The following is a 72,089-nucleotide window of genomic DNA, read 5'->3' as shown; positions in this document are numbered from 1 at the left end:
AGCCAGCTCCTATTCCCCAACCCCCTTCTCCCTCCTCATCCTGTCTAGCTCCTCCTGTGCGTTTTTCAATTGCACCTGGAGGGCACAGATCTTACGCTTCTGCTCCTCTATCAAATTACTCTTGCTACACAACCTGCAGTTCCAGGAGAGGATCTCACCAGAATGCCCACTGGTTTCCCCACTGCATTCCCCCCAAGTGAAAATACTACGAACAAGTCTCACACCGGAATCCACTACTCACGATCCTACGGCAAAGCCCACACTTCTCACTCATGGTAAAATTATACAGTTATTGAAACGAGAAAACAACTTTATCTAAGTTCCGCTACTACAATAAGAAGATGTTAAAAACTGCCTACAATAATCACAAACTTGCTCTACAAGGGAAGTAACTAGTATTATTGACAGTATTAATCAACAACAAATGAGAATATAACAAAATACTAACACAGAAAGAAAATCAAACGTCTAATGACACAGTAACGAAACTGAAAGCAGTTCCCAAAAATTTCTTCTGAAATTATTTCACCAGAAAACACCAAGAACACCGGTTAAAAACTACTAAAGTTCCTAAATAAACTACTATACACAAACAATTAATTAGTACTTAGCTTTCGATGCGCCACTACAGCTGCAACTGGTCAGCGTGGAATGTAAACACGGGTAAGAGGTTAAGTTGCTCGATACGAAACATTCACAAATATCAGGTCACAACACAAGTAAGGCAGGGGTGAATGAAGAAACCACTAATAAGTCACTTATATAGTAAATATTATCACAAAAACCGTTAAAATATACACTCCTGGAAATGGAAAAAAGAACACATTGACACCGGTGTGTCAGACCCACCATACTTGCTCCGGACACTGCGAGAGGGCTGTACAAACAATGATCACACGCACGGCACAGCGGACACACCAGGAAACGCGGTGTTGGCCGTCGAATGGCGCTAGCTGCGCAGCATTTGTGCACCGCCGCCGTCAGTGTCAGCCAGTTTGCCGTGGCATACGGAGCTCCATCGCAGTGTTTAATACTGGTAGCATGCCGCGACAGCGTGGACGTGAACCGTATGTGCAGTTGACGGACTTTGAGCGAGGGCGTATAGTGGGCATGCGGGAGGCCGGGTGGACGTACCGCCGAATTGCTCAACACGTGGGGCGTGAGGTCTCCACAGTACATCGATGTTGTCGCCAGTGGTCGGCGGAAGGTGCACGTGCCCGTCGACCTGGGACCGGACCGCAGCGACGCACGGATGCACGCCAAGACCGTAGGATCCTACGCAGTGCCGTAGGGGACCGCACCGCCACTTCCCAGCAAATTAGGGGCACTGTTGCTCCTGGGGTATCGGCGAGGACCATTCGCAACCGTCTCCATGAAGCTGGGCTACGGTCCCGCACACCGTTAGGCCGTCTTCCGCTCACGCCCCAACATCGTGCAGCCCGCCTCCAATGGTGTCGCGACAGGCGTGAATGGAGGGACGAATGGAGACGTGTCGTCTTCAGCGATGAGAGTCGCTTCTGCCTTGGTGCCAATGATGGTCTTATGCGTGTTTGGCGCCGTGCAGGTGAGCGCCACAATCAGGACTGCATACGACCGAGGCACACAGGGCCAACACCCGGCATCATGGTGTGGGGAGCGATCTCCTACACTGGCCGTACACCACTGGTGATCGTCGAGGGGACACTGAATAGTGCACGGTACATCCAAACCGTCATCGAACCCATCGTTCTACCATTCCTAGACCGGCAAGGGAACTTGCTGTTCCAACAGGACAATGCACGTCCGCATGTATCCCGTGCCACCCAACGTGCTCTAGAAGGTGTAAGTCAACTACCCTGGCCAGCAAGATCTCCGGATCTGTCCCCCATTGAGCATGTTTGGGACTGGATGAAGCGTCGTCTCACGCGGTCTGCACGTCCAGCACGAACGCTGGCCCAACTGAGGCGCCAGGTGGAAATGGCATGGCAAGCCGTTCCACAGGACTACATCCAGCATCTCTACGATCGTCTCCATGGGAGAATAGCAGCCTGCATTGCTGCAAAAGGTGGATATACACTGTACTAGTGCCGACATTGTGCATGCTCTGTTGCCTGTGTCTATGTGCCTGTGGTTCTGTCAGTGTGATCATGTGATGTATCTGACCCCAGGAATGTGTCAATAAAGTTTCCCCTTCCTGGGACAATGAATTCACGGTGTTCTTATTTCAATTTCCAGGAGTGTATATCTGAAACCTAAAAAGATATGAAAACTTAGAGAGCGATCTCACACGCAGTCAATCGCTTATGACGTCACACCAAAGACTATCTGGTCTGTAGATGACTCTGTGCGCACCATTAGATTGAATTCATTTCAAATGGTTTGTCAGTTGGGAGCAGTCCGGGTTGCGTGAGACCCCACCAGAGCGTTAACGCTAGTGTTTTTTCTATTAAGGTGAACATTTTCTAGGAAACTTCCTTACATGTTTTGTTTTAATCTTTTGTAATATTTGCAGGAGTTACGATTTCATGGCTTGGAGGAAGCGTTTGACAAAAGAAGAAATGCAGTGTCTACTGGATGACCCAATTCACAGTGATATCGGTGAGAATGAGTTATCATCTTCCTCGGAAATCTCAGATGGTGTAGTGGAGGCTGGTGACATATCACCTTCAGATGAAACTGATGTCAGCGAGGAAGAAGATTGTGTGCCCACTTGTGATTCTAACTTTTTCTATTGGAAGAATAAATGTTTCAAGTGGAGCAAGAATCCCCCTGCACTTGGATGTACACGTGTGCATAACATTGTTATCAGATTGCCAGGTGTTCGTGGAGCTGCGAAGGATGTCCGTGACAATGACGTTTTAGGTACTTGGCAATTACACTTCACTGACACCATGCTACAAATTATAGTGAATCATTCAAATGACAAAATCCGTCAAATGAGAAGCAGGTATAAACAACCTCTGCCATCATTTGTGGGTGATGTTGATATGAGAAATCAAAGCAGTGGTAGGACTGTTATATCTGGCAGGTGTATTGAAATTGGGGAAAGAAGATGTTCCTAGGCTTTTTGCTTCAGATGGTACAGGTAGAGAGATCTTCCGGGGCACTATGAGTGTCAAGAGATTCTTGTTCATTCTTGCAGCCTTGTGGCTTGTCTGTGCCCAGACACGAGCAGAGCGAAGGGAAACAGATAATCTAGCTCCCATTCGTGAAATTTGGGATGCATTCATCCATAATTTTATTCAGTATTTTGTTGTTGGAGGCTTTGTGACTGTTGACGATATGCCGGTACCATTTCGGAGACGATGCCATTTTAAAATGTAAATGCCTAAAAAACCTAATAAATATGGAATAAAAATTCTATGCCTTGCAGATTCCAGGGACTTCTATATGAATAATGCTTTCATTTATATTGGTTCAGAAACTGAAGTTCGCAGAAACATGTCAGAGCCAATGCAAACAGTGCTGCGATTGATTGAACCCATCAAAGGGACAAATCGAAATGTGACTGTCAACAGTTGGTTCACCTCCACTGAACTTGCTGAGAAATTGACAACATAGAAGGTCACCATCCTGGGAACAGTGAGAGCCAACAAACTTGAAATTCCACAAGAATTCAAAGCTAGCCGGCCTAGACAAATTGGATCTACTGCAGACCTCACGCTTTTTTCATATGTTCCGAAGAAGAACAAAGCAGTTATTTTATTGTCTAGCATGCATCACCAGAAGATAACAGACTCTGGAAAACATGAAATGATAACTTACTACAATAAGACAAAAGGTGGGGTGGATACCCTTGACCAGCTGTGTGGTACATACACTACTTCGAGACGCACGAGGAGATGGCCTATGGCTATTTTCTTCGCAATGTTGGACGTTGCTGGTGTAAACAGAGCTATTGTGTCATACTGCAAGCCTAATTCAACAGCACAGAAGATGCCAAGAAGGAAATTTTTGACTTAATTAGGCATGCCACTTATCAAAGAGCATACGGATAGACATGAAAACAGATATTTTCCAAGGGAGCTACAGCAGGTTGTTGCAAAAAATAGAGGTGGAGACGAAGGAGTGGGGAGTCCACAGCCACGTATCAGAAAGGGGCATTGTCAGTTGTGCCCGTGAGAAAAAGACAGAAAGACAAAATTTTCTTGTGTGAAGTGTCATAAGTTGCTTTATTTGGAACACAGTGTATGTACTTGCCCAGACTGTGCAAAATAACATGGCTTATATTACATGCACAATTTAATTAAGTGATCACCCATAATTTGTGTATATACACATAGTTCATGTATTACACATTCAGATGTAATAATATGTATGTTATTTGACAAGTAAATGCAATTATTTGTGATAGCACCTTCTTTTCAATCATTGGGGTTTCTCAGACCCCACCAGAGTTTTAATGCAATTTTTTTCACAGGACCAGTTAAGGGTTAATTCCAGTAGAGCGACCATAATCGCGTCGGAAACCTTTCACACGAAGCACCATACAAACGATAGCTCCGTCAGTGTACTGCCCGTTTATACATTGCATAAGCGGTACTACTGCCATCTTTATATGTGCATATCCCATCCCTTTTGTCGCCTCAGTGTAAAACGATGCATCACAAACAGACTGAAATTGTAACAACACGAAGACAGCATGCAGCAAACTTTGAATCGTCGTGAAGTGTGGATATGGATTTCAGTGTAGCTGCACAAATTATGTAGGAGTCAAGTCGTCCACATTCTGCGCGTAAGGAAAGATAAAGCAGCGGGTTTACCACTCACAAATGGCATGTGAATGTTTCTTGTATGTGAGAAGGTCTTGTGATGCCTTGGGTAACAAGAAGAAACACCTACCAACGCGAGATGGAGTGAGAAGGCTACCGACAGTGTGTGTGGTTTCTTGTGGTGCTTCCTGAAGCTGCACGCACCCGTCTTGATCGTTTGCGATCATCCTCAGCACCATTCCATTCTATGAGGTAATCTATCTTCTCATCCTCGCGATCTCAGATCACATTCGAGGTACTTACGTCCTCAACTTGTTTCTGTTGTCTTATCGTTACGTTAATGATACTGACGAAATAATGGTAATAGAAAATAATTGAGGCATACTAAAATATACTTTCAGTAAGATAACAGTGCCCGATAGGTTCAAACACTGAGCATCACATTTACTGTAGTTCGTTCACAAAGACGAAAGATTTTCTTTTTGTGCTGTGGTGATGACAAGATTTGTGTACGTATAAAACAAATCACTAAGGAAAGAGACGGGAACGATATGACATCTTAGTATTCCGTTGCTAGGTCATTAGAGATGTGGCGCAAGCAAACTGGAGGTGTCTTGACAATATGGCATGGTGAATGTACTGACGTGTATAGTAAAATAAGTTGTGAAATAACTATCAACCAACTACATACATATTTAGATCATTCTTTTTTTCTGCTATTATTGGTTTCAGACGAAACGTTCGCTATCAGATGGCTACAGTACATTTATTACACGTCTTACTAATCACCTCCGACGTTCTGATGTTATTGAGTGCCATGGTGCTCCACTGTACCTTTTTAAACGATGTGAACTGGAAACGAAGGTTTTTTTCTCAAAATACTTGTCACGTTGTACGAAACATGATATTGGATCGGTCTTCATTGTGGCGCTTTTTCTAACAGAACAACCGGAATGTTTAAATCTGGATGAATCCAGGAGGATATTTGCAGTGGAATTATTGGATGAGATGTCCCAGAGTTCCCCATAAGTGATTTAAGTCAGCGTAAGCAACCTAAGGTAGTGTGATTGAAGGATCAGCTAAACTGGCCAATTGCAGCAATGATTAAATAGGTAGAATCTGCATGTTGAATCGCTAATCATCATAAATTCTAAAATCTTATACCAGGTACAGACTATATTATCCTAACCTGAATATATAATATTTAATGTACAAGGATGTAATGTGGATGTGTATTCTAGACGAGTCGCTTCTGAGAGTCTCGGAAGTGGACAATATTATTTCGTGGACTCTTGAACATTACGCTGAGTTTCACGACAAGCTTTCCAGGAAAGAGTTAAGTGAATGATAAATTCCAGGAAATTCTGTGGAAAGTCCAAGTGCGCACGGAGTACTTGAAACGCAGAAAAATTTTCGTAGATAGCTGTGATGAGTGGATGACTGATATACACTTGAATTAGTAGCTCTTCACCCTCCCATTTGCTGCCGTTGAATCATATTTACTGTCTCACAAAATCAGCAGCCCAATATTATTTTGAGTGTTAAAATTTCAGTAACTTTTTAGTACAATTTCTTATGTTCTGAATTTCTGAAAAATATATTTTACTAATTTGACACCGGGAAGTGAACTTAGAGTTGGCTACGGTATTTGGTATCCGCGACAAACCAAGAGGACTTAACGTGTTTTTCTTTCGAGCAGCTAGAGATGCAGTAGCTTCCACGAGAATTTTAGCCAAATTAGTTTCCAAGACTGGTAACACTTGCTTTGACTGCGCGGTGAATAATTGAAGAGAGTGACTGGTGCGTATCGTGAGCCTAATGGCTACAGTACGGATGGTGCCACCAACCCCCCCCCCCCCTTCCACCCCATCCTCGCAGCAAGAGCTGGAATGTTAGCTCTAAGTTACGTTAATGACCGTGCAAAGTTCCAACCGCGGCAACGGCATATCTCATAGGAGGGGAGCGTGGCTACTGAGCTTGTTGGTGGTAATGAGAGTAGAGAAGGAGGGGGTAGAACGCCACTACACACCACTTCCGAAAACTGTCAGAAAGCGGCACGCAAGGAAAAGGTCCAAGGGCGCCACTAAGTGGTCGCAGGAAGCGGCTCGAACGCTCTCCACCCAGCAACTGCCAAAGCTAAGTTTTGGGAGGCGTGTAAAGAAAAAGGAAAATCAGCTGAAAGAGGATCCAAGCAAACACATTCCAGGGACGTTAAAAGTGCACCTAGTCGTCAAAGAGTTACTACATTTTATGATTTAGCTTAGTATTTCGATAAGCATACGGGAGGGTCGTTCAGTCTGGGTAACTGCGATAGTCGTAATACTGATTTACTATTCTCTTACCTCAAGACATGTTCTAAGAATAGCACAGTGTAATGATTTTCATTTTTTATTTATAGCTCTTAAATACATCGAAAATAAAAGAGCTGCAGTTACAAGCTTTGTGCAAAGTGTCTTCAGTATTAGCCGGCCGGAGTGGCCGCGCGGTTAAAGGCGCTACAGTCTGGAACCGCACGACCGCTACGGTCGCAGGTTCGAATCCTGCCTCGGGCATGGATGTGTGTGATGTCCTTAGGTTAGTTAGGTTTAAGTAGTTCTAAGTTCTAGGGGACTTATGACCACAGCAGTTGAGTCCCATAGTGCTCAGAGCCATTTGAACCATTTTTTGTCTTCAGTATCGTCCATTGTCTTTTCTGTGATAATATCGCTTGTTAAATATACACCGTAATGACACCTATTGAATAATAATGTAACGCGTAAGAATGGAAACTTATTGTTTTGTTTCAGCTCACTTCACCACTGTTTAGCTCATTGTCGTACAGACGTTACAAATCAAATAAAAAGTACTCTCCCGATTCATACATCCAACATGTGCTCAGCCTCTATATTTGGCACACAGTATCCAGTCTTCTTCAAATGAATCCAGACACCCAGCGCTCTTTTCAGTCTCTTTATTGACCCGTTTTATCCAGTAAAAATGCAGTTTTGTTCACCGCTTTGTAATTGCCTTTCCGGGGCCACTCTTTGTGTGTTTACTTTATATGGAAACACACGATTTAAGTTGAGCTTTCTTCAGCTCACTTTCAGACTTTACTTTTTTTGTTTTTAATCTATCTCTCCGGTGACGGTCTCTTTGTTTTCTAACTGCTAAAACGATTCAGCTGCTTCCCTCCCGGCCATTTTGTTAGGCATAACCTTGCCCACAGCCATTTTAATACGCTCTTCATTCCACTTTCACTTACTTTTTTCTCATTTCCCGCCATTTCAGTCTGAAAAAAGTAATAAGTGGGAAATATAATTTAAAAATTGAAATTACTTTTGGCCAGTACTAAAAGGCAATCGAGTGACCGGCACTGCACGACAAACAGCAGTAGGATCTAGTCATATCGAACGCTCTTTTACAGAAATTATCAGGAAATGTTTGTTAAATGCCATTCCTTACTAACGCAGATAACCGAGGTTCAACACCAAAATGAATGATGTACCCCAAAAACGAACACCACGGGCCTCAAACTATCATCCGTTCGCTAGCAGCCACAGCAACACCATCAAGTACTCAGAGCAGACAAAGCACTGAAGAGAGGAAGAAGTTATCCGACTCCAGTGCGCATGGATACACAAGCTTTCTACTGCTTACTGTATTCTTCTGCCGTCTGGAGGCGGGAAGGGAAATCACAGTAGTGGCCGCCAGCATAAGCCGTCCGATAATGCACGACTCTCCACTGTGTTTCAGATGGTAATAACAAATCCACTCGAATAAAGTGTTACTTGTAGCTTTTTTTTAAATTCTTATTTTGTATTTCTCCCTCCTTATAAATACATGTTGTTTATACCAAGTTTAAAACAAATTTTTTTTTATATTGTTGTTAAGGCTCAAAAGAACGCAACATTCCATGGCGATATATTTTCGCAGAGATAGCGATTGCTACATGCTTCTACCATCGTGAAGTACTGCATTCGACCACGTAATATTGCTCTGTTTTAACAATATTCGCTCAATTAAAATATCTTCAACATCATGTTTTGTCAACTGTCGACAAACATTAAAAGTTTCGTAGTATGTTCGACTCTGGTTAACGGTCGATCATTTTGGTGTCACGCTACCGGACAAGTATACGTGCTTACATGGTGTAGTAGTATGTGTGGTGTCGTGATGGTCGGTGGGACAACGGTGTAACGGCCAGACGCTGCATGCCTTTGCAGCTCATCACTTCTTCCATGCAACTCCCAGTGTCGTCGGAAAGCATCTGTTTGTTTCCCGCTACGAACAGAATTACACTCATAAATTAAGGATAATGCTGATACATGGTGAAACAACGCTCTGGTGGGCGGTTTGCGGGTTTAAATCACGTGGGGTTATGACCTTGCGGTCCCGGTGGAGGTTCGAATCCTCCCTCGGGCATGGGTGTGTGTGTTCGTCCTTAGGATAATTTAGGTTAAGCAGTGTGTAAGCTTAGGGACTGATGACCTTAGCAGTTAAGTCCCATAAGATTTCACACACATTTGCATACTTTTTTTTATGACCTTGGGGTGCATTTGTCCTGCAGTCGTCGCACGGTGGCGCTGGTAGCAGTGCACTTACCCAGAGGTGTGTTGGTGCATGTCAGAGTACGGTGCATGGAGTAAGTGTGCAGACGTTTTCAGACCTGCTGATCTTCACTGTATGTTGAAAATGACTCAAAGAACACATATTATTGACGTTATGAGGGGTAGAATACTAGGGCGACTGGAGGCTGGTCAAACACAGCAGGTAGTAACACGAGCCCTCCGTGTGCCTCAAAATGTGATCTCAAGATTATGGCAACGATTCCAGCAGACAGGAAACGTGTCCAGGCGCTACAGTACGGGACGTCCACAGTGTACAACACCACAGGAAGACCGATATCTTGCCATCAGTGCGCGCAGACGGCCACGGAGTACTGCAGGTAGCCTTGCTCGTAACTTACTGCAGCCACTGGAACAGTTGTCTCCAGACACACAGTCTACAGACGACTGAACAGACATTCTTCTGGATACCTGCAAGGTGCGTTCCACTGACCCCTGGTCACAGGAGACCCCGTAAAGCCTGGTGTCAAGAACACAGTACATGGTCATTGGAGCAGTGGTCCCAGGTTATGTTCACGGACGAGTACAGGTATGGTCTGAACAGTGATTCTCGCCGGGTTTTCATCTAGCGTGAACCAGGAACCATATACCAACTCCTTAATGTCCTTGAAAGGGACCTGTATCGAGGTCGAGGTTTGATGGTATGGAATGGGATTATGATTCGTGTATGTACACCCGTGAATGTCTTTGACAGAGAAACTGTAACAGGCCACGTGTATCGGAACATCATTTTGCACCAGTATGTCCCCCTTTTGAGGGGTGCAGTGGGTCCCACCTTCCTCCTGATGGATGAAAACGCACGGCCCCACCGAACTGCCATCGTGGAGGAGTACCTTTAAACAGAAGATATCAGGCGAGTGGAGTGGCCTGCCTGTTTTCCAGACCTAAACCCCATATCGAGCACGTCTGCTATGCTCTTGGTCGACGTATCGCTGCACGTCTTCAAACCCCTAGGACACTTCAGGAGCTCCGACAGGCACTCGTGCAAGAATGGGAGGCTGTACCCCAGCGGCTGCTCGACAACCTGATCCAGAGTGCGCCAACCGTTGTGCGGCCTGTGTACGTGTGCATGGTGATAATATCCCATATTGATGTCGGGTACATGCGCAGGAAACAGTAGCGTATTGTAGCACATGTGTTTCGGGACGGTTTTCTGAACTTATCACCAATGCTGTGGACTACAGATCTGTGTCGTGTGTGTTCCCTATGTGCCTATGCTATTAGCGCCAGTTCCGAGTAGTGCCACGTTGTGTGGAATCACATTTTGCAATTATCCTTAATTTATGAGCATGAGTGTATTTTTAAAGCAGAATTTTGCGTGACTATTCGATAGCGCGGGCCCAGTTTAGTCAAGTCCGATATTTGTTTTATCGATATGTATCAACAGGGACAGTACAACACGAAGAATAACCATAGAGTATAAATGTCTATGGAGTGAGCTTAGCTGCTGCGCACGTCCTCAGTATCAGACAGGGCTATTGGAGTGGTATTGGGACGACGCTGCTTGGTTGGCTATTGTGATGGTAGCGAAACCTGAATACTACAAGTATTTACCTTGTTTTACGTGCCATTCTCTACATTATAGTATTAGTAGTAGCTATGGTGCAGTATTGTTGCTACATATTCAAAGAAAAAACACTTGAGAGGATGACCTGTTACTTTTCGTATGTAGTACAAAAAACATCTACTTGTGTATGTCGTATTGATATGAGGCACTTATATGTGGAAAAATATCCAGACGAAATTTTTTATTTTAATATCCAGAAAGATAAACAGAGAGTCAAATTATGGCTCCAGAAAATAAAAAGGAATTTTTTCATCCCTACAAAATATTCTAAAATGTGCTCTAAACACTTTGCAGAAGAACGTATTGCTGGGGAGAGGTTCGGAAAAGCGTGCTTAATCGAAGATTGTGTGCCTACATTTTCTGATGTCCCACAGGATCTGTTACCGAAAGTAACATCAAGAAAACAGCCAACAAAAAGAAGTTTATCAAGTACCGGTATATGTTGATTTTACCATACTTCTGGTTTTATTTTGGATTTTCTTCCAAAGCAAATTTGTTTTTAACTTCATCTTACTTGTTATCATGACATCAAAAAATACCAGCCGGAGTAGCCGAGCGGTTCCAGGCGCTACAGTATGGAACCGCGCGCCCGCTACGGTCGCAGGTTCGAATCCTGCCTCGGGCATGGATGTGTATGATGTCCTTAGGTTAGTTAGGTTTAAGTAGTTCTAAGTTCTAGGGGACTGATGACCAGAGCAGTTAAGTCCCATAGTGCTCAGAGCCATTTGAACCATTTGAACATCAATAAATGTTATCACATTGTGTTGGAATTCCCATAACGTGAATGATGTCCAGGAGAATACCAAACAAAATGATATGTCCTTTTCAGTACTTTCAACGTCAGGAGACAAGTAGAGGCCTCACAATATGGTGATGTAACCATAATTTCCAAAATTTTCATAGATCAGTAAGTTCTAAATTTATCTTCATAGTCATTTGCGTCTTTGTAGATGCCTGGCAGATTTCACAGTAGAGGACATGAACTCTCCAAGAAAAGAAAAAAAAAAAAAAAACTCTTCCTATTGCTAGGAACTGAGTGGCGTCACAAAAGCGCAAGACTGATCAGCTGAGAACTTCGTACACAAGGTGCAAGAAAAAAGTGTCTTCATACTTGCTCAGCTAAAAGTGAAGACAAATCTTTTAGACGAAGTGTGTCAAGCTTTAGGGGTAAGAGTTAAAGAATATTGTTAGCCACTGTATTCTTTCATTTTGTTATAAAAAGGCGTACGAAAAGTTCATTTTTACGAAAAATAAAGGTGTGGTATCACATATCGATACCACCTCATGGCGTATCAAGGTTGGCGATGAAATCGCAAGTTTCTGTCCATTGCCAAAAGCCGTCCCAGTGGTGCACGCCTGCAAAGCGGCTCTGGACTAGAGTAAGAGCGCCCTCTGCCACCACGATGTACGAGGTGCATTCAAGCTCTAAGGCCTCCGATTTTTTTTCTAATTAACTACTCACCCGAAATCGATGAAACTGGCGTTACTTCTCGACGTAATCGCCCTGCAGACGTACACATTTTTCACAACGCTGACGCCATGATTCCATGGCAGCGACGAAGGCTTCTTTAGAAGTCTGTTTTGACCACTGGAAAATCTCTGAAGCAATAGCAGCACAGCTGGTGAATATGCGGCCACGCAGAGTGTCTTTCATTGTTGGAGAAAGCCAAAAGTCACTACGAGCCAGGTCAGGTGAGTATGGAGCATGAGGAATCACTTCAAAGTTGTTATCACGAAGAAACTGTTGCGTAACGTTAGCTCGATGTGCAGGTGCGTTGTCTTGGTGAAACAGCACACGCGCAGTCCTTCCCGGATGTTTTTGTTGCAGTGCAGGAAGGAATTTGTTCTTCAAAACATTTTCGTAGGATGCACCTGTTACCGTAGTGCACTTTGGAACGCAATGGGTAAGGATTACGCCCTCGCTGTACCAGAACATGGACACCATCATTTTTTCAGCACTGGCGGTTACCCGAAATTTTTTTGGTGGCGGTGAATCTGTGTGCTTCCATTGAGCTGACTGGCGCTTTGTTTCTGGATTGGAAAATGGCATCCACGTCTCATCCATTGTCACAACCGACGAAAAGAAAGTCCCATTCATGCTGTCGTTGAGCGTCAACATTGCTTGGCAACATGCCACACGGGCAGCCATGTGGTCGTCCGTCAGCATTCGTGGCACCCACCTGGATGACACTTTTCGCATTTTCAGGTCGTCATGCAGGATTGTGTGCACAGAACCCATTGAAATGCCAACTCTGGAGGCGATCTGTTCAACAGTCATTCGGCGATCCCCCAAAACAATTCTCTCCACTTTCTTGATCATGTCGTCAGATCGGCTTGTGCGAGCCCGAGGTTGTTTCGGTTTGTTGTCACACGATGCTCTGCCTTCATTAAACTGTCGCACACACGAACGCACTTTCGACACATCCATAACTCCATCGCCACATGTCTCCTTCAACTATCGATGAATTTCAATTGGTTTCACACCACACAAATTCAGAAAACGAACGATTGCACGCTGTTCAAGTAAGGAAAACGTCGCCATTTTAAGTATTTAAAACAGTTCTCATTCTCGCCGCTGGCGGTAAAATTCCATCTGCCGTACGGTGCTGCCATCTCTGGGACGTATTGACAATGAACGCCGCCTCATTTTAAAACAATGCGCATGTTTCTATCTCTTTCCAGTCCGGAGAAAAAAATGGGAGGCCTTAGAACTTGAATGCACCTCGTAGGATGGCCGGCGGCAGTGACTCAGCCCATTTGCGCTTGGAGCCACATCGCCACGTGACGATACGCAGGCGCCGTCTAGTCGCGGTTCATTCGTGCTTGGAACTGAGGCCAATTCGAGAAACGCAATAAAAGATCGCATATTACAACTTTGGCAAAATGAATGGGACACTTCAGGCAGAGGCAGGAGAACGTAAGAATTACTCCCTAACATGAGGGAGAGATTATAAATGATTTCTTAAAACATCCAGTGGATTGAAACACTACCTCACTGGGCATGGTCCGTATACTATGTATCTATACAAAATCAGAAGACAGATGAGTGATAGCTGCATCTGCTGCAGTGTGGGCATTCCAGAACACACATTGTGGGACTGCACGCTCCATCAAGATACAGCGGGTAATGGACGTCAGGTATACCAAAGCAGCACTAAGAAGTGAGTCGACCTCGAGCATCTTGGACGATACTGCAGCCACAGTATCCAGGACCACCAAGGAATATTTCACGAGGCTTTCAATCATAAGTCATCATGCTGTCATCCAGGCCAGACAACATACTCTGCAGATGGAAAGAAAGCCGGCCGCTGTGGTCGAGCGGTTCTAGGCGCTTCGTTCCGGCACCGCACTGCTGCTACGGTCGCAGTTTCTAATCCTGCCTCGAGCATGGATGTGTGTGATGTCCTTAGGTTAGTTAGGTTTAAGTAGTTCTAGGTCTAGAGGACTGATGACCTCAGGTGTTAACTCCCACAGTGCTTTGAGCCATTTTGATGGAGAGAAAATAACTGAGGTCGGTGACCACCGAGTTAAATACTGTTCCAAGAATGTACATTGCGTTGGTGCAAGTGATAATGAAAGTGTAGGCTTTAAGAAGTGACAGTGGTGGGTGGAATTACTTGCAATAGTGGAAATGCTGCTAACGTGCTGCCCGACGCCCGAGGAATCCAGCAGATTATGGTTGCTGACCGGTGTAGTATGAGGCAGATCAAGCAGCGGAGGCAACCATCTACCAGATAAATGCACCAAAATAAATGAACAAACAGAAAACAAATTCCGTAGTGTTTGTAGTAGATTGGTAGCTGAGTAACTGGTCAAAGGCTGAATGTAGTAGTTTTGTAGTAGCTGAGTTTGTCGTACTTGTGGCTGTGGCTTTATATACACTCCTGGAAATGGAAAAAAGAACACATTGACACCGGTGTGTCAGACCCACCATACTTGCTCCGGACACTGCGAGAGAGCTGTACAAGCAATGATCACACGCACGGCACAGCGGACACACCAGGAACCGCGGTGTTGGCCGTCGAATGGCGCTAGCTGCGCAGCATTTGTGCACCGCCGCCGTCAGTGTCAGCCAGTTTGCCGTGGCATACGGAGCTCCATCGCAGTCTTTAACACTGGTAGCATGCCGCGACAGCGTGGACGTGAACCGTATATGCAGTTGACGGACTTTGAGCGAGGGCGTATAGTGGGCATGCGGGAGGCCGGGTGGACGTACCGCCGAATTGCTCAACACGTGGGGCGTGAGGTCTCCACAGTACATCGATGTTGTCGCCAGTGGTCGGCGGAAGGTGCACGTGCCCGTCGACCTGGGACCGGACCGCAGCGACGCACGGATGCACGCCAAGACCGTAGGATCCTACGCAGTGCCGTAGGGGACCGCACCGCCACTTCCCAGCAAATTAGGGACACTGTTGCTCCTGGGGTATCGGCGAGGACCATTCGCAACCGTCTCCATGAAGCTGGGCTACGGTCCCGCACACCGTTAGGCCGTCTTCCGCTCACGCCCCAACATCGTGCAGCCCGCCTCCAGTGGTGTCGCGACAGGCGTGAATGGAGGGACGAATGGAGACGTGTCGTCTTCAGCGATGAGAGTCGCTTCTGCCTTGGTGCCAATGATGGTCGTATGCGTGTTTGGCGCCGTGCAGGTGAGCGCCACAATCAGGACTGCATACGACCGAGGCACACAGGGCCAACACCCGGCATCATGGTGTGGGGAGCGATCTCCTACACTGGCCGTACACCACTGGTGATCGTCGAGGGGACACTGAATAGTGCACGGTACATCCAAACCGTCATCGAACCCATCGTTTTACCATTCCTAGACCGGCAAGGGAACTTGCTGTTCCAACAGGACAATGCACGTCCGCATGTATCCCGTGCCACCCAACGTGCTCTAGAAGGTGTAAGTCAACTACCCTGGCCAGCAAGATCTTCGGATCTGTCCCCCATTGAGCATGTTTGGGACTGGATGAAACGTCGTCTCACGCGGTCTGCACGTCCAGCACGAACGCTGGTCCAACTGAGGCGCCAGGTGGAAATGGCATGGCAAGCCGTTCCACAGGACTACATCCAGCATCTCTACGATCGTCTCCATGGGAGAATAGCAGCCTGCATTGCTGCGAAAGGTGGATATACACTGTACTAGTGCCGACATTGTGCATGCTCTGTTGCCTGTGTCTATGTGCCTGTGGTTCTGTCAGTGTGATCATGTGATGTATCTGACCCCAGGAATGTGTCAATAAAGTTTCCCCTTCCTGGGACAATGAATTCACGGTGTTCTTATTTCAATTTCCAGGAGTGTATATGCAGGGTGGTCCATTGATCGTTGCCCGGCCAAATATCTCACGAAAGAAGCATCAAACGAAAAACTACAATGAACGAAATTTGTCTAGCTTGAAGGGGGAAACCAGATGGCGCTATCGTTGGCACGCTGGATGGCGCTGCCATAGCTCAAACGGATATAAACCGCGTTTTTTTTTAATATAAACCCCCATTTTTATTACATATTCGTGTAGTGCGTAAAGGAACGTGAATGTTTTAGTTGGACCACTTTTTTTCGCTTTGTGATAGATGGCGCTGTAATAGTCACAAACATATGGCTCACAATTTTAGACAAACCGTTGGTAACAGGTAAGTTTTTTAGACTAAAATACAGAACGTAGGTACGTTTGAACATTTTATTTCTGTTGTTCCAATGTGATACATGTATCTTTGTGAACTTATCATTTCCGAGAACGCATGCTGTGATTACCTGTAAATACCACATTAATGCAATAAATGCTCAAAGTGATGTCCGCCAACCTCAATGCATTTGGCAATACACGTAACGACATTCCTCTCAACAGCGAGTAGTTCGCCTTCCGTGATGTTCGCACATGCGTTGGCAATGCACTGACGCATGTTGCGCACGTCAGATCCGGTGAACGTGCGGGCCATGGTATGGTGCTTCGACGACCAATCCACCTGCCATGAAATATGCTATTCAATATTGCTTCAACCGCACGTGAGCTATGTGCCAGACATCCATCATGTTGGAAGTACACCTCCATTCCAGTCACGCAGTGAAACATCTTGTAGTAACATCGGTAGAACATTACGTAGGAAATCAGCATACATTGCACCATTTAGATTGCCATCGATAAAATGGGGGCCTCCCATAATGCCGCACCATACATTAACCCGCCAAGATCGCTGATGTTCCACTTGTCGCAGCCATCGTGGATCTTCCGTTGCCCAGTTGTGCATATTATGCCGGTTTACGTTACCGCTGTTGGTGAATGACGCTTCGTCGCTAAATAGAACGCGTTCAAAAAATCTATCATCGTCCCGTAATTTCTCTTGTGCCCAGTGGCAGAATTGTACACGAAGTTCAAAGTCGTCGCCATGCAATTCCTGGTGCATAGAAATATGGTATGGTTGCAACTGATGTTGATGTAGCATTCTCAACACCGACGTTTTTGAGATTACCGATTCTCGCGCAATTTGTCTGCTACTGATGTGCGGATTAGCCGCGACAGCAGATAAAACATCTACTTGGCATCTTCTTTTGTTGCAGGTCGTGCTTGACGTTTCACATGTGGCTGAACACTTCCTGTTTCCTTAAATAACGTTACTATCCGGCGAATGGTCTGGACACTTGGATGATGTCGTCCAGGATACCGAGCAGCTTACATAGCACACGCCCGTTGGGCATTTGGATCACAATAACCATACATCAACACGATATCGACCTTTTCCGCAATTGGTAAACGGTCCATTTTAACACGGGTAATGTATCACGAAGCAAATACCGTCAGCACTGGCGGAATGTTACGTCATACCACGTAGTTATACGTTTGTGACTATTACAGCGCCATCTGTCACAAAGCGAAAAAAATGGTCCAACTAAAACATTCACATTTATTTGCGTACTACACGAATATATAATAAAAAATGGGGGTTCCTATTTAAAACAACGCAGTTGATATCCGTTTGACCTATGGCAGCGCCATCTAGCGGGCCAACGATAGAGTCATCTGGTTTCCCCCTTCAAGCTAGACGAGTTTCGTTCTTTGTAGTTTTTTCGTTTGATGGCTATTTCGTGTGATTTTTGGCCCAGTCACTATAAATGGACCACACTGTATATTTCATTTCGAATAGCACTGTTTCTAAATCTTTATGTTATCTACTATACACTTAAAGCAGACCAGAAAGTAAAGTTATACTTAGTTTTGTAATCAATCTTTGTACTACTGTACAGAACAGTCATTACACAATGATAGCGTCAATACAAACAGTGCTGACTGTTCTGCAGTAATATGATTCTCAGCACATTCACACTCTCAGTTACAATACCTTTAATCCCCAGTAGCTCGCAGGCGATGGTGGGGGAAGCGACATAGTGCAAATGAGTAGAATGCCTTTCAACTTTCGTAACTACGCTTAAGTTGCTATTATAGTGTGCAATTGACTTACGTAACTGGTAGGCCGGGAGGGGTAGAGGGGGATGCATTGTTTTGTCGCACAGCATATACCAACGTAACAAAAACAAAATTTCGTCGATATGGCTCTGAGCACTATGTGACTAAACATCTGAGTTCATCAGTCCCCTAGAACTTAGAACTACTTAAACCTAAGGACATCACACACATCCATGCCCGAGGCAGAATTCGAACCTGCGACCGTAGTGGTCGCGCTGTTCCAGACTGAAGCACCTAGAACCTCTCAGCCACTCCGGCCGGCTTTTCGCCGATATCAGTAGCTCTCTGTACCTCTTCATGGTAACATTTTCTTCTTCTTTGGGGTAACACTCAGTCCAGCTCTCGTGTCAGCCAATGAAGGACTTGTGGTATCATGCAGCACGCGGCGGTGGACCCCAAGTTGTTTGTTCAGCCTCCCGCTATAGCGGGGCAGTGTGGCCGCGGGACAAATGAAGCGAGTGACGAGCCGTGTGGGCGCTCCCGCACCGCCTGCCCTCTGCGGCAGCGGGCAGCTGCTGAAAGGACACGCACCGGCTAACAAGCAGGCTTGTTTTGCCGTCCCGCTCATGGCGCTGCTTTACCCCAGTTAAAAGGCGTAAGCTGACATAGCGGGCTAGGCACGCTTTCCAGAGATAACATCTCCTCTGTCGCAAACACGGTGATTCCCCTCAGCCCTTCACCTAAAATGTCACTCGCTGCATTGATGATGGTGTTATCAAAGTGCTTTCACTCATTTGTATGCCAAACAGCTGCTGGTTATGTCGCCGTAAATGCACAGTGTTCCGATGAAGCACGTGCCCAGCATTTTCTGTTGTTTTTATCTTGACTCCAGTGCAGAAGCGAGTTGACTGCTTTGCTGAGAGTATAACAATAATGCAAATAATACCTAAGTATACCTGAAGGATTAAAACTATGTCTCTCATTGGGACTTGAACTCAGAGCCTTGCGTTTCGTGGACAGTTGTGGTCTTACTGACTTTTTATTTTCGACCTTTATACACCCCTACAACCCCTAATTCTGTTCAACAATTTCTCCTTCTTCGACGTTGCTTTCTTCTGACATTGTGTCCCGTAACTAAGTTCCTTCTTTGCTTATGATGATTGGTTCTGTTCATGAGGTAATTTAAAATTGTAATTGTAATTCTTCTGATGATAAAAACTTGCGAACTTAAAAAAAACGGAAATGTTTCTTTTTAACTACGAAAATTTTTAAAAAATAACAAATTAAAAATAATTTAAAAATGTATATAAAAGGAAAGGAATGAACTTCTCAGCCCTGAAAATGATTTTCTTGCTAATTTTTTATCGTAAAATAACTTCTAAGTATATTTCATACGTTACTTTGTAATTTTTAAATTCTCTTATTCTCTGCCACTCTATTCTTAAAAAATCAACAGTTCTTTGACACTTTCGCTCATGACGAATCGGGAAAAATTGCCCATCAACCGTAGTGTAATATATAGTTTTGTTGGCGGGTAGTGACTTACTTGTTTATATTTTCGGCCTCTTCTGTTCATTAAAGCAGATTTAAAATGATTGGTTCTAATGACTCTGAACACTATGAGACTTAACATCTATGGTCATCAGTCCCCTAGAACTTAGAACTACTTAAACCTAGCTAACCTAAGGAAGTCACACACATCCATGCCCGAGGCAGGATTCGAACCTGCGACCGTAGCGGACGCGTGGTTCAAGATTGAAGCGCCTATGACCTCTCGGCCATAACGGCCGGCTAAATCAGATTTAATTTATGTCCACTGGCATAGCTGGTAGTATTTTATGCACAGAAACATGTGCTACACATGAACAGTTACGAGGCACTGTCTTACCTGCTGTGATATCAATCTACGACGTAGGCACTGCACTCGTAGTTTCTGGAGCCAACTGCTTCCTACTTTACAAACTTTTCAAAATTTCTGCTGCAGCCTTTCTGGGTCTAAAACTCTCGTAAAAAAGTCACCTGAAATAATATGTTGGCGACAGAATACGGTACCTGTGTATTCCCATCTAGCCAACGCATGCCTACAAAACATGGTCCCAAGTTCCAGATTTGAGTAAATAAGTAGGTAACAATTCGTAATAGCTCCTATACAGATTAGTTTTCTAATTCTTTCTTCTGTCGGCAGTCATTATGCAGGGCATTTCATCATTACATGCTAACTCTATTTCAACGGGGTATATAAATGTAAATCTAAACTGATTTTTGAGGCAGCTAGACTCCCCCAAGAGATGCCGACTTCAAACGTGTACACACTGATAAACTGAAGAACGCTTGCGCTGAAGCAACAAATATTGGCATACAGACAAATGTTCACGACACAGGTTCCCACGCAGCTCGGTGTTGCAGAGACCAAATATCTTGATGTGCAACGCAGGGGTTCGCATTCTGCATTTAGTAAGAACTTTGTAATCGTGAACATGGAGCAGTATTACACGAGGTGTTAGAATCAGCATAGAAAAATAACATGGCCACAGCATATGTTCGCAGTATGACTCACCCATGAACAGCGAACAAGTGATGCATTACAAAATGGAACTTCACCAAATGTGAGATGGTTGTCTCACATTTTTAAGGGGGGTAGGACTTCGAGAAGGAAAGGCACCACAGGACATTTTAATTTGCACTGTCTATACTTTTACAAATAAATTCATAAAACTTTGTCAGCATGACCAGGAATGATTCAGGATTCACACTCATAGCAGTGGAAGTTCAAAAACACGAAAAAATAATATTTTTTTAAATGTGAAATTTCATGATTTTGTTCACTTATTGTTGGCTGCGCCGGCCCGGGTGGCCGAGCGGTTCTAGGCGCTACAGTCTGGAACCGCCCGACCACTACGGTCGCAGGTTCGAATCCTGCCTCGAGCACGGATGTGTGTGACGTCCTTATGTTGGTTAGGTTTAAGTAGTTCTAACTCTAGGGGACTGATGACCTCAGAAGTTAAGTCCCATAGTGCTCAGAGCCATTTGAACCATTTTTTGTGGATGCATTTGTTGCTATAGGTACACTTTTCTTCATAAGTAAGAGAGATTCTTCGATGAATTTTGCACAGCTTACAAACCATACTTACAAGTGTATGAAAATTTATTTAATCTATGGAAAAATGAATGGGCTGTTACATTTAAAACTTTGTGTTTTGAGAAAACTCGAATTTTATAGTTAATTATCTCAATTTTTACCACAGTTTTTAACGGATTTGGGAAATTCTAGAGTTTCATACACCTGTAAGTATGGTTTGTATGCTGTGCAAAATTCATCGAAGAATCTCTCTTATTTATGAAGAAAAGTGTACCTACAGCAACAAATGCAGCCAATACCAAGCGAAAAAATTATGAAATTTCACATGTAAAATACATTTGTTTTGTTATGTTTTGAACTTCCTCTGCTATGAGTGTGACTCCTGAATGCTTCCTGGTCATGCTAACAAAGTTTTATGAATTTATTTGTAAAAGTATAGACAGTGTAAATTAAAATGTCCTGTGGTGCCTCTCCTGCTCCAAGTCGTCCCGTTTCACGTCCTACCCCCCTTAAAATGATGTTAGCTACAACAAAATATGGGTAATCTAGTCTACTATAAGGGATGTAATGAGTATAAGTGCAGATATTTTAACATGCGGTACCTTAATATGAATAGACATCTGTGTGTTGATTGTTCCTTTCTCTGCGCCTAACAGTCTTCCTGCAAATACGTCACATAATTTACTACCTCAAGTTTTCTGCACGGTCGTAACTGCTCGTCTAAGTTGAGTATACCTGTCAGTGTACACTAAGCATCTTGCATCCACTCGTTCACACTTCAGCACCTGACCTGCTGCCCATGGGAAAGTAAGCAGTAATGGCTTGCTCTAGCCAAACGTATTTGGAGGTACTAACCAACCTAAAAACAAGTAAATTGATAGCTGTAGTTATTAGTCTGTAAATGAAGCTAATACTGATGTAATGTCGTTCCCTACAGCGTCCTCACTCAACTACGTACGTATCTGCACTTATACCCATTGCACGCTGTTGTTAAAGTTCTTACCAATAATCTCAAAAAGTCCTGAAACGATTTTCTTCCATTTTTTACAGTACGCTCGACCCACAAGGCTCCCTGCTCAGAATGACGTCAGAACCGAATAGCATATTATTGGAGTGAAGTGGAAAGTCACGTAAAAATGATACTAACTAAAATTTTGTCAATAGATGGCACTGCAAGAGTCTCAGCGTAAATGGCGTCGGCCTCGAATGACCGATGAATTGCAATGCGATAGCTATGGTTTGAGTTGCACATTACACCATCCGTTCTGTTCAGTGTGCATGACTGCACAAGTTCGGCAGTCAACAGTTGTGACCGTGTTAGCTAGGTAAGGCCATACATCACGAGAAGGTCGTACTGCCTCTGATGGGAAAAAATCGGTATTTAATTGTCCCGAGACCAAAAACCACAAAAAAGGCAAAGTGACATCGGTTTTTAATTGTCCTAGGGCACAAAACCACACAAAAACCAAATTGTAGTGGGACTGGCACAATACATGTTCAATACGCAGGGGGGAGGGGGGGAGGGCACGTCCAGAACGCGTTGGCTTCAGCTACGTTCGTAATTAATTGGAGCACTAAACACCTAAACACTACATCGTTCAGATAACCCCACATCCTGCAGTCAAACGGATTAAGATCAGGTGATACGTACGGCCGCGCTGATAATTCTAGCATTTCTCAAATGCCTCTGCAGCAGCTGCTTCACTACTGGCTGCAAAATGTGCAGAGGAGCGCCATCTTGCGTAAAAATTATCCCACCTACACTTCCACGCTGTTGAAAGGTTGGAATGACGTTGGTGCGCAAAGGACTCTCATAGCGTTTGCCCGTGACGACACTGGTAACAGGGGCCCAATTTCCTCGAAAAAATAAGGACCTAGCGTAAACGATGCCGCCAACCCACATCTTTGCAGAATGAAATGGTGCCGGTATATGTGCGTGCGGATTTTCCGTTGCCCATATTCAAGAATTCAGCATACTGACATGACCCTAGAAATGAAAATGTGCTTCGATGGTTCACAGAGTGTTCCATTCCCATTCATTGTCCATTTCCATGAGAGCAAGAAATTCCAGAGCGAACGTTTGTCTTGCTGGCAGATCAGCATGAAGCAACTCCTGAATATGGGTGATTTTGTATGGATAGAAATGCAGGACGTTTCGTAGGATTTTATGCACCGTGCTCGCAGGCATCTTCATTGTCGGGCAATTCTCAGTGCACTGCATGTTTGCATATCACCGCTCGACTCTGTTGCAATGCAATGGTCCACGTCAGATCAGCTGCTTTCCTCCCTCTGCCACATTGCACTTCCAAAGAATCTGTCTTCCCGAATTTTGTAATCATTTTCTCCAGACCCTTATCAGACATCAGATCAATGCCTTTTTCCAAACTACTGAGTGTCCGGAGATTCTGCAGGTCTTCTGGTGCTCAGTTACCGTTCTTGTATACGAACTTACCACCAGCGTGCTTTCCTTCATGGAGACAGTCGTGTTAGGTGTCTAGGACAAAAGTCTGAAACAGCCGTTTACGGCGTGGCCGTCGGTGTACTTATTCTGAAGTTTACAGCGCCGTATGTTGGTATTAACTTTTTCTAGTAAACATTCAAACGAATATGAGCTATATACACAAATTTTTATACAAAATTTACAGGTTTCCTGTTAAAGCCGGCTGCGAGAAACAAAATGAGCGGCTTAGTTTTCCTTCTCGCAGTCACTTTTAACTTCGATAACACAGCACTAAACAATTGGAACACGTCAGGCGCAATTTCTCTGGTGTTTGGCAGATATTTGCAAACTCGTTTTTTCAGTGTATAGCAGGAGTCTGCCTAAATACATACAGCTCATCTCGTCTTTTATGCGATGCCCGTTTCGACGGAAAGCGTCTGTTTGTTCCCCGTTACAAATAAAAGTATTTTCAGAGCGTAATTTTACATGCTCATTCTTTAGAGCGGTCCGCATTAGTTAGTTTCATCAATATTAGTTAACAGGGACAGTAAAATTCGAAGAATTCAGCAGCGACTGATCAGCACCGCTGTAGCATGGCAGTCAGCAGTAGCAGTCAGCATGGACCAGGGCAGTATTGTCGCTGCTGAAGTAATGGTTATTCTTCGTGTTTTAGTGTCTCTGTTAACATATATCGTCGAAACAAATATCGCAGTAGACTAATATGGGATCGCTCTATTCAATAAAAACATAAAATTCCGCTTTCTAAATAGTTTTGTTTGTAACGGTAAAGAAGCCGACGCCCTCCTATGGCACCGGGCATCGCATGAAAGACGTAGTGAGTAGTAGTATTTGTTTGGGCTGACATGGAAAAGATGAAATCGCAAATAGCTGCCGAAACACTAGGGAAAATGGCCTGACGATCTTTAGAAGAGACACGCTGAGTATAATTTTAAACAGAAATTGTATACACAGCAATGTGCTGTTTCGCTTTCTTCCTCGCAGTCGGTTTTAATAAAAAAAAACAGTAAAGTTCTATTTATAGCTTAAAATAAAGCACGGTACGGGACTACAAGTCCCACCGCCACACCTTCACCTGCCCATGTTAGGCAAAATTTTCTGCCTGACTCATGCAGTACTATCACCGTCAGAGGGTGGTACGGGACCACAAGTCCCACCGCCACACCTCCAAAGTGAATCGCAGTGACGCAGTCACTGCCCTGTGGAAATTTACTGGCTCACCAACACAGTTAGACCGCAATAGACCGGTGATGCTGTATTGTAACATATCACCCCGGACTACAAGTCCATTAAAAAAAAAAATAAAGATATATGATTTGGATACTACTATGGAATACGCATCGCCAGAAACTTTGTAATCCTACTCTGGCTCTGAGCACTATGGGACTCAACTTCTGAGGTCATCAGTCCCCTAGAACTTAGAACTACTTAAATCTATCTAACCTAAGGACATCACACACATCCATGCCCGAGGCTGTAATCCTACTCGTTCGCAGATTAAGACTGTGTGAAATAACGTCATTTAACTGTTGTCACGGAACCAGCAGCTGCAAGGTCCCTCTCATACCCATACACCAATGATTCCAACCGATTTAACCACTTATTTTAAACGGCTTCAATTCGCAATTGAAGGTTTTGGTTGTAAGAAAAATAAACAAGCCTCCTCGTACCTTTTCGATATTCTTTGATGAATTCACGCTATCTGCTTTCCTTCCGCTCTCAGGGAACTCACCACATGCCTTTGCTCTTCTTTTGAAGCCTCCATTTCTCTGTTTTCAGCATATCTGAGTGCAGTGGAAGGTCGTACGCAGGTGCTTTGTCGCCATATGAGTGTGCGCCCGTGTCCTTCTAGTGGCGAGTTTGGTGATTCAGCGCTCCAGTAGGGACTCCGTCGTCTTTCGTAATCAATGGCGTTACGATGCCTCCAAAGGTTTTCATTGTACAGCCTCCGGCTCGTTTGTTTTTGGAAATTTGTGGTAAGGTCTTACGGGACCAAACTGCTGAGGTCATCGGTCCCTAAGCTTATAATCTACTTAGTCTAACTTAAACTAACTTACGCTAAGGACAACACACACATACCCATGCCCGAATGGGGGGGGGGGGTGGGGGGTTGACTGCGCGCGAACCGTGACAAGACGTCCCAGACCTCGCGGCTACCCAGCACGGCATTTGTTTTTGAATAACCCTAATACAGTGCAGATAGGGCTTCCTATCAAAAATAAGTCTGCTAGTATCAAACATAGGCCTTCATATGAGGAAGAAATTTCTTAAAATGTACGTTTGGAGCACAGCATTGCTTGGCAGTGAATCGTGGACACTGGGAAAACTACAACAGAAGAGAATCAAAGCATTTGAGATGTGGTGCTACAGAATAGTGTTGATAATTAGCTAGACTGATAAGATGGAGGCTACCCGCAGAATCGACAAAGAAAACACTGACAACAAGAATGGACGACATAATAGGTCGTGTTTTAAGGCATGATACTAGACGGAGCTGTCGAGGGTAAAAATTGGAGACAAAGACAGAGATCGAAACACATCCAGCAAATAACTGAGGACCTTTCGTACAAGTGCTACTGTGAGATGAAGAGGTTAGCGGAGGAGAGGAATTCGAATCCAGAAACAGCAAACACATTAGATGACTGATGACCAAAATTTAGAAAAAGTAAAAGCCGTAATGGACAGGTTACCTCCTGCCCATTTCACATTCAATTTCTACCAGTAGTAATTACTCACTTTTCTAATGTTGATTAAGGTTAAGTGCTTCAGCCGGATAACACTCCACATTATTGTAGTGTGGGCCACGTAACTCCAGTGCAATAATCTATTCACTTTACACATTATCACAAAAAATAATCCTCATCACGAAGGTAAACTCATTTTATTGCTTATGGCACGTTATTTGGATTTCCAGCATGCTTTGTTAATAACAGGACAGCAACCAGTTTGATGTATAAAACAGCCATATTGGGAAATTCAGTTCTTTTTATTTAATTCATGACCAGTTTCGGGGAACAGAACCCATTTTCATATCATCCACATACCTCGATAGCACGCGAACCATGTTAATATCATACATACTTGTATCTAAATCACGTTTTTCAGTGACCACTGCAGGACAAACATACATATTTTGACATGTTACTTTCTAAAGGTATCGTGTAGACTTACTTCAAGTGGCGGTTTGCAAGTCATTAAGCAAACAATACATCCGAAACCAACACACATTGGGACATGTAGCTTCCCCAAAAGTCATTTATGTTTCCATTTTATCTGTCACAAGGAATCTGCTGACGATTGATTATCAAATAATAAAGAAAGACAGTGTTCATTTCGTTTATGATTTTCACGTTGCTACTGTCTTCACCTAGTTTTCTCTTACCATCTCTGGGAGTCCTGGTGTTGATCAGCTTTCTGTTCACTGATAACACCAGTTCAGATAAAGCATAATATCAGAATACAATGAAATTAAACGTATGAAACAATCATGTCAAAACTTGCTACATAACAAGTGATGGGAAAAAGGATAAAAACGCTTAGAAGATATCTTAGAGAACACAGTGTTCGCAATAGCTAACGCTTAAAACTATTTTTAAAAAAATGTGTTTAAATATGCGAGGAGACAGAAAAATCACTGTTGTTACAGGAACATGTGAAATGTAGCAAAGACTGCCACATGAATCACTGCACGTATATAGACATGAAATATGCAGAAAATGCTATCAAAAAAACTAAAAGAGAGCGACGCTTAGGGTGAAGATTAATGGCAGGCTAACGCCTGTAACCTCCCCGCAGTAAAGTTTGTCAATGATTATGAAAACGTGTGCCATATGGTGTCTTCCCACAAAAGTGAATAATAAAAATGAGCCAACCGTAACCTCCTTGCAAAATTAAAGAACAAAAATTGCGCAAGTGTAATCTCCACACAAAAGTTAAGGAATGAAGATTGCTCATTAAACCCACAATAAAATTAATTAAATAATGAAGCATGAACTGAATGTAACATCTCAACAGCAATAATTAAACCTGACAAATTTTATAGGCACAGCAGCGCTGACCTATGGCCCTGTGAAATAATCAAACCTGATAAATTCTTACCACAGTAAAACTGTATGTCTATCTGCTCTTATTTTTGGCACAGCTTCGTGCAATTCTGGCGTATATTTAGTTCTGATTCTTGGAGGAAATGCATAGGAAATATTCTTTGAATTGAAATGAATGCTTTTTCTTCAAAAGGGTGGAAAAATTCTTTAAATTGAAATGATTACTTTTCTTTAAAAGATTTACTTTATAAAAAATTATTATTGGGGCAATTCTTGAACAAATTAATTACAATTAACATATGTTATTAGCTGAGCGCAATGCTGCTTCATTACCTTCGATAACAATATACCTCGTCCAGAACCGTGACCAGAGACCCATGTCGACGCCCGCCGACTCCTCACACACAACTACTGTTCCTGCCGGCTCGCTACACGCAACTAGCACTGACTGAGTGCAACTAGCAACTGAACTCTCACGCGGTCAAGCGCAGACTAGCAACGATAAATTACTCTCTGGTCAGAGATTCTCTCATGCCTCGCCATCGCTGGTACTGGATACATATGGAACGTACGCGTTTCACGCAGATAGATTTCAAGCAGAAAGCGTTATCGGATATTTCATTACCTATAATCAAAAAGGGTGCGTAAAATGTTCTACATAGTTGACCGCTGTATTAAGCGACTTCCCTGGATTCCTGAGCATTATTCTCATTTTACAAGTTATCTGTAGAAACTGGAAGAGATTACCGAAAGTTTTCCTAAGTAAATTGCTAAAGGCACATCTTACACATGAACCCTACGAAGAGCTACCATCTCGAGAAAATTAATGCTCTTCATGTCATCCTTAATCTTCGCAGATGTCGTCTATGTTATGGTAGTCAGCTGCAAGATTTACAGAGAGGCAACGGAAATTTGGTTTTTTGTTGATTACCAGGGACAAAACTCTGCCGCATGGGATTAGCCGAGCGGTCTGGGGCGCTGCAGTCATGGACTGTGTGGCTGGTCCCGGCGGAGGTTCGAGTCCTTCCTCGGGCATGGGTGTGTGTGTTTGTCCTTAGGATAATTTAGGTTAAGTAGTGTGTAAGCTTAGGGACTGATGACCTTAGCAGTTAAGTCCCATAAGATTTCACACGCATTTGAACATTTTTTGGACAAAACTCTCGGAATAAGTCAGAGATCAAAGCACATTTGTTCAGTGGAAGAATAACCTAGATCGTCCTTTATCAACATCAATTGCGGATTACGCGTTCCGAAACATTGTCATCATCAGATTCAAGAAGAAAGAGGTAAGCAGTAAACACTGTCAAGTTTAATACCGAATCGTATCATGTACAAGTGTTAACGGTGCTGATTATTTCTTTTCTCTTTAATGTGGTGATGATACTGAAATGCATCATTCACAGCTGATTAGGATAATAAAGAGAAATCTAGAAAAACCTTTCATTGTATAATTGTTTTGTGTTCCCTTCGCTCATCAAATCTCCGTGAGTTATGCGTACTACATCCGTCGAACGTTTGGATTTCGTCAATGTGCTTCAGATCATTTTTTGAGAAAACGGAAGACGGAGGGAGTGCCACCTCCAATATTGATACTGTGAACCTGCCGAAGCGCGTGTAGTACCATTTCAGTCGGTGTTCTGCTAGTTACAGAGGACAGCTACACAGTAAGGGCACATTTCACGCCCACACGCACACATCAGAGGTGTGACTTAAACCCGTAAGCTCAGATTTACGAGGTACCTCCAGACCACGAAAGCTCTCTGGGTGACAGATGTTTACACAGCAAATAACAATAACCTAGAGCGGGCGATGAGCGAACGTCCCTGTAGCGCAATAACTTTCAGTTGCCTGCAACATTCTGTATAGCCGTCGCGCGCCTTGCCTGTTTACTGGATGATGGAAAATTTACGCGACCCTCGGCAACAGATGCGACAGCACGCAGTCAGCACCTGTATGTCGTCTATGTGGGGATGACAAAGGTAGCTAAGCGCATTTAACCTAAGCGTATACCCTGCTTTAACCTATTGCCTGCACCTACGTCTCAATTCTGCATGCCAGTGGACAGTAATGTGCCGTACAGTATATCGTAGAACTCTATTGCTTTATGCATTTCCTTCTCCTCGCTTGAAGCAAACCGGAGGATCGACTATCAAAAAACAAAATATGTCTAATTTTACCGTCATATGATTCTGATAAGTATCCAGTATCTTGCCTGGTCTTCCAACTGTTGCCGGCCGCGGTGGCCGAGTGGTTCTAGGCGCTTCAGTCCGGAACCGCGCCCCTGCTACGGTCGCAGGTTCGAATCCTGCCTCGGGTATGGATCTGTGTGATGTCCTTAGGTTAGTTAGGTTTAAGTAGTTTCTAAGTCTAGGGGACTGATGACTTCAGATGTTAAGTCCCATAGTGCTTAGAGCCATTTGAATCTTCCAACTGTTAGGCCAGCTCGACAGCGCTTAACTTCGGTGATCTGACGGGAACCGGTGTAGCCACGCGGCAAGGCCGTTTGCCCGGTCTTGCAAGTAAAATACTCTAAATTTCTCTCGCTATGCAGCTAGACGTAGATGCCGCGTAGTACACCTGAAGAATATATAGTATTTGTGCGCGGTACATAAGCGCATAATTCGTCTCTGAATCTCTTCTTTGTCGTCGGTTAATCCAACTGATAAAAATCCTACTCTAACGATCAGTAGCAATGAAAGTAGTCTGAAAGGCCAGTTTTGTAACCGAATCCCTTCATTCCTTTGTGTGTGTGTGTGTGTTTACCGTCTTCTGATTGATTCGATGCAGTCCGTCACGAGTTCCCGTCTGGAGTCAACCGCGTCATCTCAAAGTAGCACTTTCAGCTACATCCTCAATTATATGTAGGGTATATTCCAATCTCTGTCTTCCTCTACAGTTTTTACCGTCTGCAGCATCCTCCAGTACCACGAAAGTTATTCCCTGATACCTTACCACATGTCCTATTGTAACGCCGGAAATGCATATCCTCCTATTTCCATCTATTGTACTATTATTTTTTTTCCTTGCTTTGTTACCTCAAGATATGACATTTCTGTCTCTTTGTATATTGTAATTGTTTTACTGTTTGTATATATAGATTTATACATTTATGTCGATGTATAATTGGTTTGTTTCGTAAATATTATTTGTATTTTTACGCTGGGTCTTGCCTAGGGAAGACTGCTATCGAACGATTACGTCGACAGGTCGTGTGAAGAATCAAAGTGTGTAGGATCTTTGGAAGCGTTAACTCTGCCGCGTGGAGCGCGGGCTGAGCACAGGAGTCTGGCTGGAGTAGCGAGTGGAGCAGGTGTGTTGTGTGACGCTCCCGCGAGTTGCCGCGCTTTCGGGGTTTGGCAGCATGTAATTGCGATCGACTTGCGATGATAGTTTCTGACATGGTGTCGCGGACGGGAAACATTAACTAGCGCACATCAAGAGCCCGTTTCGTCTGGTGACCGTGTCGAGAAGAAGGCGCGCCAACATCCAGCTTCTGCAACAGCGACGGCCGACAATGAGTGACTGTCGCCACCTCCTCGATCGACGGCTTCAAACCTTCAATCAACCAACAAGGAAGACTGGACACACGTAAAGTTCTAGAACTGTATGGCGGACCTCAGCATTTCAAACTGTTCAAATCACAAAATTACAGCAACGTAGCATGAACCTTTGTTGCTCATTGTCCCAATTGCATTACCAAGCAGGGTCCCTTCCTTTTCCGGAATGAACCCGAGTGTCATTGAAATTCAAACGCCAGCATTAAAGTAATATTCTATTTCACTGCTTTAACTTCAAATTTCAATTAAGGTATTCATAGCTGGCTACAACATTTAGATTACACTAGCACAAATTAAGAGTGTGAGTTTTGTTACCGTATTTTAGCTTACCTGCGACTGCAGCTCAGCTTGGTACGTACTAAATTTTACTATTGTTAATTGTTCAGAATCATTTAATTCAAGTTCAAAGTTAAATCTCTTATTTCTAAATTGCGTAGATTCAAATAGCTTTTGAAATGATTGTTGAGGTAGTCCAAGACTAACCGTGTTTTACTGAATTTCGATGTGCTTCAGAAAGAAAGCTCACTATTAACTTCAGTCACTAAATTAACTTTCGATTTTCCTGTTTTATTAATTCTTTTGCTAAATTGAGTCAGAGTGTAGCGAAATTTATTACTTCTGACAAACTTTCAGTTTTCACACTACACGTGTCAACCTTCAGTTGCCACACTTCTAGTGCTAATTATATGTGTAATAACCTTTCTTTTTCAGTTACTATAGTAATTGTCCTTAGGACTGGCGACCGTAATTTCCCCCAAATCTCAAATACCTAATTACCGCTAGTTAATTGTTAACGTAACGGCTGCACATTTACTTTCTTTATTAACTTTACCCCTTTTCAAAATTAATTTCCACCAGTTTCATTAGCACTTTTCCTTTCATTTAGATGTAACTCTTTCCTCCCTCTTTACCGACAGATTAACTTCGGTGATGATTGCTTTTCCAAAATTCCCATTAGGTACACGCAGTTTCATTTTTTACGGTCATTAAGGTCGGTAAGTGAGGGGGAGGTTACACTATAAACCTGCCCCTTTATCTTCTCGTCCATAGCTCGTGGTCTAGTGCTTAGCGTTGGCGTTGCTGCCTCGGGGTGATGGGGCCCTGGGTTCGATTCCCGGCCGACGAGGGAATTTTCTATGCCCGGGGACTGTATGTTTGCACTGTTCTGATCATTTCATCATCATTCTGGAAAATGGCGACACTGGACAGTGAGAAGATAAGGAATTTGTTGGGGAGCTGACAAAGACGCCATTGAGACCCACTAACCAAATATCACCATCATCCTTCTTGTCAGTGTCTCAGATATGTTCCTTTCTTCGGCAATTCTGTGGACAACATTCTCAGTCATTATCTTATCAGTCCGCTTGATTTTCAGCATCCTTCAACAGTAGCACATTTCCAATGCTTTGATTCTCTTCTTTTCTGCTTTTCAGCAAGTCCCGCAATTCTTTCTCACGTTCACCGAGGACAGCAATGTCATCATCGAGTATTATCATTGATATCCTGTCACCCTGAATTTTAATACGGCTCCTGAACTTCCCTTTTACGTCCGTCATCACTTCTTCGATGTCTCCATTAAACAGTAGGAGAGAAAGACTGCACCCCGCCTTACACCCTTTTTAATCCGAGCACTTCGTTCAAGGTCTTCCATTCTTATTGTTCCTGCTAGGTTCTTGTACATGTTGTATACCGTAATGAAAAATTCTCCTATCGTAACACAAAAAGGTGTAGTGACCTGGGTATAGTTAGGGATATAAAGAAGGTAATATGGACGATTTATGTTACCTGAGGATGTCTGCAGTGGAGGTATATTTCCTTCAGTTGGCGCCCCACAGCTTGCACAGCTTTGTTGAAAACCATATTGCACACTACCAGCGCCTAAAAGGCTCTCCAAGACTCGAATGAGACTAGTCATTCGAATGATTTGAATGGTACTAGTCATAATTTGGGCACCTGGTTGCAATCATGGAGAGAACTCTGAAAAAGTAGGAAGTACAGAAGCTGTACAGTCTTATAAAATCGACTGAGGAATTAGAAGCAGTTTTTTAATTCTAACGTCAAAAACACGAGATGGACAGGAAAATTTAACACAGAGAATGGTTGGCATTAGCCAGACGATTAAGTCCGTGATTTATATAGTAGCCTCCTGGCGACTTCTAATTGTTACAATACCATCACTGTTAGACATGAAAATCACAGGTTTAAATGGAATCCGTTACTTTAATATTTTCAGCAAGACTGTACTTATTGGACAAACGAATGATACCAAATGGTACTGCGTTTTCGCTTGACATGTCACCCTTCGAAATGGATAGGAATATATGGTTGACTGGCAACTATATTTTATGAACTCAAATCTAAAGTGTGTATGACAAGGCGTCTTTTGCGTTTAATAATATTCGTATACAAACTCACCCCATGCCACGTCGACGTTAAAATAAGATGAAAATGTAACAGAATTCTTACCGAAAATGTCAGCAAGTGCAGTCGGTTGGACGAATCGTCGCCTGTTGATGGACTTTCAGTTCTACTTTTCGCTGTGATTGTGCTTTATTTAAGGAAAACCATATACAGACTCCTGATAAATACATTTCAAGACAAACTACACTAGTATTCAAATACGAACGAATATTTTTTGACACTTCTCCCTTTCTACAAACACTATGGAAGCACGTTAATTAAAATAGGACTGTTTAGAGCAAAAATTAGCTTCCACAACGTTAGAGAAGAAAAACCCAACTTCACAATATGACAACTACAGTGTTCACAACATACTAGTCACAGTCGTTACTTCAAAAATTCTGAAAGCTGCCACTTAAATCAGATAAACGACTAGGAAATAAATTACTGAATTTTACGTCCCACTGCTAACAAAGTAGAAAAAAAAAAACTACCACGAATACACAAGGAAGTCGTGTAAGCCTCAAGGTGGCCAGCCTTAGTACATTTCAGGGGTTTCTCCGAAACATTACCAAACCACGTAGACAAGCTGGTTTCAGAATGTGAGGACTTCACAATATTCGGAACGCACATATTCCTAACAATCTGAGTATTTCGTAGTTGTGCCTGTCGCGACTCAGCATCTCCGCTATAAGGTGAGTAGCAACTTTCCTTCTCTGGTATTGTTACATTCCATCCTGGATTTTCCATTGTTCGACTATTGGGTACTGTTGTTTTCGACAGGGCCAAATAGTGAGCTGTAAAAATAACTTCGGACATTCTCCAAAATAGGTTGTAATGTCGTTGCTGTTCATATAAATATCATCATTTCATTAACAGAGGTTACAAGTAACTTCTGTTTCGTCTTTGTTCGTCAGCCTTATTCGTGTGATCTCTTCTTGTTTCTTCCAAGATTACTTTTTCGATGTGATACATATTTCATGGGTTGCAGAGGTAATCTCCACTCCAATATTCTTACTGCGAAGTGCTTCCACCTATCTCTGTATTCATCTGTTACTTCGTTTATTTGTTCAAATTTTAAATCCTTCCTAATATCTTCATTTTTTATTGTATCTAATGTTGTATGTCTTCTCACAGCTCTTAGACGTCTCATTTCAGAAGCTTGAATGTTGTTTCGTTAACGCTTAGCTTGGTATCAAAGAAATGCGGAACTGTAATTTTTTTATGAAATTTAATTACTGTATCTTTTCTCGCCTTAATTTTTATAGCGCTGTGTGTGTGTGTGTGTGTGTGTGTGTGTGTGTGAGTGTGTGTGTGTTTAAAAGCTTTCTGTAAACCTTCTGATCTTCTACATTTTTGTCTCCTAGATAGCTGAAACTTCTTACTTGTTCTGTTACTGTGTTACAGCGGACGGTTTTTTCTTATATGTTCCACCACTTTAAATGTTATTCTTTTTGTCTTATTAGTAGGAATCCTCATATTACATTCTTGGCACAGTAAATTTAGCTTGTAGACAGCGATTTGATGTTTATCTCCTGTCATATATGATTAACTGGTCATTAGCAAAGAAGCAAGCGTTTATCTATGTTTTGTATCATATTTTTACCAGGATGAACTAAAACTTCCCACTAGTTCGAAACGTCGTCTGTGATTAAAATGTGCGGTGACAGACTACACCCTGATTTATTTTTATTTTACTAAATATTTTTGGGTCAGTTTTGATATAACTGATGAGCCAAAACATCAAGACCACCTGCTTACTAGCTTGCTTGTCCGTCTTTGGAACGAAATACACCGCTGATTCCGCGTATCGGGGATCCGATAGTTTTTTGATTGGTTTGTGCAGGTATCTGGCATTAGATGTCTACGCACAGGTCGTGTAATCCGCGTAAATAATGGGCCGCTGATATTCGTACTCGTCGATGGTGTCCGATGACAACCCATGGGTTCCATAGGATTTACATCAGACAAATTTGGTCGCCGAGACATCAATGATAGTTTACTACAATCCTCCTCAAACCTTTGTACCACGGTTCTGGGTCCGAGATGCGGACAATTATAATACAGAAAGAGGACATCGCCGTCTGGGAAAACGTCCTGCATGTCTTCGATTACTACCGTAAGTCCTATTCAAGTGCAGGTTTCTCTCCTAAACGTAATACTGCTCCCACCAGCCTGCATCCTTGGAGTGCTGCACGTATCGAGCCGCCGTTCGCCTCAGTGGCTACGTTTATAGAGACGGCCATCGACTTAGTGTAGCAAAAATGTGGTTCACACGAAGAGCCGACACGTTTGCATTGATCGACGGTCGAATCCCAATGGTCCCGTGTCCAATGCAATCGTAATTGATGTCGCTGGGTCAACATGTGAAAACGTAGGTGTGATATGCTGCGGAGCTCCCTCCGTATTCAACAATGTACGATGAACGATGTGCTCCGAAACGCTTTTGCCTGCTCCAGCATTGTACTCTTTCGACAGAGATGCGACAGATCACCATCTATCCTACTTCACAGAGCAACGTTCTGTGGCGAGTAGTGGACGTCCAATCATTTAGCGCCTACTGGTTGTTTCTCTGTCCTTCTACATTTTCCGTAGATGCTCAGGACAGTAGTACATGAATATTCGACCAGCTTCGCCGTTTTCTAGATATCCGTTCACATGCTCTGCGTAGTAATAATCTGCCCTTTTTCGAAGTGTCTTATCTGAATGGAAATCCGCAGTTGCAGCACATATCTACGCTAGCCCCCGGCCGTGTCTGCTCCGCGGCATCCAACATCGCAGTGGGCAGTGATCATAATTTTTTGGTTGTACACTCCTGGAAATTGAAATAAGAACACCGTGAATTCATTGTTCCAGGAAGGGGAAACTTTATTGACACATTCCTGGGGTCAGATACATCACATGATCACACTGACAGAACCACAGGCACATAGACACAGGCAACAGAGCATGCACAATGTCGGCACTAGTACAGTGTATATCCACCTTTCGCAGCAATGCAGGCTGCTATTCTCCCATGGAGACGATCGTAGAGATGCTGGATGTAGTCCTGTGGAACGGCTTGCCATGCCATTTCCACCTGGCGCCTCAGTTGGACCAGCGTTCGTGCTGGACGTGCAGACCGCGTGAGACGACGCTTCATCCAGTCCCAAACATGCTCAGTGGGGGCCAGATCCGGAGATCTTGCTGGCCAGGGTAGTTGACTTACACCTTCTAGAGCACGTTGGGTGGCACGGGATACATGCGGACGTGCATTGTCCTGTTGGAACAGCAAGTTCCCTTGCCGGTCTAGGAATGGTAGAACGATGGGTTCGATGACGGTTTGGATGTACCGTGCACTATTCAGTGTCCCCTCGACGATCACCAGTGGTGTACGGCCAGTGTAGGAGATCGCTCCCCACACCATGATGCCGGGTGTTGGCCCTGTGTGCCTCGGTCGTATGCAGTCCTGATTGTGGCGCTCACCTGCACGGCGCCAAACACGCATACGACCATCATTGGCACCAAGGCAGAAGCGACTCTCATCGCTGAAGATGACACGTCTCCATTTGTCCCTCCATTCACGCCTGTCGCGACACCACTGGAGGCGGGCTGCACGATGTTGGGGCGTGGGCGGAAGACGGCCTAACGGTGTGCGGGACCGTAGCCCAGCTTCATGGAGACGGTTGCGAATGGTCCTCGCTGATACCCCAGGAGCAACAGTGTCCCTAATTTGCTGGGAAGTGGCGGTGCGGTCCCCTACGGCACTGCGTAGGATCCTACGGTCTTGGCGTGCATCCGTGCGTCACTGCAGTCCGGTCCCAGGTGGACGGGCACGTGCACCTTCCGCCGACCACTGGCGACAACATCGATGTACTGTGGAGACCTCACGCCCCACGTGTTGAGCAATTCGGCGGTACGTCCACCCGGCCTCCCGCATGCCCACTATACGCCCTCGCTCAAAGTCCGTCAACTGCACATACGGTTCACGTCCACGCTGTCGCAGCATGCTACCAGTGTTAAAGACTGCGATGGAGCTCCGTATGCCATGGCAAACTGGCTGACACTGACGGCGGTGGTGCACAAATGCTGCGCAGCTAGCGCCATTCGACGGCCAACACCGCGGTTCCTGGTGTGTCCGCTGTGCCGTGCGTGTGATCATTGCTTGTACAGCCCTCTCGCAGTGTCCGGAGCAAGTATGATGGGTCTGACACACCGGTGTCAATGTGTTCTTTTTTCCATTTCCAGGAGTGTATATTCTTATTAAAGCATGATACTCAGTTGTTTTATAATGACCACATAGTCGATGCAATATCTACTCCTTCTAAGCCACTTTGCTTTTCTGAAAAACGTGCTTCACTTATTATTGGTACTCCTTTGCAGTACATCTTATGTTCTGTATCTGTCAGACTTATATCTCCGTAATTACATTTAGAAATCCTTTTTGAAGAAAGAAATAACAATGAAACAATGATATATGGGTTTGTACCATTCATCTGCTTCTTTCCTCTGTAACCAGCACACATTACAGAATGTAACATCCTAAGCTTCAGAAACATGTCGCCATATTTGATAAGCTCGTAACGAATACGGTCTTCTCCTGTTACTTTTCGCTTTTTTTGTGTAAAATCCTTTCTCGAGTACTTCAGCTGCAATTCAGTCTTCTTCTGATATCTCGGTTCTGTGTGCAGGGCCTCATGCTTCTTCTGTACACTTTCATCATAACATAGATTTTTCATTTCTTTACACGTAAGCTATTTGTATTACCCCTGTCCTTCCCTGAGTTTTTAAGAAGTTTCGTTACTTTGTAGACCATTGTTTGCCTTCCATCTTTAAGTAGGTTTTATATACTACTTTAGTCATATAGTTTTAGCTGTTTTGTGATTTAAGATCCTTACGGCACTCATTTCTTATTTTAGTTTTTTTCTCGCAGTTTCGAAGGTACCTTGATGGCTGTACCTATTTGTGTTCTCTCACCAACATTTTTTTTTTTTGTAACTTTCTGTGTTGTTAGTCTCCTATAGAAGAGATTTCTTATTCTTCTACCTTCCTTATAGACTTATACATTACATCTATTTCTGTTGGTACAACTTTGATTGCAAAGTTATTTTTCTACTAGCAGAAAAGGGTCGTATATATATATATATACACTCCTGGAAATTGAAATAAGAACACCGTGAATTCATTGTCCCAGGAAGGGGAAACTTTATTGACACATTCCTGGGGTCAGATACATCACATGATCACACTGACAGAACCACAGGCACATAGACACAGGCAACAAAGCATGCACAATGTCGGCACTAGTATAGTGTATAGCCACCTTTCGCAGCAATGCAGGCTGCTATTCTCCCATGGAGACGATCGTAGAGATGCTGGATGTAGTCCTGTGGAACGGCTTGCCATGCCATTTCCACCTGGCGCCTCAGATGGATCAGCGTTCGTGCTGGACGTGCAGACCGCGTGAGACGACGCTTCATCCATTCCCAAACATGCTCAATGGGGGACAGATCCGGAGATCTTGCTGGCCAGGGTAGTTGACTTACACCTTCTAGAGCACGTTGGGTGGCACGGGATACATGCGGACGTGCATTGTCCTGTTGGAACAGCAAGTTCCCTTGCCGGTCTAGGAATGGTAGAACGATGGGTTCGATGACGGTTTGGATGTACCGTGCACTATTCAGTGTCCGCTCGACGATCACCAGTGGTGTACGGCCAATGTAGGAGATCGCTCCCCACACCATGATGCCGGGTGTTGGCCCTGTATGCCTCGGTCGTATGCAGTCCTGATTGTGGCGCTCACCTGCACGGCGCCAAACACGCATACGACCATCATTGGTACCAAGGCAGAAGCGACTCTCATCGCTGAAGACGACACGTCTCCATTCGTCCCTCCATTCACGCCTGTCGCGACACCACTGGAGGCGGGCTGCACGATGTTGGGGCGTGAGCGGAAGACGGCCTAACGGTGTGCGGGACCGTAGCCCAGCTTCATGGAGACGGTTGCGAATGGTCCTCGCCGATACCCCAGGAGCAACAGTGTCCCTAATTTGCTGGGAAGTGGCGGTGCGGTCCCCTACGGCACTGCGTAGGATCCTACGGTCTTGGCGTGCATCCGTGCGTCGCTGCGGTCCGGTCCCAGGTCGACGGGCACGTGCACCTTCCGCCGACCACTGGCGACAACATCGATGTACTGTGGAGACCTCACGCCCCACGTGTTGAGCAATTCGGCGGTACGTCCACCCGGCCTCCCGCATGCCCACTATACGCCCTCGCTCAAAGTCCGTCAACTGCACATACGGTTCACGTCCACGCTGTCGCGGCATGCTACCAGTGTTAAAGACTGCGATGGAGCTCCGTATGCCACGGCAAACTGGCTGACACTGACGGCGGCGGTGCACAAATGCTGCGCAGCTAGCGCCATTCGACGGCCAACACCGCGGTTCCTGGTGTGTCCGCTGTGCCGTGCGTGTGATCATTGCTTGTACAGCCCTCTCGCAGTGTCCGGAGCAAGTATGGTGGGTCTGACACACCGGTGTCAATGTGTTCTTTTTTCCATTTCCAGGAGTGTATTTGACGGACTTTGAGCGAGGGCGTATAGTGGGCATGCGGGAGGCCGGGTGGACGTACCGCCGAATTGCTCAACACGTGGGGCGTGAGGTCTCCACAGTACATCGATGTTGTCGCCAGTGGTCGGCGGAAGGTGCACGTGCCCGTCGACCTGGGACCGGACCGCAGCGACGCACGGATGCACGCCAAGACCGTAGGATCCTACGCAGTGCCGTAGGGGACCGCACTGCCACTTCCCAGCAAATTAGGGACACTGTTGCTCCTGGGGTATCGTCGAGGACCATTCGCAACCGTCTCCATGAAGCTGGGCTACGGTCCCGCACACCGTTAGGCCGTCTTCCGCTCACGCCCCAACATCGTGCAGCCCGCCTCCAGTGGTGTCGCGACAGGCGTGAATGGAGGGACGAATGGAGACGTGTCGTCTTCAGCGATGAGAGTCGCTTCTGCCTTGGTGCCAATGATGGTCGTATGCGTGTTTGGCGCCGTGCAGGTGAGCGCCACAACCAGGACTGCATACGACCGAGGCACACAGGGCCAACACCCGGCATCATGGTGTGGGGAGCGATCTCCTACACTGGCCGTAAACCACTGGTGATCGTCGAGGGGACACTGAATAGTGCACGGTACATCCAAACCGTCATCGAACCCATCGTTCTACCATTCCTAGACCGGCAAGGGAACTTGTTGTTCCAACAGGACAATGCAACAATGCACGTCCGCATGTATCCCGTGCCACCCAACGTGCTCTAGAAGGTGTAAGTCAACTACCCTGGCCAGCAAGATCTCCGGATCTGTCCCCCATTGAGCATGTTTGGGAATGGATGAAGCGTCGTCTCACGCGGTCTGCACGTCCAGCACGAACGCTGGTCCAACTGAGGCGCCAGGTGGAAATGGCATGGCAAGCCGTTCCACAGAACTACATCCAGCATCTCTACGATCGTCTCCATGGGAGAATAGCAGCCTGCATTGCTGCGAAAGGTGGATATACACTGTACTAGTGCCGACATTGTGCATTCTCTGTTGCCTGTGTCTATGTGCCTGTGGTTCTGTCAATGTGATCATGTGATGTATCTGTCCCCAGGAATGTGTCAATAAAGTTTCCCCTTCCTGGGACAATGAATTCACGGTGTTCTTATTTCAATTTCCAGGAGTGTATATATATATATATATATCACTGCCGTGGAATACTCTTGAATCCTGTATTTCTTCTCTAATTTGGTTGTTCGTTGAAACATAATCTATTACTGATAGGCTGCGTCTAGCAAATCGAGTGAATTTTCAATGTATTTCTTTGTGAGAAATGTCTTAGTAACCATTCATCCACTACTCATAGTAAAGTGAACTTAATTTTCTCCAATGCTATTAGTTTGTTGTGTGCTATAAGATCCCATTACATCTGCTATTCCTTTGTTTTTCTTTTTCTATTCAGTTCCTACACACGATTACTTTAGTAGTGGAGTCATAACACTTGTACCGCATCTTAGTAAAAGAAGTTTTTCTTTTATACCAAGGATCTTGTTCTTCAACACTATTGGATCGTCATATTTGGAGCCTATCGGGCTGTACCTTCTCCACCACTTGATTGGAGTGGAATCTCAAGTCTAACGACATTTTCTTTTTTTTTTTCCCTGACGCTTTAAAAATTTTTCTCCTTACTCCTGCCCCCCCCCCCCCCCTCCAACCCTACCAACCGCTAGAGAACTAAAGGGTGTCTTCGAACTGCCATTGACGCCTTTGCTGTACTCCTGGCAAGGGATCCTTACAAGATACTACCAGGTGACTCAGCTAGACCTAGGTTTTGTAAAGAGTTGTTAGTCTTCTATCAGTCCTCCTTTAGTACATCTATACAACGGAAGCCTTCGTATTAATTCTAATTTCCCTGTTCCTCTCATTGTGGTCATTTTGCAAGGCATGCATGGGAGGAAGTAATATTTTCCCATCTCTTCCCAGTATGCATTCTCTTGGAAGTTCAGTAATAAACCTCTTCATGAAACACAAAGCCTCTCTTGACGCATTTCGCATTGGAATTTATTGAGGATTTCCGTAATGCACTTTTCTATCTCTTCTTTTAATCCAACGTTATAAGGATCCCAGACTTATGGGCAATAAGATTCGGCCAGACAAATGTTTTGTCATCCCCTTCTTTCGCTGATGAATTACACTTCCTTTGATTCTTGGAATAAATCTCAGCCTGTTTGTTTGGTAATTCCACTTTAGGTCACTCTGATCTGTTACTACCTGTTACTTTACTACTACCAGTGGTTTGTCCATGTCTGTGATACGAAGATTCCCATACAGGACACCGAGGCTGCCGGGGTGCATAACATAATATCCACGCTCCAGATTTATGCAGTTGTATATAGGATAGTCACAACATCAGAAGTAGTAGCGAGAAGAAGGGGGTGCAACTTATCTACAAATATTTGTGTATTTCACATAATTGGCGGAAAGACGCATGACACTGTAAGCAGTCAGCCACAGAAACAGTCAACGTAAAGCAGAACGACCAGACAAAAGTAGCAGTACGAATAATAGATGTCAAACTGAGACTCGTCGGGAAAATTCTAAGGAAAAAGAAGGAGGCAGGTTACGAAACACTCGTCCGACCGATTCTAGACTGGTGGCCGTCACTCTGGGGACCGTGTCAAGAAAGGTTAGTAGAGGAGCTACGGAAGATCCAGAGAATCCGCCCAGATAGCCGCGCTTCAGCACGCCTTTTCCAGGATTCGGGAAGACGCGCCAGACTTGCATCAAATCTACCTGCAGGTTGAAGATAAAATCTGGTGTGCCAGACAGCCCGGGTGTGGCTTTTAGGCGGTTTCCCACATCCGACTAGGTGAATATCGGACTGGCGCCCACATCCCTCCTTAGTTAAGCGAATTGCTAACAATAATCATCTTGGGATTAATCCGTGTTTGCTTTATATATATATATATATATATATATATATATATATATATATATATATATATATATATATATATAGCAAAACACAGTTTTGTACTTCATGCCCGAGGCAGGATGCAGGATTCGAACCTGCGACCGTAGCGATCGCTCGGCTCCGGACTGTAGCGCCTAGAACCGCATGGCCACTCCGGCCGGCGGGCTTTTATTTTATGGCTGTTAAAGATAAATAGTGTTCTTTACTGTTTGTATACATGTAACTATTAATTTTTAAATTGTAATTACAGATATTTGAAAAAACACGTAAAATTATGAATTCATACCTTTTTACCACAAGGTGTGGTTTTTCTGATGTATTGCGTTTCTACAGTGGCTGTTTTGTTCCACAGTTTGTCATCTGCAACCACTTACACCTTAAAGTAGATAAATTGTTTAAGCCAAAATTACGATTTGAAAATTGTTATTTCTATGTCTGAAATTAATTGTTTGTGTGTGTGTGTGTGTGTGTGTGTGTGTGTGTGTCTATTTACATTATGTTTCGCTTATGTTTTCTTTTTCCTCATTTTCATCACTGTCAAACATCATATACTGGGCTGTCACTGTCTCTGTCACTGTTTCACTGTTTACCAGCTCTCTCTCTCTCTCTCTCTCTCACACACACACACACACACACACAAAAGCACAGACACCTCTGAAAGATTCAGAACAACTGCCAGGAACACCTTCAACTGTTCCATCATCAGCCATCTGGTTTTTACACCTTCAACTGTTCCACTGTCCGTGTTTTGTTTTCAAATATCTGTAATTACGATTTAAAAACTAATAGTTACATATATACAAACAGTAAAGAACACTATTTATCTTTAACAGCCATAAAATAAAAGCCCACTAAAGATGATGCAACTACGTCTCATTCATTCAAGGGTTGGTATAGTAAGCGGGGTAACGTCAGAAGATTCTCAACCGACTCCAGTCGCAAACGCTACAAAAAGTCTTCGTTGCGTCACGTGGATAATTACTGTTAATATTCAGAGAACTTACATCCAAGAAGAAGTGTGCAACATATTATTTCCATCCACATTCATCTCAAGTTATGATTAGGTTAACAAAACGATAAGTTTACTAGCACTCGATTCTGGTGCTCGCCGCTCTCGAAAGGATAAATTGTGTGGGGGCTTGAAATATCCTCCAGCACACGCGGTAACGAATCTTGCGGAGAACAGCAGTGGAAATCAGTACAAAGTCATGGAAAATTATCGATGGGAATAGTTGCACGCAGTGTAGATGCAATAGTGTGTGATCCAGTATACTGACAAACGCAATCAAATGGTATCGCATTTGACGTCAGCGGAGTGTTATATAAGAAGACACCAACGATTCAGGGGCAGAGGGTGGAGCTCGGTTATAAAGGCAGTCGGCTTCGTACGGTGTTTGTGCGTATGTATGTAGCTTTATTGTAAATAGGAAACAGACACCATTAGTGACAATACGTACTCTGTACATAAAATACGATTGTGACAATGCCTCGCGGAAAAGAGCATGAGATGAAAAAGGAAAAACCGGGGCGCAGAAGAAAAAGGAACTCTCAAATCGTCAAACTGCAAAAACGTTGAACCGTTCCAGTAGTTTGATTTATAATATCGTTAGATTTGCAAGATATAGACTGAACGGAAAGCATGGGCACAGCAGAACACTCTCTGAGGCATCGAAACAGTTCCTTTTGCGCAAAGCAACGGCCACAAACCATTATTCTTCTCAACTTGTTGCTGATTTACAGTTGCCAGTAATTGCCAGATGTGTACGCAAATTTGTCTACTGAAAACATCTCGTATTCTAGAAAACGACTGCAGAAACATGCTTTAACACCCAAATATAAACAGGCTCGGTTGGAGTTTGCCGAAAAACGTATATTATGGTCTTTAGAATGGGATAAATTTTTCTCCAGTGGTGAGAAGAAGTTTAATTTAGATGGGCAGGAGGGATTTCAGTATGACAGGCATGACTGAGAACAAGCATCAGCTAAGAGCGAGCAGAAATTTTTTTTGTGGAAGTATTATGATTTGGGCAGCGTTCTGCATTAAAGGTAAATCACGCATTGCTTTGGTGAACGCTAGAATGAACTCTAATATGTACATTGAGTTGCTAGAGACAAAATAGATGAGAATGTATGATAATACGTACATCTGTGGAGGTTTCTGCACAACAAAGAAATGGTTTGAAGATACAAATATCGATATCTTGCCCCGGCCTGTACCGAGCCTGGATATAAACCCCTTGCCGGCCGGAGTGGCCGAGCGGTTCTAGGCGCTACAGTCTGGAAGAACCACGCGACCGCTACGGTCGCAGGTTCGATTCCTGCCTCGGGCATGGATGTGTGTGATGTCCTTAGGTTAGTTAGGTTCAAGTAGCTCTAAGTTCTAGGGGACTGATGACCACAGATGTTAAGTCCCATAGTTCTCAGAGCCATTTGCACCATTTTTAAACCCCTTGAAAAACTTTTGAGGAATACTTGTAACGCATTTTTATCGCAACGGAAGGCAATTTGAGGTCATGAGTGAGCTGAACAGAGCGATACGAGAAGAGAGGGCTACAATTTCGCTGCAGGAATGTCAAAACTTAGCAATACCAATGCCGAAGAGAATTTTTGAGGTAATTAGGGAGAACGAAGTTTCGACAAAGTACTAACAGAGAAATAACACAACGGAACTGTGGGTGCCTATATACCAGTCCCCATCCAGGAAATGCGAACGCCTTATTTTGTTACTCGTTTTATGAACGAAACTATGTGATTCCATCATGATTGCTTATGTCTTATACTTACCTACTACGTTCATAAGAAATTCGATACATGTATGCTTCAGACAATGTATATTACTTCCGGAGGAACCTTGCTTTTATACCGATTTCCACTACCGTAGATGCAGATAGTCAGCTATCTATTGTGTGGCATAAAAATCAATTAAGTCCGACGTAGCCATGTGATGGTTCAATTGTCTCAGAAATTTTGAATTTTATGCTCCTACGTATATTAGATTAGTTATTCGTTCCATAGACCTACAAAAGATGGGATTCTCCTGGGTGCGGAACATGTCAAATAAACACATTACAAAAATGTAATTAGAAAAACTTGAGTTTCATTTATTTTAATGATCCTCAGTCAATAAACAGTAAAATTATGTACATGAATTAAAATTAAACTTCTAATATTTACAGGTTTAATACTTACATCTGCTTTCATTAAATCCATCATTCACACATTAGCTAGTTACTTGGCTATTACAACCAAGTACTGACAAAAATTAAAGTAAATTATTCATTTCAATGATCCTCAGTTAAGAAAAGTGAAATTATGTAAAGATTTAAAATTAAACTTCCCCTATTTACAGACTTAAGACTTACATCTGTTTTCCACACATCCATCATTCACACAGCAGGTATTTATTGGCTGTTACACCCAAGTATTGTCAAAAATTAATGTATAATAAATTTTCATCAAAATGGTCTACTGCACTTGTTGAGAAATTCATGGATGGAATAGGAGTTGGCCACCAAAAATTCTTTTAAATTATGTTTAAATTGTGCCTTGTCTGAAACTAAACTCTTAATGGTTCCTAGTAACTTATTGAAAATATGCGTTGCTGAATACTGGACTCCTTTCTATGCAAGAATAAAGCTTGAACCACTTTAAGATAAACAGGAGATGACCCTGAACTCTCGACACCATTCAGTTGCTGGTTTGTGTACCAACACATGGCAATTTATAATCAGTTGCAGTAGTGGTAAGTCACATTGTCTTGTTCTGTTTTCTTTATGAGATGATCTAGTATACACTTAATGCTGTTACAAGGTGAGCAGTAGTAAATATTGCAGTATACGTTCCGATTTAGCCCGCATTCGGCTCTCGCCGTAATGAGGAAAAATACTGAGGGTCTCCGGGCGCCGGTGGTAGCTACGGCGCTCGGTGACGCGGGGAATTGCAGCGCAGTTTTGTGGGAGACAGACGTCCCTCGCGACACATTTACTGCCCGTTACAGCCCCACCTGGGAGCCATTACGTCCTGCCGCGCCTTGCTGAAACTCCCACGATGAACAGAACGCCACCATACCCCTACATCGTCCGCACTTCCACAAAATGAACCGCGCAGCAGTTCGCCGTATACGTTCCTCTCACCGGCTATAACCTAAGACGGGCACGCCGTCTTCATCTCGGCGAATACCACTTGCATAGTTGTGCCTTCCCTTGAATGTGAAATACACTAGTTAAAGAGGAAACCAAACTCCTGATTATGTTGAAAGGAGTACACTTCATCGTCTAATCACCTACACTTACGTGATCGGATTTTTATGAGGGTGAATGAAATACAACACGCTCTTCTGTAACTTCCATTGGTATGTTGGCAGATAACGAGTGTGCTGTAAACTGACATGTACAGCTCTAGTTGGCAGGAAAACTGAGCACTGAACGGTTGTGATCTCAGACAGTAAAGAATGAAACCCTTTGCAAATGGTCAGTCACTGTGACTTAAGCAACATGCTGTCACTGAATTTTTGACAGTAGAAAGTGTCGCTCTAGAAGAAATTCATCAGAGATACAGTCCGCAGCTCGTGGTCTAAAGTGCGCGTCATTTATGACGGCGGCCGAGTTTAGGTTCGTTCTGCGCATCTGACGTCACAAAAAAACAGTCAGCCAATGAACAGAGAACGACGTTGCCAGAGCTCGACTGTAATGCAGAGCACGGACGAGTGTCTTCAGTTTTAGAAACTTTCAGTCATAAATAAAGTAATTGAACGAAAGCAGTGTCTTGATAGCAGACTTTCTTTTATAGAAAGTTTGGAAAAAGCATTCTTTATACCAATTGCTTCATATTCTATTAATTAATTAAACCAAACAAGCAGTAAGCCTCCTAATTCAGGCGATAGCAAGGAAAGGTATTTGTATCATTCTCACTAACCGACTTTTCGCTATAAAGAACAGCGGTAATTGTTTATTTCCTATTGTACTTCGACGAAACGTGAGTAATTCATAGTCATACCAACAGTGTTTGTCGGTATTTTGCGTGATATTTTAGTCCTCTGGGAGATGTATTGATCGACGAGCTGCGATAGTGTAATGGTTAAAGTGTATGCCGTCACGGTAACTCAGTGTGTTCGGTCAGAGGGTTAGCTACCCTCTGTAATAAAAAAACTGAGTTAATGGATAAACGACGAACTGAAATGAGTGTCTTGCGACGTCCGCCCCGAGCACATACAACGAACGAAAACGAACAAAATGAGATTAAAAAAAAAGTGTATGACTGCTAAGCGGAAGGTTCTGAGTTCAAACCTTGTTCGGTGCTTAGTCTTTCCTTTATTTAAAAACAATATCAAAGTGTATTACTTCATGAATTTTATTCGTTTGAATGTAATTTTTTGAAATTTGTAGTGGCAACTGAAATCGACCATACGGAAAGTATATGCTATGGACTTTTACCTCTGCAAACTCTTCAAAATTTCGTGCATTGGTTTACTACATCAAATGCTGCACAATATCTGCGTTGAACTTCGAAACAAAATTAAGTCATTTATGGGGGGAAGGTATCAGTCAAGAAGATGCGTAAAAATAAAATTTTTGGGCCAAATAGTTTTTGTGAAATCGAATGATAAAGTGTGTCAAAGCAGTCGGTGTCTGCACAGGCGAGCAGTGCAATGATGACAAAATCGCGCACATCGCGAAATGCGGGGAGTACGTCTCTGTAGCAGCGAAAGGGTTAATGCGGCCGTGGTGGCTTTACTTCATAAACTGCGCGCTCCCCCCTAAACGTAAGTTTGCGAACTATATAGCATGGCGCTGTTTCTCTTGGCGCATGCAACTGGCAACGCAGCAATCTCCCGTGTCTGGGCGGGCATGCGCGAACCGCCAAGATAAAAGAATTGAACTATAGTGGCTAGAGTTGCTGTCTCTGGATCACGGGATCCCGGGTTCGATTCCCGGCCGGGTAGGAGATTTTCTCTTCCTGGGGACTGGGTGTTGTTCTCACTATACCATCACCATCATTTGTGGTTAATTGGATTATGAAAAATTGAAACTCCGTACCCCTTCCATCCGCCTCCTTGATTTCTATCTCACCATCTATGGCCGCCCTATCGCCCTCACTCCCACCCTTAAGTACCTTGGCGTCACCCTCGATCGTCGCCTCTCCTGGACTCCCCACCTCCGGACAATCCAAGCCAAGGCACACTCCCGACTCAGTCTCCTCAAGCTCCTCTCCTGCCGTACGTGGGGTCTGGACCCCTCCACCATCCTCCACACCTATAAGTCCCTCATCCGCCCTATCCTTTGTTATGCCCATCCAGCTTGGATCTCCGCCCCCCCCCCCTACCTTTTACAAATCCCTCCAAATCCTTGAACGCCATGCTCTCCGCCTCGCCTATCGCATCCGTCTCCCCTCCCCCACGCGGATCCTGTACGATCTGCCGCGCCTGTATTCCCACGTCCCACCCGGTCTCCATCTCTCCACCCTCCTTACCCTCTCCCAAGGTGGCTTCCACCAGCTCCCCCTCCCTGATGATGTCCTCCTCCCCTCCATCTACCCCTCCTATCAACTTTGATCCTCCCCCCCTTCCTGTGTGCTTTCATTTAGGCACCCTCCCTTCCTCCCTTCCCTTCCCTTCTCTTTCGTTTCCCCCCTTCCTCCTTCCCTCTTCCCCTGGGCTTCCCCTCCCCCTTCCTCCCTCCCCCTCTCCCCTCTGCCCATGGCATCTCTGCTCTCCCCTCTCCCATTCCCCTCCTCCTCCTCCTCCTCCTCCACTCTTGGCAGGTCCCCGGACTCATACACGCTCAGTGAACATTCGCGCGCCGGAGATCGTCGCCGTCAGTTTTCGTGTGTGTGCCTTCGTTTGTGTGTAGTGTTGTTCGCCGTCACGCCACCACCATTCACATGCTGTCGCCATCATCCATGTTCTGTGCACCGTGTCGCCTAGTGTTAGTGCTGTTTCTCGTCCAGCGTGAACGGCTCCATGTTTTTTTCGATTTTTAGTGTCTACATTTTTTGCCCACCGTTTAGACTGTCTTCTCTGTGCCACCTTTATGTACTACTTGTTGTCAAACTCGAGGCTGAAGAGCGGCGTATTGTGCTGCTGACAGCCCGCCTTTGTATAAGGTGTTTAAAATCACAATAAAGAAAAAAAAATTGAAACTCCGTGCCTTCGTTTGTGTGAAGTGTTGTTCGCCGTCCCGCCACCACCGTTCACGTGCCGTCGCCATCATCCATGTTATGTGCACCGTGTCGCCTAGTGTTAGTGCTGTTTCTCGTCCAGCATGAACGGCTCCGTGTTTTTTCGATTTTTAGTGACTACATTTTTTGCCCACCGTTTTGACTGTCTTCTCTGTGCCACCTTTATGTACTACTTGTTGTCAGACTCAAGGCTGAAGAGCGGCGTATTGAGCTGCTGACAGCCCGCCTTTGTATAAGGTGTTTAAAATCACAATAAAGAAAAAAAAATTGTAACTCTGTACGAGCGCTGATGGCTGCGCAGTTAAGCGCCCCACAAACCAAACGTCATCAGAGATGCAAAACGTTTATGGAGACTGTGTTATTTGGAACACTGCTCGTCAGTAGTTTATAAAGCTCGTTAGACGGTTATGTCTGACATACATGACAAAGAAAGAGTAGTACGGCATGTGACAACAACATCTGAGTAGAACAGTGGCTCTCAACCTTTTTGAGACTACTGTCCCTGAACGCAACCAGATACTGGCTAGTACCCACCCCCTTCCGCGCACTATCGACAACATTAGCGCCGCGCGGGATTAGCCGAGCGGTCTAGGGCGCTGCAGTCATGGACTGTGCGACTGGTCCTGGCGGAGGTTCGCGTCCTCCCTCGGGCATGGGTGTGTGTGTTTGTCCTTAGGATAGTTTAGGTTAAGTAGTGTGTAAGCTTAGGGACTGATGACCTTAGCAGCTAAGTCCCATAAGATTTCACAAACATTTGAACTTTTTTTTTTTTTTGACAACACTAACGCCTAACTGAACTTTAGCATGAAAAAGAATTTTCTTTGAACTTTTTTATTTCTTAAACGCTGGAAGGAAAATGGTATTTAGTTTTGGTAGTTGTCTTATTAAACCCCGAAATAATGAGTCAATGAGACAATTAGTACTCTTAATTCTAACAGCATCTTATATATATGAAGTAATTCTCAGTGCATCGTGATTGATACCTACAACTCCCCCTCAGAAAAGAAAGCCAATCATCCACGTTGATGGTAGTTATTTATTACAAAACGTGCTTCCTCTGCACCACTCCTCTCCCTAGTGACACTTACGTCACTCATACCCATTTTAAAATGAACCAAGTCAAAGGGTGTACATTATCCCTACTGTTGCATACCCCTAGATTCCTGGATTCCTTACCCCTGAAACGGTAGAAATTGGAAGGCTTTAGACTGCCAATGCTTTGCGTCTGACCACTGCCCCATAGCTATGCAGTAGCCGTTTCATAATTACTAGTATGTTGTGATCTCACATCGTTTATTGTAGCGAAGTGAATAATGAAGCAGTTTCTGATCCATTACGGGAACTACAAACATTCGGAGAAGGCATTTTCATGAGATATTTAAGCATATATCTATCAATTTTACTGGGACAGATGGGTGATACAAAGCATATTTGTAGTAGGTGGGCTGTGTGAGGAAAGAGGAACATGTTTCTCATTCATTCGTTTCACAAGCTGTCACCTGTACCACGTTGTCTCACGTGTTATAGCTAGAATTTAAAATGAAAAATGTAACTTCTGTAATCACTAAATAGTGATGATAATGATATCTCGAAAATATTTCAGATTCTGGATCCAAACACTACTGAACCCATTTTTTTTTACCCTTTAGAAAATTTCATTTTACGCCTCGGGAAGTAATTACCCCGGGTGGGGAACCACTGGAGGAGAATATGCAGTGGTTTGACAAATACTTCTCAATGTTAGCCGTATCACGCAGAGAGAAACTATTAGCATAACTGGCATTTCACAACAGCGTGTAGGTCGGATCGCTCCTTTGGTTGGTCATCGAAAGATCAATCCATAACAGGTAGCCTTAAAGTTGACATCTGAAATGAAAGCACACAGGCTTGAAATATGCCCGGAACTCTTCATGACGTTATGGCGTCGTTTCTTAAAGCACTCAAGGGCTCCATTTTTCATAATAGTCAAGAAAGTAACATAAAAAACAATAACAGTTTAAGATTCTGCGAAATTAAAAAAACTATTCTCACTTCCACTTACTAATGTCGATAGTGGGTATGAATGCTACACAGGTAGACAAAAAGGCTGCACGGTATTCAACAGAGATCAGGCGGCTATCTTGCAGAAAAAAAAACTGAACAATGAGGGAAACGCTGCTGTGCTCAATAGCTGTGAGCTCCTTTGATAAACATGACTATGGAAGTAACGAGAGTAACGTCAATGAAAGCACCTCAGAAATGTTAAACCAATAAAGGCTTCTACAAGTAATCAACCAAGAGCAATTACTAAAACTTATGAAGTACGATACAAGTTGTAGCTATCTTTGGGATTCGTGAAGAATAATGACAACTGACAGTGTATAATATGTGGTAAAGTTCTCCCAAATATCTGTATGGCTCCAGCTAAAATGCAAAGTCATTTGGAGTCTTTTCATGGTCAGCTTAATGAGAAAAGTTGAGTTTGAGTCGTTAATGTTACACAGCCAATTTTTTTTCCAAAACTGTCCTGTAACGAATATAAAATGAGAATATAAAGATCCATTAGATTGGAATAATTAGAAAAACACGAAAAAATGTAATTCATATCAACACCAGTGATTGTCAATAGTTAATGTGATTTACATTTTTATTTGAAATTACATGCTTGATATGTAACGTCACAATAGGTTTCGTTACATAGTTAAAATCAGTGTTATGTTGCTATCAGCTGATAGACATTATCAGCGTAAATTTAATTACTTTACATAATTAATGAACAGTGAAAGAATCTCAGCCCCAAATTACATGCATGCAGAAACAATTATGGATCAAAGTCTTTTATTCTCATTACAATATGCACGTACTGTGTCCCTATTTACATTTCCCCACCTCTCCTTAAAGTTCGTGGTCAGGTGTGAATGTTTTGAGTGTGGTAAAAGACAAACCAGAGATGTGGTGGGTCTCAGAATCTTCTACCAACTTTAACACAGTCAGTGGAAGGCAAAGAGCAGGAACAGGATGGTTCGACCAGAGGTGCGAAAGTCTAAAAGAAAACGTTTTCTTACCAGAGGTTGGTCATGGGCTCCCGCCACCACCTCGCGCTGCTCGGGAGAAAGAGCCGCGCAACGGTTACGGGGAGTTTTTTTGGAAGACAGGTAAGCGACCAGACGTTCCTTCAGAACGCTGTGTCGAAATCAGGACAAAAGTATTTGAATGTTTAAATATGTTTAATGTTAACAATTTATTTATCAGAGGCTTTTTGGCGATTGATTAATTAAGAATCATTTATTGATTTTTGTTCAATTTATCCGATATAAGAATAATCTTCTCCGTTCGAGATTTCCGTTACGACCCGCCACGTGGTGCATAGTTTCAAACTGCAACCGCCGAGAAAGCTAATAGAGGGAGTTGGAGCCAGTTTTTACGATTGCTGAACATTTATGCTAGCGTGTGTCGATGTTTTAACAACTTATTGAAAATTTAGTGACGAGTGTAGCTTTTCTAAGATGAATCGATTCGTATTCAAGCACTTCGCGCTGGCGATACCAGCCACGAGTCCTGCTCGATGCCAGCCACTGTACGTAGAAAATCTGCATAGAGAGATAGTTACGATATTTGCATTTCAGTGATAACTTAGTGCAAGTGCATGTATCAGCATAGTAGTACTGACCACGTGCTCTCCAAGATTTTCCTTCCCCCCACAGGACGATGCAAATCAAAGGCAACACGGCTTGTAATTCAAAGGATAAATAATTTATGTGCATAGTTAAATAATCTTTGTCAATAGTTAAATGAAAATTGAAAGCAGAATTAGTGAAGTGTGTATTCAAAAGATTGTTAAGAAGTAACTTCGTAAATTTGTCTAACGTTGGTTAAAATAAAATTAACTTTGTTTTTAGAAGTAATTTCCGTTCTCGGCTTGCTCATTTAAACCATACCTAGGAAAAGAGAATCATATCAATCGCGCTACCCCTTTACTAAAATTATTGGCACGAGACTAGATTGGTGCAGGATGTAGTTTTCTCTGACCATCTCCAAAATTACAATTGCGTTATCCGTTGCGACTTCAAATTCAATCGATAAGATTGTATTCTGAACTTTGATGGGCCTAAACATCAATTCTAAAGCAGGCAGAATGGTCAGGGAGGGTTAAGCTGCCGAGAGAAAAAAAGTGTGCATAAGATCCTTCCCCACAGCCGGCTTATATAAAAATGAATAAAAGTAATCCCTGCTGATAAAATTAAGCAAACTCCCTTCTCAGCCTGCCACAGACAGGGAGAATTAACGACATTTACGATCTAAATACCAGTCGTTGGGAGCTTGCAGATATAAGCAAGAAGGCTTTGGAAGCACACTGGGATGAGGTGGCAGTGGTCAGGCGAGCAGTAGACTCATGAGGTGGACTGAAGGTCTACCCTCGAGGGAGGTCTCACAGGGACACTATGGGAGGGGTACAAGTCAGTGCCACGCAGTCCACTGGACTCTCTTTTGTAGTGTCACAGCTGGAGGCCAGATGCACCACAGACAACATACACAACCTCCTGTGGTGCAAGGCCTCCATCTGTGACTGTTTTACAACTCACAATCAGAAGATCAGAAGTGGAAAGAGAAGTAACACTGTTTTCAGCAAGAAGACATAACTGTTCACAAAATGTAGAAAGACTTGTTCCTTTGAACACAGATGCTAAAGACAACATCTAGAAAATGGAATGAAAACCTACAGTTTGGAGTGCCTTTCAAGGCGCAGGAAACCGCCGACCGTGGACCTCACAAAGACGAAATGTTTACTCAATATAAGAACTGCCAGTATTAGCTAGTAAAAATAATCTGGAAGATAGAGAATTTCGACTGTGCAGTCGAGGACCCACTTGCTTGCCCACAGAGAGAGAGAGAGAGAGAGAGAGAGAGAGAGAGACAGACAGAAGGCGAAAGAGAAAGAGAGTGAGGTGCCTATCTTCAACACTCAGTGGTAGGACACATGTTACGGCTGCCTGAAGAAAAACTCAGGAAAGGGAATTATCACCTTCTAATGAATATTTTTATCAGTCGGCACTCAGAATACTTGGTAGCCCAGTCAGACCAAATAGAACAAAGAACGAAAAATGGAGAAATACGAGCTTTCCTTTCAGTGAGCATGTGGTACAAAATCACTTCACCTCCTGATGTCCAGGAGCCTCCACGTCGGTCTTCTCCAACACCAGCCTGCGACGCCGCCAGAACAGATGGGTGAGGAATTTAAAGAAATCTCTATCTGACGTGAATAAAATACTGCGGGACAACTGTACTGATACCCGCAAAAATCAAGCAAGGCTCATGAGCTGCATAATTGAGCTCTAGAGCTTATCGAAAACATCGCTGAGACTATTGTAGTAGACACTGAATGAATAATAGACAGGCACTAGCTGCGAAAAAAATTACCCATCAGTTGTAGAATGGTCTTGGCGATGTCATCAAAATCGTTATCTTCATAAAATCTCGCTCACTGAATAATTGTTTATTAAAAATACTAAACGTGGAGAGAAAGAATACATGCATGTCTTCTTTGCTTACTGAGGTCACATTATTATCTCCATGCCGCCTCTATTGACCTCGTTGTAGACGGGACGTTAAACACTAATCTTTTTTTTATCTCCATGAAATATACTAACGTGTATTTTTGAATAGAGGGACGAGGAACATGTTTTCTTCTTAGAATACAATTTCCAATTGAGAGGCCGATCACCTGATGGAAATTGCCTGCTATAAGTTGCCTCTTCTAGCAACATTTTTACAAAGCTCAATGGACTTAATGTAATCCTTCGAGGCAGAAAAATAAATGTACAGGGTGAGCACTAAAGAACTTTGCATTTTTAAATATTTATACAAATGAAACGGTACAACTTATACACCTCAAACCTTATCATGTAAATAAAATACATCTGGAAATTTTTTACATGTTACAGGGACTCTACATGCGCCCACTAGTCACATAGCAAACATGGAGACAGTATTCATACTCTTCCCAAACCTTTTGCAACATGGTGTCTACTGAAACTATGATTCGCTGCTGTAGCTGTGGCAAGGATTCTGTCAGTTGTAGGACAAACAGTTTGTCTTCCACATAACCCCAGGAGAAAATAGCAAGGGGCTAGATACGATGATCGAAGTGGCTATCTGCACCTGCACGGCCGAGCCATTGTCCAGGCATACGCGTGTTTGGGTTTTCCTCTGGAGCCAAATGTAAGTGAGGAGGTGCACCGTCTTGTTGCAAGATGTTCGCGTCTTCTTCTAACTGAGGCAGAAGCCACAACGAAAGCGCGTCGTGGTAGCAAATGTCTCTGACGGTTTTCCCTGTGAAAAAGAATGGGCCATAAGTCTTCTCCCTCGACATTGCGTGAAACACTTTGACCATTGGCGCATCTTCTTCAAGTTCGGTAGAGGAATGGGGGATTTCTGTTCCCCACAAACGGACACTGTGTGGATTAACTTTCCCATTAGGGTGAAACGTTGCTTCGTCAGAAAAAAATAACCTCTTCGATGTGTCGTTGTCATTGTCCATCCTTATCAACGTCTCTTTGCAGAATCACATCGTGCTGCGTAATCTCGTGTAGTGAGTACATGCACTAACTGCAGTCTGTGTGGACTCACGTGCAAGCGTTTGTGCAGGATTTCGGAAACGCTTGTTTGTGGTGTCTGAAGCTTGCGACGTGTCAATTTCTGTTTCCTTCGCTGGAATGCTGGTCGAAGACAATCAACATTTTGCTCCAACACAGGATATAGACCAGAACTTTTGTCTTTTCAGATGTAGCCCTTCTCTTCAAACTGTTTGTGCCAGGCATAGACGGAGACTTGTCTGACCGGCTCCTGTGAAAATGCATGCAAAATGCTCGCTGAACAGGAGCTACCGACTCCACTTTTGCTAACCGAAGGACACACCAGTTGTTCTGTTGTGGTACAGTTGCCATTTTCTACACTAGAACTCTTTCGTGGTGATGGTGGCAACCTGAAACAAACGAATTGGATCCACACATAAAAGAAAGAAGCATTTCAGAGATACTCTATTAAGAGATTAAGTTCTGAAGGGATTAAGTGGATTAAAACTCCATTTATTATCAATACACGAACTTTGACTGTATCAGCAAAGTTATAAGCTCCCATTGAATTGACATCGGAGTCATCATTGGAAGAAAAAAGTAATTAATTGCGTTACCAGAGTCCAGAGGCAGTTTAAAAGATGAATGTAATTCATTGTCAAAAGAGACTGAGGTGGTACTTTTACCTTTTGCAACGTTATACAGAGTTCCCTCCTAAGGGTCGCGAAGTGAATGTTTTCCGGTACACAGTGTCGATGGAGACTGTTGGTTTGTTTCCTGTTACGAACAAACTTGTTTTACGGTCCCATTCGATTTAGCAGCCCAAAATTAGTCTAGTGCTCTGCTTCAACAGGCATTTTGTTTGTAACTGTGAAAGTTTCAGCTTCCATAGATTCAGTTTATTACGGCTCATTTATCTGCGAGCGATGTTTGCTATTATCTCTGAATCCACTAATATACTTTTGCTATGGCATCTGCTACAGAAGTTTCTCTGCGGAAGCTCTTTGGGGCGTGAGTGGCCTGAGGCCGGATCCACACAGTGGAGCAAACTTCGGCGCCGCCTGTGTTGGCCGAATGTGTGGATCAATGTTGGTACGAATCCGTCGCTTGTCGGTATTTCGACCAAACATCAAAACACGTTTGGCCAATATTGATACACCGTCCATATATCGGCCCGGACTGTGACTGCTCTCCGCCATTATAGCTTTGGATAGTAGTCATTTGTCCGCTCGTAAGTTTTCGTAGTCTTTATTTCCACGTGGTAATTTCGGATTGGCACAGGAACAACGGACCAGTAGTTAAGTGCCAGACTTTTTGTAGCTGTATCAGCAAGAAAATGATTTGTGAACTGCAACAAGAAGCAGCCACAAAAACAGTAATGCAAATACAGATGCTTGGCAGCGGATACAGCAGAAATTTACTCTGAATTGCATCGTTAAAGAAACAGAAAAAGAAAATAGAATCCTTAATGTGGACATATCGACTATATCAAAAGAAAACCAAAGAATAGCTGTCAGCAGACGAAATATACACATGTACAGGGTTTGCTTACAACTTAATGAATAGTTCCCTTGGTCAGGTTTGTAGCAAGAATACTAATACAACAAATAGAGAGGCAAGTGCATTGAAACAAAGTTATTTTTATATGAGACCTTCTTTATTCTCGTGTAAGCTCCTGTACATATTTTCATATTTCAGTTGTGGCTGAATTAAAGTAAGCTGTAAATTCTTATCTTATTTCTCCTGCATTTTGTGTTGGACTCTTTGGTGCAGTTCATTCATTCTCCTATAAGATGTGTTGTATTGAACCTCCAGGCATGTACATACCAGGAGAAATCCTGCTTTTCTTTAAAAATTTGTACAATATTACACATTTGAGCGTTACAATCGTTGCTTTTTCTGGTGCCAACAATAGTGGTTTCTGAAAAACTCTGAAAACAGATGTCATTACAGCAAGTATACATTCCATTACAACTCTGGTGCGTGGTAACTACTGATTGAACATTTTCTTTCGACTACCACTTGGTGGCACTCCAGGATAAGGCTTCGTAATTCTGTCTGATAGTACAAAGGCGGCATCTGCTAAAAAAACATAAGGAACTGTCAGATTTCGACCAAGAAGAGAAGCTGGTTGGGGACATGTATCAGTGTCCTGAAATCTGTTGTAGAGGAAGCTGTCATGGAAAACTGCACCATCACTCATCTTGCCATGGACACCGATATCCACAAACATAAAGCTGTAGTCGCAACATAAACATACTTCCGGTATTAAACAAAATGTTCCATAGCGTGATTTAAGTATGGATGTCTAAAGAACTGTAAACGAGAATACTCAGACTGCAATCTATTTTCTTCTTTTTTTATTGGGCCTCATTCATTTCTGAAGAACAGGCGACCTTTCTGTTGGACTAAATGACCCCCTGGTAAAAGCGTTCGACAGTGTAAAAGGGCACAAGATGTTCGAAATCCTGAGAAAAATAGGGGTAAGCAATAGCGAGAGACGGGTACTATACAATATGTACAAGAGCCAAGAGGAAATAATAAGTGTGGACGACCAAGAACAAAATTTGAAGCAAACTGAAGAGCTACTTGATTGAGAAGTAGCGCCTCCGGTCACAAAAACTGACAACGGTCGGAATAGCAGTGTGCTCACATCACGCTCCTCCATATCTGTATCCAGTGACGCAAATAGACTGAGGATGACACGGCGGTCGGTCAGTATCGTTGGGTGGTCCGAGACCTGTCCGAACGGAGTTTGGTTTAGTTCAGTTTAGTGGTACGGTAATTATTTTCATTTACTAACATAAAAATATGGTAACAAACCTGTGTGCATCATGAAATACGTAATTAAAGAGAGTGAAGAGATTAGAGTTTTTGGAAAGGAACGTTCTCCGTTTTCGTGAAATAGTGCGCTTTTTGGTGAATTTTTTTTTTCTTTGACGTTTGTTATCAGGGGAAGGAAAGAAGGAAGATTGCGTTTAACGCCCCGCCGTCATCGAGGTCATTAGAGATGGGGCACAGGCTTGGATAGTGTCGAGGATAGGGAAGGAAACAGATCGTGCTGTTCCAAAGAAACCGTCCCGGCATTTTCCTAAAGTGATTTGGGGAAATCACGGAAAACTTAAATGTAGATGGCCGGACGCGGATTCGAACTGTCGTCCTCCAAAATGCGAGTCCAGAATGCTAATCACAGAGCCACCTCGCTTGGTATGTTTTGTGTATGATTTAATTTTCAAAACTGTGTTTTTGGTTCACTGGTGATATCTCTGTTCTGTGTAATATTTTTGAGAGTATATACACTCCTGGAAATTGAAATAAGAACACCGTGAATTCATTATCCCAGGAAGGGGAAACTTTATTGACACATTCCTGGGGTCAGATACATCACATGATCACACTGACAGAACCACAGGCACATAGACACAGGCAACAGAGCATGCACAATGTCGGCACTAGTACAGTGTATATCCACCTTTCGCAGCAATGCAGGCTGCTATTCTCCCATGGAGACGATCGTAGAGATGCTGGATGTAGTCCTGTGGAACGGCTTGCCATGCCATTTCCACCTGGCGCCTCAGTTGGACCAGCGTTCGTGCTGGACGTGCAGACCGCGTGAGACGACGCTTCATCCAGTCCCAAACATGCTCAATGGGGGATAGATCCGGAGATCTTGCTGGCCAGGGTAGTTGACTTACACCTTCTAGAGCACGTTGGGTGGCACGGGATACATGCGGACGTGCATTGTCCTGTTGGAACAGCAAGTTCCCTTGCCGGTCTAGGAATGGTAGAACGATGGGTTCGATGACGGTTTGGATGTACCGTGCACTATTCAGTGTCCCCTCGACGATCACCAGTGGTGTACGGCCAGTGTAGGAGATCGCTCTCCACACCATGATGCCGGGTGTTGGCCCTGTGTGCCTCGGTCGTATGCAGTCCTGATTGTGGCGCTCACCTGCACGGCGCCAAACACGCATACGACCATCATTGGCACCAAGGCAGAAGCGACTCTCATCGCTGAAGACGACACGTCTCCATTCGTCCCTCCATTCACGCCTGTCGCGACACCACTGGAGGCGGGCTGCACGATGTTGGGGCGTGAGCGGAAGATGGCCTAACGGTGTGCGGGACCGTAGCCCAGCTTCATGGAGACGGTTGCGAATGGTCCTCGCCGATACCCCAGGAGCAACAGTGTCCCTAATTTGCTGGGAAGTGGCGGTGCGGTCCCCTACGGCACTGCGTAGGATCCTACGGTCTTGGCGTGCATCCGTGCGTCGCTGCGGTCCGGTCCCACGTAGACGGGCACGTGCACCTTCCGCCGACCACTGGCGACAACATCGATGTACTGTGGAGACCTCACGCCCCACGTGTTGAGCAATTCGGCGCTACGTCCACCCGGCCTCCCGCATGCCCACTATACGCCCTCGCTCAAAGTCCGTCAACTGCACATACGGTTCACGTCCACGCTGTCGCGGCATGCTACCAGTGTTAAAGACTGCGATGGAGCTCCGTATGCCACGGCAAACTGGCTGACACTGACGGCGGCGGTGCACAAATGCTGCGCAGCTAGCGCCATTCGACGGCCAACACCGCGGTTCCTGGTGTGTCCGCTGTGCCGTGCGTGTGATCATTGCTTGTACAGCCCTCTCGCAGCGTCCGGAGCAAGTATAGTGGGTCTGACACACTGGTGTCAATGTGTTCTTTTTTCCATTTCCAGGAGTGTATTTTGTCCAAGTAAAAGATTCTCTAGTTGAAGGAGGAGGTCATGTAGTATTCTCCACCAGTGGTTTATATGACAGGATAGGAACGAATTTAAATAAGTAGGCGATAAATTCAGTATTGGTGAGTGACGAAAGACATTGGAGAAATATGGAGGGCACCCGGAGGTCTTCCTGGGTCCCGGTGAAGAGGATGGTCGAACCACTTGGCCGTGACCAACCTCTACACCCGAAATCTTATTATACTGGAAAGTCTTTGACTTCAACCTGCCTGCGCTGTATCTCTGATCCCCTACCCAGGAGTAAGATTGGCACTACTAAACTACAGAACTACTTCTGCTGTTTACCAACTAGCATTTGGCCATGCTTTATGGAAAGGTGGGAGGAGGATTAGGAATGTTCACGTGCATGAATCGCATTCATGTACAATTAATACATGATACACGACGTATATAAATATGTACAATGAAGCCTATCACATTCTCCATCCGTCCATATGAGGTTCCACTGTAGCCGCGTCCGGCCGCGTAGTGCAATAAATTGGCGGCGGAGCCTCCTCAGTTTGTATTCCTGGTGCGACCGAGCAGCGAAACCTGCTACAGTACCGTTTCAATTATAACCCCAATCGCTACTCAGAGATTCCCACAGGAGGTCGGACGTCTTTCGTGCGTTCGCACTGAAGAAAGTGGATCCATTGCCCAGTCAGTCTTACAAATTATACGAATGTGTGATGTCTGTTCTACGAAATAATAGACACCACCTAGAGCCCGCAGCTGTGAAATACTATATATAAATGGAAGAATCTCCTGTGTGAATCTCTGAGTAGTGAACGGGAGTATAATGGACAGGGACTGCGCATAAGTGGCGCTCGCTGGGAGTATGGATCGGCCGTGAAGAGTACAGAGATAGTCTGTGCAGTTGCAATAACCCTATGTCCTGGATGGCTCAGTGGTTACCACACCTGCTTAGTAAGCAGGAAATCCCGGTTTCGAATCCTGATCTGGTACACATTTTCGCTCGTCGCCGCTGACTCCGCTTAATGTTCTGCTGCAGCTGACAGCAATGATCCCCCTAGTTTCTCACAGCTGCGGGACCTGTGTGGTGTCTGTTCTTTTGTAGGAACAGTCATAACATTCATATAAACGATTTTCCCCTTCTGGTTTCAATTTTCTTATGAAATTATGTATTAGTTGGCCTGCTTAATGCATGCACTGAGGAATTAGTGAGACAACTGAATCAGTTAAGCTTGAATGAATAGTAATTATGATGAAGATTTTGCAGTGGATTCTTAGCAGTTTTTATTATATAATGATGCTTTAGATATTTTTAAGATTTTTCTTTGGGACACAATTTTCTATTGTAAGCTCGTCTTTGTTGGTTCTTGATAAGAGGGACTTTCGTAGTTTTTACCTCATTTTTTTCATAATTTAGTGATCTGTGAATGATTACAGGAAGAATTTGAGGACATTTTTAATTCTAAAGCCATTCTTGACTTGGAGAATGTCTTTGAGTCTTGGTGTGTCGAGAGGTCATGCCTTTTTGAAATTGTTGGCTGTTTCTTCTTGATATTGTTGGCATATGATGGAAAGAATTAGAATCAGTCAGAAAGGTACTAGGATAACGAGGATGAAAAAGAGAGTGGTGAGATGGAGGAATTACAATTATGGAACTTGCTAATTCAGATGTTTTATCAGTGGCTATCACTCAGAGCAGCGATAATTCAGGAAACAGTGATTCAGTCACCGGGACTAGAGGTCAAGGAGAGTGTACCCCAACCAGTGTTGTATACATAGTGCTGCAGGAAACCAGAAACGTAGCTGTGAATGAGACTCCAGCTGCTCGTTATGTGTTTCAGTCAATGGAGCTACTGGCAATGGTGTTGCATTAGTGCATGTTCCCTCAGCTTCCACTGCAAGTGACTACAGTGCGTTAACTGATCATTCACCTATTATCCAGTTGTTCTGCTCAAACTGAATAGCAAAGTAATGGTTCAGTTCCTACATTTTCCTACAACCAAGGTATTCTTAGTGTATTAGTGTCTTCTGTAACTGAATCACTAGGCGCTAGTAACAGAGTTCACTTTTCAGCATTGAATAAAGGTTTATCATAAAAAAAACAGAAATCAGAGATAAAGAACAGAAAGAGGGTACATACAGGTTGGGAATGGATTGAGAGTATTTCAGAAGAACAGCAAGTCAAAGTAAGTGCTATACAAGTGCACATACAGAGGCTAGAACATAAATGTGGGCACACTACTGAAGAGGTGACAGAAAAATTTTCTGAGTGGAGTACACAATTAAAGGAAGAGTTAAATGTTGAATTGGTGGCACAATTTCTAATAGTAAAGCCAAATTTTCTACTACTGAAGAAAGTAACAGGCACTTTCAGTTAACCATATTAAACAATTTCAAGTAGATTTTCAAAATCTGAAAGAAGAGTGTGAAAATAATAAGACAGATTTACGATGAAGAACTGAAGGAATGCCTAGTCAGGAGACTATTGTTCAAATTCAGAAGCAGATTTCAAGTCATGTTACATTATTAGCAGTTTTAGAGAAGAACTTTGAGGAATTGAAACTTAATACTAAGGAACAGACATCAGATGGAAGAAATGAAATCAAGTAGGTAATAAGGAAAATGGATGAGTTGGGTTCCTCAGTTGCTTGATTAGTCTTTAATGCTGAGCAGACTTCCAATTGTACAGATACTGTTTGTGCTGGTGAGACAGAGAAAGTAAGGTCGTTGTTGAGGTTTAAAGACAGTCAAATAGAGATTAATAGGAGGAGAAGGGAATTAGATCAGTAGTTAAATGAGAGGTTATCCGAGGTTGAAGAAAAGTTAGGTGGAAATGTTAATGAAGGTCGTTGTTATAGCCAAGGCTATGCAGATGTTGATGATGTAGGTTTGGGTCCTAGCGATGAGCCACATTTTGTCTCATTATGAAAGGAGGTGAACCCATCGAAGTTATACAGATTTTCAACGCGGAATGTGTGCCATGAACGCATATTTGGATTGACTGCAAACATTTTCCATCTGTAAAGAAGTTTCAGGTATTTCGTAATTCAACAAATGGTATTTATCCTCGTGTTTCATTCGAGAAAACTGATTTTCTTCACCTACCTTCTTAGCATGGTTGTCACAAGATTGAATTCACGTGTGGTTGCTTGGGAGATGAACTGGTACACATATGTGTAAATTAATTTGAAATTGTGAATCATGAGCAGAATTTAGACATCTGTTCTTGTCTGAGAATTGGTCTCAAACAGTACAATGCACAGTTAAACATGGTCTTCTGATGATGCAAAATTTTAACAGTTCTAGTTTTAACAATCATACATGATTTTTGAACACATGTTACAAAAAATTAATTCTTATATAGGCTATAGATTACTTGTAAGCTGATTTGCATTTATCTTATGAAGCTTCCTTCAAACTTACATCAACTTATTCCTGCAGGTAGAGTGAAAGACGACTTGGAGGACTTTTCAAGTTTAGTACAATAGTTGGAATATGGCGGAAACGATGAGAGTGGTCGAGATAGGACTAATACTCACTTCCCTTAGTTGGAGCCTATACCAAAACGAAGTAGAAACTATTATTGTGAATGATATGTTTCATTGAATAATAGGTATGGGAATTGTGGGAGGTGGCACGAGAGTAATAAAGATTAATGGAATGTGAGGCATTTTGGTAGTTACAGAGGAAGTAGAAGCAATGGCAGAGGCAGGCACTGGAACGACAGAGATTCAGGTCCATGCATTGTGGAGTTGAGATCAATCGATGCATGCAATAACATGCATACAGACAGCTTGCCAGCATATGCTGACAATTGCAACCTGCAACAAATTTGGGGGCCACAAACGTGATGGACAATAGCTATCAACAGTTAAACATATCAGCATTTGAAAAAATGAGAGAAATTTTGCTTTGTGAGAGACAGGAAAAAATAAATGCTGTGATGATCCAGCACTTCAGATAAATGTTAATAGATTTGTTTGTCTTATATTCTTGACAAGTGTTTCCATGTGTCTGTTTTGAATGATGTGGAATTTTAGGGGTGTTAAGATGTAGGACCTAGGACTATTCTTGCTTTTAGGAAATTAAGGTGAAGGCGACAATCCAGGGAAAGATTGTTGACGTATATTGTAAGAGATTCCTGCAGATATATTTATTGTGTGAAGGCTGACGATTGACACTATATTGGGATTTTTTTTTTATGCTCCAAGCAGTGATGGACCTGGGTTGCAGTGAAGTGATACTGAAGTGTAATGGACCTACAATGAAGTTGTTTTCTAACGAATCTGTGATTACAGAGAATCTGAATCGCTATCTTGGGTATTTGTATGGAACAAGAGATGTGGAATCGGACTGGCTGTGTTGAGGAAGAAGAGGACGTAGTGGGACAAAGTTTTTTTTGTGCTACATTGTCATTTTTCAGTGTTTTCAGAATTTCAGGCTACGATTAGGGGATTTATATATGAATCTAAAGGTAAGGAACATAAGAGATCTTTTTTTACAACGGATCTTATATCAGCAATTTATGAAGAAAAGGTTGAAGTAGAGGTAGAGAGGGCGCTAAGGCAAGAGGTGATTGAACTTGCTGTTGGTTCTAAAAATAATCCACTCTTAGTTATGTCAAAGAAAGGAGGTAATATCAGGTTGGTGCTGGATTTCAGGAAAATTAGTACAGTAGTTGTGACAGAAATGGAGAGACGTTAGATAAATTACTGCAAAGATTTCATGGTCTTAGGACACTGACCTCAACAGATCTTTGAGAAAGCTGCTGGCAGATTGAGCAGCGTCCTTCATGTCGGAAATTCACAGTATTCTTACGTTATTGCTGTTGGTATCAGTTTCATAAGTTACCTTTAGGGCTGAATACCAGTTTGGAAGCATTCATCACAAATTTCAGTAGCATGCCTACGTTAAATTTAAGGAGGAGGTTGTCCACTTATGTGCATGACATGTTCATTGCATAAGAGATTTAGAAGAAGCATAATTAGGTTTTGGATAAGTTGTTAGGAATCTTCAAAGGGTGAGCGTAACAACTAATTTGAAAAAATAAGAATTCAAGTGGAAATAACTTAAATTTCTAAGATACATTGTGACTGCATGAAGGATATTACCTGATCCAGAGGTTTTAGAAGCAATTAGCAACTTTCCTATTCCTTTCATAAGGAGGCAACTTAGTGGATTTCTGGGATTGATTAATTTTTAATTTTTATAAAAGCTTCATGAAGTTAACAGAACATGTATGTCCTATGAGATACAAAGGGGGCATAGGCTGAAATTCTGATATACTTTCAGAGCTGCTGTAAGTTTTACAGAACACCATAATGGTTTGTCTATAGTAGGTTCAAAGTAACGATTTTTTGAAACGTAATAGGGATTTATGGACACCCAGTATTTCGGCAGTAACGTGTAATTCATGTACTACAGTAAGCTCTCTAAGTGCTTGTGTAGAGGTACTCTGACGGAAATGGAAAGTGTTACCCATAATACATCTTGACTGAATGCTATCAAACTGATACTTCAATAAATAATGGCGTGTTTCCATGATGCTTATTAGGTCACTGAAAATTTTTGGGTGGGCATCACAATGCAGCACGCCCAGAGAACATGCACTTGCAGTCTGTCACCTTCTTTCGAAGTCTGAAGGATGTAGGAGGAAAATTATTATCTACCTTGTAGGAAATAACTTTCTGTACTGTAATCAGTGGGCATGGATTCCGCAAGTATCAGTTTTGCAAAACGCACAAAATATCCACAGTGCCACAAATAGTCAGTTAGGTTGTTTTGGTGTTATTAGACTTTAGAACTGCTTTTGATTTTGTTCCATATCGACGACTTCTAATGAAAATACATTCCTATGGCATATCTGACCAGGTTTCAGACTGAGTCGAAAATTTCTTGACATGTGCAACCTAGTATGTTATTCTGGATTGAAAGCAATCAGCAGACACTGCTGTAATAATATCTGGTGTGACCAGAGTAGTGTAATAGGACCGTTACTTTTAATGTTGTACAATAATGATCTAGTGGGTAATATTACTTGAAATATCAGACACTTTGCAGGTTGAAACTTCCTGGCAGATTAAAACTGTGTACCAGACCGAGACTCGAACTCGGGACCTTTGCCTTTCACGGGCCAGTGCTCTAGTCCTCCCCCACTCTTTGTCAATTTCCTCCACCCGCCCTGGCCATATCATCTTCCCTCCTCCCCCTGACCATACCCTCCTCCTACTCTCTCTTTCCACCTCCTCATCTCTCTTTCCACCTGCCCACTATCCTCTGCACCTCTCACCAGCCTCATCCCCTTCTCTACTCTTGCTGTCTATTTCCTATTCCCCCCTCACTCTGTTTATCCTCTCCTCCTTTCATCTCAACCTGTCCCCGCCATGGCCATCAGCAAATGTAGCACATGCAATACAGTACAATAAAGCAGACCAATACTACTCCTATAACATACCTGTCATTCAGGGCAGCCTACATGTTGGGAACCAGAAAATCGTTTCCTCCCCTGACATATATGCAGACCTGCAAAGCAAGTTCATTTAGCAGGCTGATACTGTTGCAAGCTTCCAACATAACATACCTGTTGTGTAGGACAGCCTATATGTCAGAGGCTGGAATAAATGCATATTTGCTCATGTGTCTGCTCTTATTGGAGTTAGAAAGTTCTAAATCCCACAGTCCTGATACTCATCTCAGAGACTGGAACAACACATTTTCGTATGTATGTCTGCTCCAACTGGAAGTTAGGTTTTAAGCCCCCTGGTCCTGATACTCATCAGACATGCTGTTTCTGGGCCAAATTTGGTTGAAATCAATCTAGTGGGTTTGGAGGATGTCCTAGAAATATACAAATACACTCTGCTTTATACATATTGAAACGTGCCCTTAGAAAAATTATACACGACAATGCTTAAACTGACACACAATATTTTTAGCGCAACGCAATCTGACTTTCAAAAATCCCTACAAAAGAATTATTTCTTTCATCGCGGAAATGTGACGGATGTGACCTGTGTTGTGTTCCTGTTTTCGCGTTCCGCGATTGTCAGTGTCAATTTCTAATTCTTGTAAGAGTCCCTGAAAAGCTTAAATGTCGTCTTTGCAACGTCCTGCTAAAATAATATGTCGTAAATGTTCAGGCAGCTTGATTAAGCAAATGTGGATTTGTTCTGAGGGGGCTGTATGGGTTTGAAAGATACTCATTCTTATGCAACATGTCTTCAAAATATTTCATAAGACTGGAAAATTCAGATTGTTCAAAGTGTTTCATCATCACGATGCTATGTTTTACTCGGTCTTGTGTAACTTGAGACCAATATGCTGAGAGGAACGCATGGTAAAATTCTCCTTCACTGTGACAATCGTGAATGACAGATCGCATTCTTTCAGCTGGTTCATTCTCTAAGTAGCCACACATAAATTCTAATCTGTGCTCTAAAGACCAGTTGGGAGGAAAACAATGAAAGAATTGATGGAGCCATATTTGTGGATGAATGTCGTTTGCCAGAATTCTTAAATGTTTTGAATTTACGTGTAGTAATGAACAGCTTATAGTCAAAATCATCGTGTCGGCGAGTCGCATATCGGTCATTGTTACGTCGTGTCGGCGGTTCCATCTCAAAATTCTGTGCACATTGCCAATTTCTTTCATAACTTCCGAAATGCCCTGTGTTATTATTTTGTGGCTTTTCCGTATTTCTAAGTCCCTCTTCCCGTGTTGGAGCGCGAGTGTCCTCTGAAATAGGTAATTTTTGTATTACTTGTGCCAACTGCTCTTGTACTTCCCGGATTTCTCTTTTGTGTTGCGTATTAATTTGATTCTGATATTGTTTTAATTTCTTAATTTGTTCATACTCTTCTGTGTCAGTCATGGCTACAGGTCTTGTGTCATTCAGATCATCATCTACCTTTGTAGATAAGTTAGTGACCTGATCCGAAAGTTCGGCTACTTTCTCCGATACTGTACTTATTCCCTTAGTGTGTTTTTCTAAACCAAGTTTACACTGGACTCGCATTCGGGAGGACGACGGTTCAATCCCGTCTCCGGCCATCCTGATTTAGGTTTTCCGTGATTTCCCTAAATCGATTCAGGCAAATGCCGGGATGGTTCCTTTGAAAGGGCACGGCCGATTTCCTTCCCCATCCTTCCCTCACCCGAGCTTGCGCTCCGTCTCTAATGACCTCGTTGTCGACGGGACGTTAAACACTAATATCCTCCTCCTCCTCTAAACCAAGTTTCAGAGTGTCCATTTGTGTTGAAATCGTATCTACTGTGTCCTTTAAGTTTTCCTGAGTTTTTGCAAGTTGCATAACCGAATCGGTAGATGCTACTGAATCAATTTCAGCTTGCAAGGTGTGATTTTCATGAACAATAGTTTGCAGTTCTTTTATGGCTGCTTCGTGATTCTGTAATGCATTTTCATGACGCGAAAAAATAGGTTGGAAATGCTCACAAATTTGTGTTTTTACGTCATTACAGACTTTTTGACATTTCGATTCGATTTTGTGTAACTCAGTAGTTAAATCTTCACGTGTTTGTTCAAGTGTGGTGTCTAACTTTTGAAGATTTTGTTCCACTGCGTCTAACTGTTGCTGTGTTTGTCTCTGGTGTTGTTCCATTGTGTCTAACTTTTGAAGATTTTGTTCCATTGTGTCCAACTTTTGAAGCTTTTGCTGTGTTTGTCTCTGGTGTTGTTCCATTGTGTCTAACTTTTGAAGATTTTGTTCCATTGTGCCTAAATTTTAAAGCTTTTGCTGTGTTTGTCTCTGATTTTGTTCCATTTGTTGCATTAGCTGTAATAACAACTCATTAGTGTCTGGAATCTGTTCCTCTACGCTTTTCGGCAGTGCATTTGCACTGGCAACATTCACATTTTGAAAAGCAGAAAATGTGTCTTGACTCATTTGAGAAAACAGTGAGGACCCAAAACCTGAGTCTACAGTATTTGCAATATTGTATTCTGTCATTTCGGATTCCTGAGGCGAGCTGTTGCTGACCGATCGATCGATAATGCTTCCCTGTTCACTACTTGTTTCACTGTCTACACCATTATTTGCCGCCCGCTCCATTTCCCTATGCACAATTACCAAATTACTACTTTGAATGTCTGTTAATTCATTACACAATGGTGCTGGTAAGCTACGCTCGTCGTTACTATTATTTCTCAGTTTACTTTGGAGCCTAGTATTACGTTTTTCACACGCCATTATTGTCACAATATTTCACACGATAACACAGAAAAGCACAATTTGAAGAGCAAAAATAAGAGAACACATTAACATAGCACTGAAAATAATATCTAGTTAATTGCAAGCGCAGCTGCGAAGTATTTGGTGCAAAGCTACATGCATTCCACAACTGTTTTACTGTACAACAATGAAAGACTGCAACTGCAAAGGAGATTCTCTCTACAATTACGCGCTAGCATTAAACTAAAGCTACACTAATTACATAAACTACAAGAAAAATCAGAAGATTCCAGTGAGGTATCCTCAGCTAAGGGTCGACATATGAAACGTCCCCATAGAAAAATTATACACGACTGTGCTTAAACTGACACACAATATTTTTAGCGCAACGAAATCTGACTTTCAAAGATCCCTACAAAATAATGGCCCTGACTAACATTAACCTATACCTTTCACAAATCACTTACCTCACAAAAATCTTCATTACTCGAACTACTGCAATACAGCGAGCGCCACTACTGCCAGCTAAATAAAAGATTCCAACTACGGAAGGCACTAACTACTGATATGCATAGTTAGCAATTGAAAGATTTTAATAGAGAACAAACTATGTATTTACCTTAATAGTCATAATATATATAGCAGTTCATGACATCCATTCTTACAAATTTCAAAACTCCGCCATTTCTCTCCCCACATCCACCACTGCTGGCGGCTCACCTCCAACTGCGCAACGCTACGCGCTGTTAACATCCAGCTGCCCAACACTACAATGGCGAGTATTACAACAATGCCAACCAGCCACAGACTGCACACAGCACAGCCAGTGATTTTCATACAGAGCGCTACGTAACGTTGGCAATAAGAAAACATAAACAGCCTACTTACAATATAACAGATTATATAATTATGTTGTACATTTTTTAATCAAGTAAGACAAATATCTTGTTTGTATCATTATGTGACAAAATTGTATCTCTTGGAATGAGCTTCACCAGAAGCAAATAAAATAAAGTAAATTGAAAGAGAAGTGTTGGGCTTCAAAATAGTTGCCCCCCCTCTCACTGTTTGAACATTTTGCTTCCAGACTTCGGTTCGTTGAATAACCACAAAATCAGCATGTAGTGAATAAAGTTTCATTAAGTGGCACAAGTA

Source organism: Schistocerca cancellata, chromosome 6 (genome assembly GCF_023864275.1).
Source record: "Schistocerca cancellata isolate TAMUIC-IGC-003103 chromosome 6, iqSchCanc2.1, whole genome shotgun sequence".
Lineage (NCBI taxonomy): Eukaryota > Metazoa > Arthropoda > Insecta > Orthoptera > Acrididae > Schistocerca > Schistocerca cancellata.
This window is presented reverse-complemented; position numbering follows the sequence as displayed.